Genomic DNA, 71,898 nt, shown 5'->3' on the forward strand with positions numbered 1-71,898 from the left:
GTATGCCGTAGATTAATGCTTTGAATGCCGTTCATCAATGTGGTTTGCTGCAGAACTAGAACAGAACTCAAAACACAACGCCACTGCTGAGTTTAAGAAAACGATACGTCTCTAATCCCCAAATACAACTTTTCATCTTAATAAACAGTTTACTGTTGTAGGCTTAGACCTATTAGCCTATACATATTTACATGTAATAATTGGATCACCCCATTTGCAGCACGTACACTCAACTTCATCCTATTCTCCTGGCTTTTTTTTTTAAATGTTGAATACTTCCTTTTGTGTTCTGAAACAGATTTTAGTTTTCTTCCCATTTTAGTGCATCAAATCTTTAAACTGTTGTCTGCTAACAGCTTGAAACCTGTACGTGGTGAGCGTGAGATTCATCAGCACGTTCAGATGCGCGCACACGTCAGAGCTTGTGGGCCTGTTTGTTTATTGGGTTTATCTTCTAGACTAACACATAGCCTTACTTCAACAGGCAGCTTTGCATATCCACACAGACTAATGTATTATCGTAAAACATATATCTCATGCCAAGCGTTGTATTTTCCTAATAAAACAAGTTATTCTTGTATAGTTGAACGATACAAAAGTAGAGGGAAAATCAGAAAAAACAGAATAATACTTTTTGTAAAACCTGGGGAATTTTTCGGTAAAAGTCGGTTTAAACTGAAAACGAAGGGGCTTGGTTATAAGAGGAGCTCTGCAGTAGAGAGACTCCTCGGGAAAGCTGCTGGAATCCCCGGGGAAGGGAGGTGGTAGGAGAATCCTGCTGAAGAATACACAAGCTGGGAGAAGCTCTGCAGGGGCCAGGAAAAGGGGCCAAGAAACAGGGGACTTTAGGGAAGACTATGAGGGTCAGAAGGATTATTAGTATGGATATTTTATTTGGACTTTGAGTTGGACCTTTGGTATCCTCGGAAAGGGACCAAACCACTGTGTGAGGGGGCCAGAGGGCTGAACCACAGAACACCTAGTGAGTGAGTCTGGGGAAGAGACCAACTGGGGGTGGTCACTGTGGCTGAGAAAGTGGCCACCACAGGGGGTGTGAGAAGGGAAGCCCCCTGCAATATGTCCAGGCCTGATAGGGCACGGTAGGTGAGGATGTGCAGTTACAGGGCTCTTCAGTTTAGCAGAGAAAGGTGTAATGTGATCCAATGGCTAGAAGGTGAAGCTAGACAAATTGATGCCAGAAATGAGATGTAAATCTTTAATGATGAGAGTAATAAACCACTAGAACAACTTGCCCAGGGTCATGGTGGATTCTCCATCACTGACAATTTTTTAATCAAGATTGGATGGCTTTCTAAATGATACACTGTAGAAATTTTTGGGGGTAGTCCCATAGGATCCGTTATACAGGAGGTCAGACTAGATGATCACAATGGTCCGTGAGCCGTTCTGTTTATGTGACAAATCGGAGGAACTGTCCCAGATTGAGGTGTCAATAGAGGAGGTTTTGGAACAAATAGATAAATTAAACAGTAATAAGTCACCAGGATCAGATAGTATTCACCCAAGAGTTCTGAAGGAACTCAAATGTGAAATTGCAGAACTACTAACTGTGGTAGGTAACCTATCATTTAAATCAGCCTCTGTACCAGATGACTGGAGGATAGCTAATGTGATGAATTTTTTTTTAAAAGACTCCAGAGGAGATCGTGGCAATTACAGGCCAGTAAGCCTGACTTCAGTACTGGGCAAACTGGTGGAAACGATAGTAAAGAACAGAATTATCAGATACATAGATGAAAACAATTTGTTAGGGAACAGTCAACACAGCTTTTGTAAATAGATCAGTGAGGCATGATTTCCATTAGAATTCTCTCAAGGGGTCAACAAATGTGGACAAGGGTGATACAGTATACTTAGACTTTCAGAAAGTCCTTCAAAGGCTCTTAAGCAAAGTAAGCAGTCATAGGATAAGAGATAAGGGATATGATAGAGGTCTATAAAATCAAGAATGGTATGGAATAGGGCTGTCAATTAATTGCAGCTAACGCCTGTGATTAAGAGAAAAAAATGAACACGTTAATTTTTGTAATGCGTTAATCGCATACTTCTGGGTGGAAAGGGAGGCATTGGCGGTGGGGGGCTAAAGTCCCAGCCCGCAGCTCCGTGGGCACCCCCAAGCAGGGCTGGAGCCCAGAGCCCATGCAGAAACCCCAGAGCCCCCAGAGCACCTGCAGAAACCCATAGACACTGAAATCAGCTCTGCATAGGAAGGCTCAGCTAAGGAATTGCCCAGGACTCATGTGCACACCCCCCTCTAAAGGATAAACCCCAAAATTTTACCATCTTGCACTGCACAGAGATCTGTACAGTGTAAGCCCATAAAATTTGCCTCCTCCCTCAATGTGGAGAGGAATACGCACAGCTTTCTGTCCCAAGTTATGATTTCCACACACACTGGATTTAGACAAAACACAAACAAGTTTATTAACTACAAAAATTAGATTTTAAGTGATTATGAAGGATAGCACACAGATCAAAGCAGATTACCCAGCAAATAAAACAAACACGCAATCTAAGCATAATATTCTAAAGAAACTGGTATAAATAGCAGATTCTCACCCTACATGTCGATTTAGGCACATTGCAGAGATTTTTGAAGGCAAGCTGCACTTGCTTGCAGCTTAAAACTCCAGTTATTCCTTTCACAGGCCAGACACCCTCCAGCCTGGGCTCAGTCCTTCTTCCCTAGTGCTGTCTCTTTGTTCCCAGGTGTTAAAGCAGTCTCTTTCTTGGGCGGGGAGTGAAGAATGAACCACAATGATGTCACTCTCCTGCCTTAAATAGTTTTTGCATATAGCGGGAATCCTTTGTTTCCCAGTTTGATCCCCACCCCCGGTCAGTGGAAAAAATACTAGCATTGTCATGGAGTCCAGAACCAGGTGACCTGGTCACATGTCCCTGCAGCCACAACTCAGAGGCTGTTTGCAGCGTCTCCAGGAAGGCTTCTCAGGACGGTGAAAAATTAGCATCTTCAAAGACCTATTGTTTTTCCCTAATGGCCCTTTCCAAACGGCGGTCCAGACTGATTGCATTCTGTCTAGTGGGTGTTCCCCAGGTGTAAACACATTTATAAGGGATGCATAGACAATATTCCTAACTTCAGATACAAAAATTATACATGCATATGTAAGCAGTGTCAGGATGAGCTCCACCCTGACATCTGGTGGTGAGGTGTGGCAAGTTGTGGAAAAGAACTTCAGGGGCCGATCTCATTTGCATAGGCACACCCACCACGCCTAGAATGAGACCATAGCTGCCCAAATGGTCACTTTGGCTGCTGTGGGATCCCCAGTGTCTCTGTTATTGGGGCAGGAAGAATAAATTGTTATTACCCTGATTATGGGAACTGTGCTTGGAACTGTACGTGGCCTTTTGTTATGATGGAGGGATTCACCATCAACTAAGTAGCACTCGCTAGGCAAGGGTCATGGGTTCCAAAACTGTGTGAATGGAGAGAGGCTGGGGACAAGTAGTAGTACTTGGTGGCATGGGCCCCTTGGTGAGGGCCTTACATGCTGATTGCACTTCCTCCTCTCTCCACTGTGGAATATCAGAGCTAATTTTGATTTCATTAGAAGTCTAGTTATAGGCTGCTGAGCTCACTTTGGGCTGACAGTGCACCAGCACTGGGGCTCCCTTACTATAAGCTGAATTCACCTAAGAGCTGAAATCACTGAGTGTTGAGTAGTGGGGGAGCCTGAAGATATATTGTGGAGCAGTTTGCGGGACGGCTGGTGAAGCAGTTCGACGCGGAGCAGTGTGTGGATGGCAGGAGCTGCTTGTGGGCCGTGGAGCTGAGTTCGTGGGGCAGCTGAGCGAAGGAGTTCGTGGGGCGGCTGGCGGAGCGGAGCGCAGCTGAGTGAAGGAGTTTGTGGGGCGGCTGGCGGAGCGGAGCGCAGCTGAGCGAAGGAGTTCGTGGGGCGGCTGGCGGAGCGGAGCGCAGCTGAGCGAAGGAGTTCGTGGGGCGGCTGGCGGAGCGCCGCTATGGAGCTATGGGGCGGTCAGCTTCAGATCACGTAAGGTGCCTCTTACCCCCGTCCCATTTCCACCCAGGTTGGGAGGTAAAGCTCCGCCGATAAACTTTCGAACTCTGGGGCTGCCCTGACCAGGGACAGAGACTTTTGGGGCATTGGACTTTTGGGACTTTGGGTGATTTGGGGTTGCTGGACTCAAGAACCAAAGGGAAAAGGGCATGCCCCAATTTGCCTGGGGTGGGGTTGTTTTTGCTCATGGGTTGTGTTATGAATCCTGTTGGTGGTGTTTCCCCAACATAATGCCACATTGTTTCTCTCTGTTATTAAAAGACTTTTGCTACACTCAGACTATGTGCTTGCGAGAGGGGAAGTATTGCCTCTTGGAGGCGCCCAGCGGGGGTGGTATATATTTTTCCCAGGTCACTGGGTGGGGGCTCGAGCCGGTTTGCATTGTGTTATTGGAATGGAACCCCTAGATATTGAACCCGGCCCTTGTTGCTGCCAACTCTGACGGGCAGAAGGGTTACATTTTTGGGGGCTCGTCCGGGATCGCCTGGGTCAGTACCCCTCGCAAGCACCTGTTGAGTGATCCACTACATTGGGAAACAATTTATATTTTTTTTGTTTGTGCTTATATTTTGAGGAAATTACTGTTTGTATAATGGCTAATATGTCAGGTTTGTTGGGCCCTGGCTCAGCAGCTTCTAGCTCGGAGGCTGCAGCCTCGGCTGATGATTGGACAAAAGCTCTGGGGCAAATATTGGAAAAGGTTGTGCTGCCCCATGCTGAGTCAGACTCTTGTTGTAAGTTAAGATTATTTGCTGGGGAGGAGGAGTTTGAACCCTGGTTAGAGCATACCACTGAAATGCTGCAAGAGTGGGCCGTACCAGATGCAGAAAAGCGAAGATGCCTTATAGAGAGCCTTGGCGGCCCAGCATTAGATGTGATTCGCACCCTGAAGCTCATTGACCCTGGGGTCGGTGTGAAGGACTGCCTAGAGGCCCTTGAACACAACTTTGGGAGCGTAGAGGGCCCTGAAGACAGCTACTGTAAGTTCCTTAATTCCCGACAACAAAAGGGCGAGAAGGCTTCAGCCTACATACAGAGACTGGAGAGACTGCTTCAGAGAGCTGTCATGAGGGGAGCAGTGACTGCTGAGCAGATGGATCAGACCAGACTGGCTCAAATTGTAAGAGGAACTCAGTATCAGAACCCGATTCTACTTCATCTCCGGCTAAGAGAACGACGGGAACATCCCCCAAGTTACTCCCAGCTGATAAAAGAGGTCAGAGAGGAGGAAGAAAGGCAGGCTGCCAGTGAGTTTTGGGAAGCCCAAACATCGGAGCCAGCCAGCACAACACCACTGCAAATGGCCAGTGTACTGATGGTGAGCACCAGAGAGGAACTTGCCCAACAAATGCAGGTCCTGACGGAACGGATAGCTGAGCTGCAAAGTACCGTTGACCGAGTTAAGACTTCTAGGAATAAGAAGCCTCAAACTGTGGCGATTGAGAAGCCCGCACTTAGAGCCACCATCCCCCCCAGGCGAAGGGGGAAAGGTCAATTCTTCTGCTACCGATGTGGTCAGGATGGACACAGTGCTGCCAAGTGCCGTAATGAAGAAAACCCCTCCTTAGTGTATGGAAAGCTGAGGATCAGTTGGGAGAGATCCGGTAGCTGCCAGAGGGTCTGGGGACGGGGACCCCCCAGGTCTGCAGGATTTGAAGATTCCCCCAGAAAAGACTTTCCAGCTGGGATCCCTGCAGGACTGATAGGGCCTCGAGCAGAGGTCATGGTGAGGATCGAAGGGGTGGAGTGTAAAGCAGTGCTTGACACTGGATCTCAAGTGACTATTATATTTCAGTCATTCTACCAACAGATGCTTAGGCACCTGCCTATACAGCCACTGACTGGCCTTGGCCTATGTGGCCTCAGCATGGATGAATACCCCTATCAAGGGTATGTCATAGTGCACCTGGAATTCCCAGAGGAGGTTGCTGGGGTAAGAGAAGAGGTAGACACAGCTGCCTTAATATGCCCTGACCCTAAAGGGACTTCTGATGTGTCTGTGCTGATAGGGACCAACTCCAGTCTCTTCAAGGTACTCGCGGATTACTGCAGAAGGCGGGCTGGAGACCAGTACCTGAATACCCTGATGATCCATACGCTTTGTGCTGAAGCCTATAGGAAAATTGAGAGCGCTAAAAGGGACACATCTGAGCTACCGCTTGGGGCACTGAAGTACGCGGGCACAACCCCCTTAGTAGTGCCTGCAAGGACGGAGCAAGAAGTGCTTGTCATGAGTACCTGTCTGAAAGGCAGTAAAGGGACGTTAGCAATGATAGAGCAGCCGATGGGAGGAGAGCTCCCTGAAGGAGTGCTGGTCCCCAGTGGAGTCATAACCCTACCTGCTGAAGCCCAGGAAAGGGTGACTATACTGATTGCTAATGAAACGAGTCGTGATATTTTTGTGAAGCAAGGACAAAAGATAGCAGACCTCTTTGAGCCTGAGTCGATTGTAAAACCCCAGTATGAAACTCCAGTTCCGGCAATAGACCCAGCAAAGTTTGACTTTGGAGATTCACCAGTGTCCGAGGACTGGAAAGATCGCCTGAGGAAGAAACTTTGTGAAAGATCCAAGGTGTTCTCACTGCATGAGTGGGATGTGGGATGTGCAAAAGGAGTAGAGCACAATATCAGACTACATGACTCTCGACCTTTCAGGGAGAGATCTAGGAAGATTGCTCTCTCTGAGATGGAAGATGTGCGACATCATCTTCAGGAGCTGGCTGCGAATGGCATCATTACAGAGTCCCGCAGCCCATACGCCTCACCCATTGTGGTAGTCCGCAAAAAGAATGGGAAAATCCGGATGTGTATTGACTACCGCACCCTAAACAGCCGTACTGTGGTCGACCAGTACACTATGCCTCGAGTGCAAGACGCCTTAGACTGTTTGCTGGGAAGCCAGTGGTTCTCTGTGTTGGATCTTCGAAGTGGATACTACCAGATCCCTCTGGGAGAAGAAGATAAGGAGAAGACAGCCTTCATCTGCCCATTAGGGTTTTATCAGTTCGAACGCATGCCCCAAGGGATTTCTGGAGCACCTGCCACCTTTCAACGTCTCATGGAGAAAGTTGTGGGAGACATGAATTTACTGCAAGTGTTAGTTTATTTGGATGACCTGATTGTGTTTGGAAGAACCTTAGAGGAGCATGAAGAAAGACTTCTTAAAGTGCTTGATAGGTTGGAGGATTATGGTCTGAAGCTTTCAATTGACAAATGCCAGTTCTGCAGAACCTCAGTGAAGTATGTGGGTCACATTGTGTCCCAAGAAGGTGTGAGTACCGATCCTGATAAAATAGAAGCACTCACTACATGGCCACGTCCAAGTAACTACAGAGAACTCAAGACCTTCCTTGGATTTAGTGGCTACTACCGCAGATTTGTGAAAAACTATGCTACGATTGTAAAGCCTCTGAATGATCTTACCAGGGGACATCAGTCCAGCAAGAACAAATCTAAGTCCAAGAATAAGGGGAGGTCCCCAAAGCCTCCTGTGCAGAGACACAATGGCCCCTTTGCACCATTTGGGCCACGGTGGGATGAGAGATGTGAAAGGGCTTTTCGAGAAATCATTACTTGCCTAACTCATGCTCCAGTCCTAGTTTTTGCTGACCCAAGCAAACCATTTATCCTGCATACTGATGCCAGTTTGGAGGGTCTGGGAGCAGTCCTGTACCAGGAAGTGGAAGGCAAATGTAAACCGGTAGCCTTTGCCAGCCGAGGATTGTCTGATAGTGAAACTCGCTATCCCACCCACAAGCTGGAGTTTTTGGCCTTGAAATGGGCCATCACTGAGAAATTTCGAGACTACTTGTATGGTGCTCAGTTCCAGGTGTGGACAGACAACAATCCACTGACTTATGTGTTAACAAGTGCTAAGCTGGATGCTACAGGGCAGAGATGGGTGGCCGCCTTGGCTAGCTATGAGTTCAGCATTCAGTACCGATCAGGGAGAAGCAATGTAGATGCAGATGCATTGTCCAGGCGTCCGCAGGCTCCAGAAGTTGCTGTGATACCCACAGATGGAGTGAGAGCTATTTGCAGTGTGAGTCGCCGAGAGCCAGAGGCCCGTGAAGACTTTCAGGGATGTGTTGCAGAAGCTTTGGGCCTGCCCCCTGAATGCATGCCTTCTGCTTCGGTGAACTATATTGCATTAGACCAATCTCCTTTGCCCATGCTCAATGCGGCTGACTGGCAAGAAGCCCAGCGGCAAGATATTGACATTCGTGATACACTACTTGCCAAAAGGGAGGGGCGAAGCCCAGCTGCGGTTGTCCCACCTAACCCGGAGGGTAAACTACTATTGAGAGAATGGACCAAACTAAAACTGATTCAGGGAGTGCTACACCGAATGACCACTGACCCTTTACAAAAACAACGAGCACAACTAGTACTGCCAAAAAAGTACAGAGCCCTGGCCATGAGGGCCCTGCATGATGACTTTGGGCATTTAGGGATGGAGAGGACCCTGGAACTTATTCGTAGTAGGTTCTATTGGCCCCGAATGGCTGAAGATGTTCGCAGGAAATGTGAGACTTGCGCTCGATGTGTTCAAAGGAAAACTCTGCCCACGAGGGCTGCATATCTCAAGAACATCACCAGCAACAAACCTTTGGAGTTGGTATGCATTGATTTCTTGTCTGTGGAGGTAGACAAGAGGAATGTTGGAAACATTCTAGTAGTGACTGACCATTTTACACGGTATGCACAAGCATATCCCACACGTGATCAGAGGGCCACCACCATTGCTCGAGTATTGTGGGACAAATATTTCTCAGTCTATGGATTCCCGGCTCGGATACACTCTGATCAGGGGCGGGATTTTGAGAGTCACCTTCTGAAGGAGGTGCTGAAGATAGCAGGAATTAAAAAGTCTAGGACAACGCCTTATCACCCCCAAGGTGATCCTCAGCCCGAGAGGTTCAATCGAACCCTATTAGATATGTTGGGAACTTTGCGACCAGAGCAGAAGGCAACCTGGAGCCAGCATGTCGCATTTCTGGTGCATGCTTACAATGCCACAAAGAACGATGCTACGGGAGTCACCCCATATCTCTTGATGTTTGGGCGAGAACCAAGATTACCCATAGACTTGTGCTTTGGTGTATCAGAGGATGGAGATAGCTATGAAACTCATCAGCAGTATGTATCCCGACTAAGAGAAAAGCTGCGGGATGCTTATCGCTTAGCTACCGCTGCGGCTCGGAAGAACGCAGACCGCAACAAACATCGATATGATGCTAGAGTGCGTTCGCAGGAGCTCCAGCCGGGGGACAGAGTCCTGCTGCGAAATTTGGGTATTGCTGGCAAACACAAGATAGCTGACAGATGGAAGGCAATACCTTACCTGGTGATGGAAAAGCTGGGAGATCTGCCAGTCTACAAGATCAAACCTGAAGACGGTCCAGGGCAAATAAAGACGGTGCATAGAAACCTTTTGCTCCCTGTGGGGGAATTGGTAAGCACCCCTTGTGAGATGGGCCACGGCAGGGCCGCCGGGCAGAACAGAGGTGCTAGACCAAAGCCGCCATCCAACACAGACAGTGGGCCCCCTGCAGCTAACTTACCCCTATTCTGCACATCTGAGAGTGAGTCTGAGGAGGAAGACACAACCCTGGTGTATCCTGGGATGGAGACAAGATTTCAGTCTCGATCAGCTGAACCAAACGAGAGTTTTCCCTCTTCCGCCCTAAACCCAATGGCGGAACTATTTAGGCCCATTTCTGATACCCCGGTGCTGCTGATGAGACCCCCCTGTGATGACACACACAGGTTATTGGACAATGGGGACAGACAGGTAGAGGATGTCCTGGGCACCTTGGACCCTCCAGCGTTAGAACTAGGAGTGCAGGGGCCTACGCCAGTAGCCGAGGGACCCTCCAGGGAAGCCTCTCCATCCGTCACTCAAGAGGATGTTCCCCCTACCTCGGCAACAGAGATTCTCAATAGACGAGACAGGGTGATAAGACCAGTGAAACGGTTAACTTATGATGCACCTGGGGTGACTAGTGAGGAGCCAATACATTTAGCACACAGGCTTGTGGAAGCTAAAGTGGGCTTCCTGAGGCCCTTTGGAGGAAACCAATGAGTTGGTATAAAGGGAGTGTGATTTGTCGGGACGACAAAGTCTCGGCTGGGGGGAGGATGTAAGCAGTGTCAGGATGAGCTCCACCCTGACATCTGGTGGTGAGGTGTGGCAAGTTGTGGAAAAGAACTTCAGGGGCCGATCTCATTTGCATAGGCACACCCACCACGCCTAGAATGAGACCATAGCTGCCCAAATGGTCACTTTGGCTGCTGTGGGATCCCCAGTGTCTCTGTTATTGGGGCAGGAAGAATAAATTGTTATTACCCTGATTATGGGAACTGTGCTTGGAACTGTACGTGGCCTTTTGTTATGATGGAGGGATTCACCATCAACTAAGTAGCACTCGCTAGGCAAGGGTCATGGGTTCCAAAACTGTGTGAATGGAGAGAGGCTGGGGACAAGTAGTAGTACTTGGTGGCATGGGCCCCTTGGTGAGGGCCTTACATGCTGATTGCACTTCCTCCTCTCTCCACTGTGGAATATCAGAGCTAATTTTGATTTCATTAGAAGTCTAGTTATAGGCTGCTGAGCTCACTTTGGGCTGACAGTGCACCAGCACTGGGGCTCCCCTACTATAAGCTGAATTCACCTAAGAGCTGAAATCACTGAGTGTTGAGTAGTGGGGGAGCCTGAAGATATATTGTGGAGCAGTTTGCGGGACGGCTGGTGAAGCAGTTCGACGCGGAGCAGTGTGTGGATGGCAGGAGCTGCTTGTGGGCCGTGGAGCTGAGTTCGTGGGGCAGCTGAGCGAAGGAGTTCGTGGGGCGGCTGGCGGAGCGGAGCGCAGCTGAGCGAAGGAGTTTGTGGGGCGGCTGGCGGAGCGGAGCGCAGCTGAGCGAAGGAGTTCGTGGGGCGGCTGGCGGAGCGGAGCGCAGCTGAGCGAAGGAGTTCGTGGGGCGGCTGGCGGAGCGCCGCTATGGAGCTATGGGGCGGTCAGCTTCAGATCACGTAAGGTGCCTCTTACCCCCGTCCCATTTCCACCCAGGTTGGGAGGTAAAGCTCCGCCGATAAACTTTCGAACTCTGGGGCTGCCCTGACCAGGGACAGAGACTTTTGGGGCATTGGACTTTTGGGACTTTGGGTGATTTGGGGTTGCTGGACTCAAGAACCAAAGGGAAAAGGGCATGCCCCAATTTGCCTGGGGTGGGGTTGTTTTTGCTCATGGGTTGTGTTATGAATCCTGTTGGTGGTGTTTCCCCAACATAATGCCACATTGTTTCTCTCTGTTATTAAAAGACTTTTGCTACACTCAGACTATGTGCTTGCGAGAGGGGAAGTATTGCCTCTTGGAGGCGCCCAGCGGGGGTGGTATATATTTTTCCCAGGTCACTGGGTGGGGGCTCGAGCCGGTTTGCATTGTGTTATTGGAATGGAACCCCTAGATATTGAACCCGGCCCTTGTTGCTGCCAACTCTGACGGGCAGAAGGGTTACACATACAAATCAGATAATCATATTCAGTAAATCAAGACCTTTCCAGTGACATCTCATATGACCCATCTTGCATAAAACACATTTTAGTTATGCCATAATTATATCATAACCGTATCTCTCTGAAGAACATGGGGCGTGGTGTTACTTGGGGTATTTGTCTTATAACACAGTCTTTTTTCTGCAAGTATAGCTGGCAACACCAGACTGTTTTCCTGGCTCAGCTGAAGTATCAGTTCAAATAGTAGCAGTGGATGTGTTCAGTCCAAGGCTGCCAGACCGGGCTGTGCAGAAATGCAGGGTGGTGGTAAAGAATGTGTCTCCATCCTGCATTTGCATCTTATTGACTTTTGTCTCGAATTTCTGGATGGTGATGCACGTGAACTTCTCCTAGGATAGGAACTCTAGAGGGTCAGTTAAATTCCAGGGCAGGGCATACTGGTTATGTCTGCCTCTCTAGCACATGACCCCCTGCATACAGAGATGTGCTGGTCAGTCACCAGACACCGAAAAATCTCCTGAGCACAGGTGGATGGCTCGCCTCCGCTAGCCTGGAACAGAAGTTCCCATTCCCACTCAGGTGCCCCGCGGATAACAATGCTTCCAGAGCTTGTCCTGCCTGAAAGACACTAACCTGGGAGGAGACGTAGATATGCTGGAGGGTAGGGATAGGATACCGAGGGACCTAGACAAATTGGAGGATTGGGCCAAAAGAAATCTGATGAGGTTCAACAAGGACAAGTGCAGAGTCCTGCACTTAGGACGGAAGAACCCCATGCACCGCTACAGACTAGGGACCAAATGGCTCGGCAGCAGTTCTGCAGAAAAGGACCTAGGGGTTACAGTGGACGAGAAGCTGGATATGAGTCAACAGTGTGCCCTTGTAGCCAAGAAGGCCAATGGCATTTTGGGATGTATAAGTAGGGGCATTGCCAGCAGATCGAGGGACGTGATCATTCCCCTCTATTCGACATTGGTGAGGCCTCATCTGGAGTACTGTGTCCAGTTTTGGGCCCCACACTACAAGAAGGATGTGGAAAAATTGGATAATGTCCAGCGGAGGGCAACAAAAATGATTAGGGGACTGGAACACATGATTTGTGAGGAGAGGCTGAGGGAACTGGGATTGTTTAGTCTGCGGAAGAGAAGAATGAGGGGGAGCTGATAGCTGCTTTCAACTACCTGAAAGGGGGTTCCAAAGAGGATGGATCCAGACTGTTCTCAGTGGTAGCAGATGACAGAACAAGGAGTAATGGTCTCAAGTTGCAGTGGGGGAGGTTTAGGTTGGATATTAGGAAAACCTTTTTTACTAGGAGAGTGATGAAACACTGGAATGGGTTACCTAGGGAGGTGGTGGAATCTCCTTCCTTTGAGGTTTCTAAGGTCAGGCTTGACAAAGCCCTGGCTGGGATGATTTAGTTGGGGATTGGTCCTGCTTTGAGCAGGGGGTTGGACTAGATGACCTCCTGAGGTCCCTTCCAACACTGATATTCTAGGATTCTATAAAAGGACTGTAAAGCCAAAGTTAGTAACAGGGCCCCTCACAGGAACAGCCCCTGGGGGGGAAATGCAGGACCGGCTCTAGACACCAGCAAATCAAGCACGTGCTTGGGGCGGCACAATCCCAGGGGTGGCATTCCGGCCACCCCTTTTCTTTTTTTCTTTTTTTTTTTGGCTTGGGCAGTTGCGCTTTCGGACCTTGGGGCGGCAAAAAGCCTAGAGCCAGCCCTGGGGAAATGAGATTGAGGAAGTATGATAAAACTGACATACCCAAATTAAAATAATGCATCTTGGCTTGCCGGGGCTTCTGAAGAGGCCAGTGAATAAAGTCGGAATAAAATAAAACCAAATCATAACAAGTATCATCCTGTGACCTTGAAGAGAGACAGTCCCTGGAAAAGGGGAGGAATCCTTCTTCCTCCTGGTCCGACAAGGACCACGGCAGGCCCATCCCCCTCTGCTGGGCTGAGACAGGAGCCGGCGGGGGAGTGGACCATCACCCAGCATGGCGGAAGGGAGAGAATCAGCACTGAAATGATGCAGAACGTTTTGGCTAAGGCGGAGGAGGAGGTGTCAGAGAGCCAAGGAGCCCCCCCAGCATGAGGCGCCGTTCTTGGGGCAGACGGCAGGTTGAGGGAGGAGTGAGCATAGCAGAAGCAGCCAGTTTGTCATGAACACCAGGCTCCAGCTTCACATGCTGCCATGTCCTGCAGCAGGGGCTCCCCCAGAAGGCATTCTCACGGTACACCCCAGGGCTCCCTGCCGCCTTTCTCCCGGTCAGCTTGCTGCAGCTCCCTGTACTTCTAGCTGTTGCTGAGCGAGTCCCAGGGTGGCATAGCAGAGGGGAGACAGGCTGCTGGAAGTGGGTGAGGCCAGGCAGGCCTGCTGGGCGGGGGGAGCCCTGGTGCAGGAGCCAGCCCCACGGCAGCAGCCTGATTGCCCGTCCCCTTGCCCGGTCAGGTTGGATCCTGCGGCTACCCCACCAGGACAGCAGGGCTGCTGGGCCAAAGCTGAGAAGGACTGACCCCTCCTGCTGTGCACCAGGCCACAATGCCACTCACTGCATGTAGGCCCTGTGCTGCCTGCCCCCATCCTGGCAGAGGGGGGCTGCCAGGCTGAAGCTGCGTAGGCAGTGGGGCAGCCAGCACTGCTGTGAGCAGGGCCCAGTGCTGATGACTTGGCGCCCGCCCTGCCTATCGCTCACATCGTGTGTAACGTGCCTGTAACTGCAGGTGCCACTGTGCTGCGGCCCGTGGACTGCGTATGGACTCCGTGGCCCAAGCCGCGAACGGTACGTGGCACAAGCAAACTCATGTTCTTCACCTCTGAGGACAGGACAAGAAGCAAGGGGCTTAAATTGCAGCAAGGGCGGTTTAGGTTGGACATTAGGAAAAACTTCCTGTCAGGGTGGTGAAGCACTGGAATAAATTGCTGAGGGAGGTGGTGGAATCTCCATCACTGGGGATTTTTAAGAGCAGGTTGGACAAACACCTGTCAGGGGGGTCCTAGATAATACTTAGTCCTGCCTTGAGTGCCGGGGACTGGACAAGGTGACCTCTTGAGGTCCCTTCCAGTCCTGTGATTCTACGTACCCAGTACGTCGGTCCCCAGCTGTTTAACCACAGCCAGGCCTGTAAAGTGCTCCAGAAGGGCCAACGAGAACAGGAAGACAGGGAACGCACAGAAACACAGGGGGCAGGCTGTCCCTGCCGGGATCGGGGGGGGGGCAGGGGCTGGGCTGAGGAAGGGGGTCAGGAGACCAGGATGTGTTTGTGGGGAGGGGGGGCTGGGCTGTCCCAGCCCAGGGTTGGAAGAGTGGGCTCGGGGGCGGGGAGGGGGGGGCTGTCTCTACCCAGGTGGGGGGGGCTGAGGAACAAGGGGCTAGGCTGTCCCTGCCTGGGTTGGGGGAAGCGGGGAGCTTGGGGGGGCTGGGCTGTAGCAGAGGGGGGCAGGGGGCAGTCTTGGGGGGCTGGGATGTCACAACCGAGGTGGGGAGAACAGGGGGCTGTGCTGTATGGTGGGCAGGGATGTCCCAGCCGGGGAGGGGGAAGCGGGAGGCTGAGCTGAGCTGTCCCAGATGAGGGGCGGGAGCTGTTCCAGCCCGGGTGGGCAAAGCAGGGGGCTGGATTGTAGGGGGGGCGGGGGCTGTCTCAGCAGGGTGGGGGGAGCAAGGGGCTGGGCTGTAGGGGTGGCAGGGGCTGTCCCAGCCAGGGCAGGGGGAGCCGGGGGCTGGGCTGTGGGGGAGCCGGGGGCTGGGCTGGGGGGTGGCAGGGGGCGGGGGCTGTCCCAGACGGGGTAGGGGAGCAGGGGGCTGGGCTGTAGGATGGCAGGGGGTGGGGGCTGTTCCAGACGGGGTGGGGGGAGCAGGGGGCTGGGTTGTGGGCTGGCAGGGGCTGTCCCAGTCAGGGCAGGGGGAGCCGGGGGCTGGGCTGTGGGGGGAGCAGGGGGGTGGGTTGGGGGGTGACAGGGGGTGGGGGGAGCAGGGGGCTGGGTTGGGGGGTGGCAGGGGGCGGGGGCTATCCCAGCCCGGGCGGGGGGAGCACAGGGCTGGGCTGGGCAGGGAGCAGGGGGCGAGGGCTGTCCCAACCCGGGCGGGGGGAGCAGGGGGCTGGGTTGGGGGGTGGCAAGGGGCGGGGGCTGTCCCAGCCGGGGCGAGGGGAGCAGGGGGCTGGGCTGTAGGATGGCAGGGGGTGGGGGCAGCAGGGGGCTGGGCTGGGGGGGGAGCTGGGGGCGGGGGCTGTCCCACCCCGGGCAGGGGGAGCAGGGGGCTGGGTTGGGGGGTGGCAGGGGGCGGGGGCTGTCCCAGCCCGGGCGGGGGGAGCAGGGGGCTGGGCAGTAGGATGGCAGGGGGTGGGGGGAGTAGGGGGGTGGGTTGGGGGGTGGCAAGGGGCAGGGGCTGTCCCAGCCGGGGCGGGGGGAGCAGGAGGCTGGGCTGCGGGGGGGGAGCTGGGGGCGGGGGCTGTCCCAGCCCGGGCAGGGGGAGCAGGGGGCGAGGGCTGTCCCAGCCCTGGGTTGGGGGGTGGCAAGGGGCGGGGACTGTCCCAGCCCGGGCGGGGGGAGCAGGGGGCTGGGCTGTAGGATGACAGGGGGTGGGGGGAGCAGGGGGCTGGGCTGGGGGGTGGCAGGGGGCGGGGGCTGTCCCAGCCCGGGCGGGGGGAGCAGGGGGCTGGGTTGGGGGGTGGCAGGGGGCGGGGGCTGTCCCACCCCGGGCGGGGGGAGCAGGGGGCTGGGCTGGGGGGGTGGCAGGGGGCGGGGGCTGTCCCACCCCGGGCGGGGGGAGCAGGGGGCTGGTCTGGGGCGGGGGCTGTCCCAGCCCGGGCGGGGGGAGCAGGGGGCTGGGTTGGGGGGTGGCAGGGGCTGTCCCAGCCGGGGCGAGGGGAGCAGGGGGCTGGGCTGTAGGATGACAGGGGGTGGGGGGAGCAGGGGGCTGGGCTGGGGGGGTGGCAGGGGCTGTCCCAGCCCGGGCGGGGGGGAAAGGGGGCTGGGTTGGGAGGTGGCAGGGGGTGGGGGGAGCAGGGGGCTGGGGGGGGAGCAGGGGGCTGGGCTGGGCTGGGGGGGTGGCAGGGGGCGGGGGCTGTCCCAGCCCGGGCGGGGGGGGGAAGGGGGCTGGGTTGGGGGGTGGCAGGGGGCGGGGGGGAAGGGGGCTGGGCGGGGGGAGCAGGGGGGGGAAGGGGGCTGTCCCAGCCCGGGCGGGGGGAGCAGGGGGCTGGGCTTGGGGGGGGTGGCAGGAGGCGGGGGGAGCAGGGGGCTGGGTTGGGGGGTGGCAGGGGGCGGGGGCTGTCCCAGCCCGGGCGGGGGAGGGGGAAGGGGGCTGGGTTGGGGGGTGGCAGGGGGCGGGGGGAGCAGGGGGCTGGGTTGGGGGGTGGCAGGGGGCGGGGGGGAGCAGGGGGCTGGGCTGGGCTAGGGGGTGGCAGGGGGCGGGGGCTGTCCCAGCCCGGGCGGGGGGAGCAGGGGCTCTGAGCCGGGAAGGGGCCGCGCCCGGCACTGCCTGGCTGCGCTGTCCAGCGGCTGCCGAGCGCTCCCTGCCCCGCACCATGGCCCGGCCCGGCTGGCTGCGGCTGCGGCTGCTGCTGCTGCTGGCGCTGGCGGCGCGGCGGGGCGCGGGCGGCGGGTGCGGGCCCTGCCGGCCCGAGCGCTGCCCCCCGGCGCGCTGCCCGGCGCCCGAGCTGGCGGCGCGGGACGAGTGCGGCTGCTGCCCGCGCTGCCTGGGCGCCGAGGGCGAGCGCTGCGGCGGGCGGGGCGCCGGGGGCCCGCGGGGGCCCCGCTGCGGCCCGGGGCTGGTGTGCGTGAGCCAGGCGCGGGGCGCGGGGGCGCCCGAGGGCACCGGCCGCTGCGTGTGCAAGGAGGACGGGGCGGTGTGCGGCTCGGACGGGCGCTCCTACCCCAGCGCCTGCGCCCTGCCCCGGCGCCTCCGCAAGGCGCACGACGGCGAGTGCCGGCTGGGTGAGACGAGACGAGACGGGGCCGGGCGCGGGCGCGGGCGGGCGGCCGGGGCTGGGTCCAGCGGGGGCGCCCGCTCTCCCCAGCCCGGGGATCCCCGCGGGGGGGGCTGGATCCGCTGGGCGGGGCGGACGGACGGACCCGCGGGGCTCCAGCGCTCGGGTGCAGCGGGCGGCCTCAGCCCTTGCCCCGGGGTTGGGATCAAATGCGCCGGCTGTCCGGGCGGTTGCGCCCTGCTCCCCTCCCGGACGCTGCCTGGAAACCCTCGGGCTCGGGGGTGTCTTTCCGTCCTTGTGCAGGACCCGGCTCCCTTTGTGTTTGTAATGAGAGCAGTAACCCTTTCAGCACCGATCTCAGGGCACTTGGCAAAGGAAGGCTCGCTTCCCGGGGCGGTTGGGTTAATGTTTGAATTGTTTCCGTGTTACTTAGTGTAGGTTTAAACCGGGCTGGCCTTTGAGGTGCCATTTCCGTCCCCAGCCGCCACTCGTGTGTGCGCGCACTGGAGGTACAAACAACGGCGCACGTGCATTTGAACAAGGCTAAGATGCGTGTGCAAATTTGCACCCGCAAAAACCCGTTCGGACAAGTGAGTTTTGCAGATGCACTTTTCAGCCCCTGTGCGAGGAGGGGTCGAAGTGTTGTCGTGAGCGCAGGCGCGGGTGCGAGCCCAGCCTTGCACAGGAGGCCAGGTGGGGTCTGGGGGGAGAACTTGGCCATGTTTGTGCAGTCTCTTGGCAAGGTGAGCTGGGCAGGATGCCTCACATGTACTAATGTGTTCTTAAGAATTGACTGTCACCATTGTGATGCCCTACAGCAACACCGCAAGGTGCGAGCATTACAGTAGCTGGCCTGCTCACTCCTTGTCCCCCTTACATGCACTTCTGGCCCCCAGCGTGAGCTGTGTGTGAGGGCCAGACTGCTGTGGATTTGTTTGAGGCTGTGGGGGAGCAGGACAAGAGCTGCAGGCTGTGGATGGGTTTGGTGGGTCATCAGGGGGGCTACACTCCTCTCCTCAAGATACCCATGGGGGAGCAGAAGAAGCCTTCCTCCCCAGGCAGTAATAGCTAGAGGAGGTCTGAGGGGAGTGGGTTGAGGTGGGTGGGCCAGGGAGTGCTGTGACAATACTCCAGGGGGCTAATGGTGGGAGAAGTGGTTATGGATACAGCCTTATGAACTGATGCGGGGCGGGGGGCTTGATTCACCCTGTGGCTGCAGGGGGTGCATTGTGTTTTCCCCTGCGTCCGAGGGCCTCTGAGGTCCTGCCAGAGGGGGGCAGCTTTAAATCCCAGCATAAAGCTCCGACTGCTGGCTCTGTGAAGCATTGGGATCCTGCTGCCCCTCCCAGGCCAGAGCCCCTGCTAGTCAGCCCGCTCTGGGTCCCCCGCAGTGGAGTGAGAGTTAGAGATGGCATACCCTAGGGCAGCCTCTGCTCTGGAAGGCGTTTCCAACACGGGGAACCTAGAGCAGGAATTCTGCAGTGGTGAACAGAGCCCATTCACTCTGTGTTTTCAACCCCCCTGCCCTCCCACAGCCATTAACGGAGAGAAAGGCAGCACTGCACTTCTGAACTGGCCAGAGACATTTACCAAAAAGTAATAATGCTACTTGTCAATTCAGTGTTCTGGGTTAGATCCTGCAAGGTGCTGAGCACTCATGGCCTGGTCCAGCAAAGCACTTCACCACGGGCTTAACTTTAAGCACATAAAATGGGACTCATGTACTCAAAGCTAAGCACGTGCTTAAGTGCTTTTCTGAATCGGGGCCAGAATGAGAAAATAATACTGAAAAGGCCAGCTGAGAGTATATAATCTTGAAATATCAGTTATATGGTCTGGCAATGAATGAGTTAAGGTTAGGTGCTGGTTCATTCTGTGTCAATGTCATAATCCAGAATTTTGAAGTTCTGTACCTCAAGCGCTAATTCTCTGGTCTGTCTTGCAAGCAGCATTCCTAAAAAGTAATTTTCTGGGTTTCTTTTTGAAATGGTTCACTGGAGGGGTATAATAAGCACATCTCTCAAAATCCTTTTCTCCAAATGCACATGCAGGATTATTCTGTTCCTTGACTGTAACTTATTCTTCAAATAAACTCATAATACAGCTAATGCCTCTGAAAGGCAAAGGTTGGGTTTTGAGCCTTTAAGTGATGAGAACTGGAGAGACTTTACCTAGCGTATTAGAGAATGGAATTCCAGATTAGACATGCTCGCTTTTAATATTTTTTTTAAATGGCTCTCTGCCTTCATATAATCAGCTTGTTTGGACAGTTAACTCTGTTAATGTTTCAGTAATTAACCTACATTTTCAGAGTTGAAAACTTGATAATAAAAGTTGACTTGGAACTGGAATTTGGCATGCTAAGAACAAAATAATTGCCATGGATTTAAAAGAAAATAGAACCATTTTGGCCACTTCAAAGTTCCTTTAGTGTTTTAAGAAAAAACAATAGAAGTTTACCAGGTTTAGAGACTTTTTTTTTTGCACTTGAGCAACTGGAAATTTTGATGTAAATGAACTGAGGTGAGTTACTAATCTTATGACGCTTTAATCCCATTCAGTATTTCGAAAAGGAGTTTAAATTGGCCAGGAGATTTCAGTCCTTAAAACTTGACACAGCGGAATCTTTTCTTAGGAGATTCTTAATGTACAGTTAAATCCGTATATACTCAAAATGTAAAACTTTCCATGAAAATAATGCCTAGGATAATTCTCCCTTCCTCTCCCAGAAAACTAAATACACCCCAGTGAGGTCAAATCCTAAACCCTGCACAAAGCCAAAAGCACAGGGGACCTCTGCCAGAAATGCACTCTGCTGTCCCCCTCACAACCCCAACAAAAAAAGTGCTCCCCACCTGCTCCTGCAGTCTCAGTGGTGCACTAACCTCAGAGACAAGTGCAATTCCCCTATATTGTATAGTTGCAGATTCACTGGGCGTGCCCCATTCTGCCTCCCAAAACACCCCTGCCCATTGCTGGGGATGGAGCCCTTTGGATTCTGCACACAGGCGCTGCAGAACTCCCTTTGCAGGCTCCCTACATGTCATCCTCCTGCATATTGAGCCTTCTGCCCTGCAGATGGACAGAGGATAGCTCAGTGGGGGGAGGGATAGCTCAGTGGTTTGAGCATTGGCCTGCTAAACCCAGGGTTGTGAGTTCAATCCTTGAGGGGGCCATTTAGGGATCTGGGGCAAAAATTGGGGGATTGGTCCTGCTATGAGCAGGGGGTTGGACTAGATGACCTCCTGAGGTCCCTTCCAACCCTGATAATCTATGATTCTATAATCTGTGATTCTAGGATGGGGCGAGATGTGGGATTTGCTCCTATCCATATAATAACATTAAGGCCCTGTAAGGTGGTGTGTGGCCCTTGTGGAGTTGAAGGGGCCGGCCTGCCTGCAAGGAGCCAACTGCAGGATCGGGGCCTTAATGTTCTTGTAGTCTTAAGCAAGGTCACTGCATGGGCGCCAGAGTCTGTCTGCGGATCTGATTGCAGAAACGACTGGTGTAGTACGGCTGCTGAGAGCCATTGCACCGAACTGTAAAATCTACATGTGATGGAAACCACAGCAGCACCCTTAGTTTCAGCCCCTATGTGCAGGACAAAAGCCAAGCAATTCTGAGCATCCCTTATGCTATGCCAGTCTCCCTGTCCACAAGAGTGTGACCGAAGGACTGTCAGCCTTTGCACTTCCTTCCACTGGCAGATTTGTGTCACAACCACCTCATTACTGAACGGTGGCTGTCAGCGTCGAGCAACATTTTCTTGCATCTTCCTCCTTTTGTTTCCATAATGACGAAAATGCAACAAGGAGGGGGTATTTCTCTATAAATGAGTACCTCGTTATAGTATGACCATAGGGCACTAATTTATTCAGTTGTAATCAGAGGGATATTTTTTAACAGTTCCCCCTGGGGGATGGGTTGTATGCAGACTGGGTAGGCCTGGGTACCAGCTGCTTCCTTTCCTATTTGTAATCAAACCATCCCTTTGAGTTTGTTTATTTTTAATGAGCATCCCTGAAGCCCATAGAAGGAAAGGGCTCCTAAATTAAATGTGGTTTTGATTCTCATTGTGTAGCTGGAACATTTCTGAGACAGAATGGTGCCCATGGAGATCTGTTTAAAATACACTTCCCGCTCTGGCTTTTAAACATCCTGAATTGTAGCGGGGAACACTGGGTTATTGAAGGTTTGGACCCCTGGGCGTACACAAACGGTGCTTCCTTAGCTCCGCTCCCTGCCTTCTCATCAGCACTTTAGTTGGGAACAATCACATTGATTCAAAGGCTTTAGACCCTTTTCCAGAGACAAGCCCAGGTTCTTGTACAATCCTTCGGAGGAAGCTGCACTCTTACAGTGAGGAATCGCCTGTCAGATGGAACAGTCCTAAAAGAAACCTTTGAGCCACTGTCACCCAGAGTGTTCTTTACAGTGCTCTGAATATTACAAGAATAAATGCCTGATCTCCTTTCATCTCTTGCAGCGCTTTTGATACTCCCTTTAATCCTCTCGCTGACTCAGCCAGTGAGAGATTAGGCAAAAGCTCTGCTAAATCCAGTGCCAATGTGAGCACAATTTGATATTCATAAATTAGTCTTGTACCAGTAGATCCCAGTGAGCTTGGCTTTGTCTCTACAATATTCTTTCCTCGTGATCTGTTTTAGTACTGTAATATGCAATAACAAGTACAGGTCACACTTGCCGTAGCTAAGGTTGCAAATCAGATTCCATTAAAACTTTGTTACTTAAACTTTTACAAAATAGTCAACTTTGGGGCAGATGGTTTTCATGGTAGGTCTGTGCCCGAAAGTGAATATTTTACTTGTGCCTTTTAGAAGTATTTGAGAAAAATCCCTCTGGCTATTTTTGACTAATATAAAGTGGGGAGAGGATTGCACGTTTGTTCAGTGGAAAGACAGAAATGGACCCTGCCCGTGTTTTCCCCACGAAAGCTGAAATGCTTTGAGCAGGCTGTATTCCTCCACCAGGGTTTGCGGGTCAGGGTCAGTTCAGCTTGTGCTTCTAACCTTATGGAGCACTAGAACTTGATCAGAGCATTTCAGCTTTCTTGACTTGTGGAAGTTTGTTATATGGGAAGGTGCTGTCAGTTGCGACTACAGCATGAGTTATTTGCATGTCAATTTTGTGTGAGAATTTGAGCTGGCCTTACATTAAGCGTGTTAATGAGGCCCCGGGCTTGTGCTTGTCAGCACAGATGAGCATTTTAAGGATGACACGTATTAGAAGAAAATCTGTAAAATCTGAAATGCCACTAAATACGGAGGAATCTAAAGAAACAAGTACGAGCATCCACTTCAGCCATTTAAGACTACAAAAGGGAAGAAAGCAAAGAACTAGCAAGCTGTAAACAAAACCAATCATTAGGTCCTGAGTTCTAGTCTTACCTCAACTACTGACTGACTTTCATCCCTTGGACTTCAACAGCATTGTACAGTCCTTATTTCGGCCTCCTTCCCTCAGATACAGTAACTCCTTTCTTCACGTTTTAGTTATGTTCCTGAAAAATGTGACTTTAAGCAAAACCATGTTAAGCAAATCCAATTTCCCCATAAGAATTAATGTAAATGGGGGGGTTAGGTTCCAGGGAAAAATTTTTCACCAGACAAAAAACTATATTTTATATATATGTATATACACACACACAATATAAGTTTTAAACAAACAATTTAATACTGTACACAGCAATGATGATTGTGAAGCTTTGTTGAGGTGGTGGAGTCAGAGGGTGGGATATTTCCCAGGGAATGCCTTACGGCTAAATGATGACCTAGCACTCGGCTGAGCCCTCAAGGGTTAACTCGTTGTTAATGGAGCCTCACGTTCTACAAGGCAGCACGAATGGAGGGAGGGGAGACAGCATGGCAGACAGAGACACATACCCTGTGTGAGAGAGAGAGAGATGCGCATTGCCCCCCCCTTTAGTGCGCTGACCCCACTCTGAGTACACTGCCTTGTTAAATATATCAGGAAGTTGAGAGAGCAGCTGCGGCCAGCAAGTTCCCTCCGTCCTGAGCCCTGTCCTGTCATTCCCCCCCCCCCCGCCCTGCTCTATGGAGATGGGGTAAGCAGGGGACAGGAGCGGGGGGAGGGGGATACCCTGACATTAGCCCCCCACTTCGCCCCCTGCACAGCAAGCAGGAGGCTCTGGAGAGCAGCTCCAAGGCAGAGGGCAGGAGCAGCACATGGCCGTGCCAGGAGGGACAGCTGAACTGCCGGCAATTGGTAGCCTGCTGGGCAGCTGCCGCACAGGGAACTTAGGGGAGCGGGGAGCTGATGGGGGGCTGCCGGCCCACCCTGGTTCCAAGCGCCCACCAGCTTGCTGCAACGGACTGCTCTTCCTGCAAGCAGTGAACAAAGCAGGCGGCTGCCGAACAACGTTATAAGGGAGCATTGCGCAATTTTAAACGAGTACGTTCCCTACTTGATCAGCAACGAAACAACGTTAACCGGGACGACTTTAAGTGCGGAGTTACTGTACAGTTATTTGCTCCCAGTTACAAGATGGGTAACAGAGGCAGAGAGTTGAAAGTTGGTGTCTCGGTTTTTGTGACATGGCAATTCAGCTGGATACAGCGGTGAAAGTAAGCCAGTACGGGCCGGGACAGCATACCGGTAAAAACCGGCGCAGCAGCGTACCGGCAAGAAAGTGGAGCATTCAGTGCCGGCTTACTTTCACCTCTTTTGGCTGCACAACAAACAGCTTAAACTCAGAGCTAATAAAAGCTTGGAAAGGGAAAACTCACTGTCACATTTGTTTGTTGTTTCTCTCCCTCGCCTCCTCCTGCTGCAAGCTAGTGGGGAGTCACTGCAGCCCCTGCTGAGTGCGGGGTGGGGCGGGGTGGAGGGAGCGCGGAGCCTAGCCGCATCCGCAGCCGGATTGGAGGAGGAGGGAGAACACGGAGAAAAATGTGAACCCTGAACTTTCACTTTTCCAGGCTTATTCCAATATTAAAGTGTTATTACAGACAGTACTGGTAGGAGTACTAGTAGTAACTTTACTTTTTCTATCTAAAGTCATGCAATGGGAGGGCTCCGTGAAGTGAGTAGGAGAGGCTTGGACCGAGCGAGCACGTGGAAAGGAAGCAGCCACAGGCAGTGCTATCCAAAGATAGTTTTTGTTGCTTGGCTGCTATTCCTGATCCCTCTGCCACCACTGATGTGTGTCACCTAGATGTGGAGAGGCTGATCTGGTGCAGCGGAGGTTAAACCAGGGCCCTGGGCTCTGAAATGCTCTAAGAATTTGCTGGTGGTTCGTGGCATGGCCCTTCCCCCTCACCTGGGAGATTTCCATTAGGAAATTCATGCTGGACTTAATACTCTTAAAGGCAGTGTCAGTACCCCTCCATGCCCTGTACCCCACTGGGCAATGGGAGGGGAAGGGCAGGGCCCAAGCAGGAATGGGGAGCCAATGACAGCTCGAGGGAAAAAAGCCCTGTTAGCACATACTGCTCCCCACACCACGGTTCCAGGGTACATGGCAGCACAGAATGGTTTCCCACGGAGCCTCGCCCTGGTGAGGACTCCAAGCCCCAGCCCACGTGCTCCTCCCCACGGGCGAGGTCTGAAACTCCTCCGTCAGGGTGGAGAATGGGGGTAACCCCTGGAGTGAACCTCAGTGTTTCCATCAGGAATTTCCCTTTGGGAGGGGGTGATTGGATCCTTTTGGCATCATTGGGAGCTGTGGGGGCTCATTGCCTCTGACAATAAATCGAGTGTGGGAGACTTTCTAAAAGAGACTCTGGCTCTGGCACCAGCTATGGCCTTGAACCAGGAATCACTAGGTGAGGTTCTCTGGCCTGGGCTAAGCAGGAGGTCAGGCTAGATGGTCATAATGGTCCCCTCTGGCTTTGAACTATGAAATCAGGCCATGTATTCAGGATCTTAAATATGGAAACGTATGTCCAGATCTTCCAAGGTATTGAGATGCCCATTGATTTCAATGGGAATTAGGTGACCGAATACTGTTGAGGGTTTGGCCCTTAGAGCCTAACTTCGAGGTGTGGAATATTGGTCTTTGGGTTAGTAAACCTGGCCCTAAATGAAGAGTGAACAGGCCAGCCCCAGGGAAGTCAGTAGGAGCCACAGGTGCCCTGTGCTTTTGCAGATCAGGACTTCCTGACTGTCTCATGTTTTTTTAAAGGTTGGAAGTGGATTAGATGCTAGTGTTTGAAACGTTACGGCTGTCACACCACATTACTCTGCTGCCGCATTAAGGTCGTTCAGGATTTATCATTTCTCAGCTATTTGTGCGTGTTTCTTTAAACTCTTATTCTAAAGTCTTTATTAGATCAGTGTGTTGGCTGCTGGGTTTACTAGACAAGAGCGCTTTGTTATGCTAAGCGCTCCGTGGCAATTCAGCCTATGAAAATCTTCAGAAATTCTTTCATACCTCGGCATCTGCATGTAAAGCTTCTTGAATGTGTCACATAAAGCGGAGAGAACAGTGCGCCCGGGGAGCTTGAGAAATGCCCTCCCCCACACCACCCCTCCAAATCTCAGCATTCATAACATGGAAATTAAGCAAGGGATTGTTGTGGATGTGAGCGTGGGCTCACGTTCACCCAGGAGCAGTTAGAATAATCCCTGCTTAGTACGGGGAGCTCAACAATGCTTTAATAACATTATTCATAGCCACTTTTGGCATTGCTTGTATATCCTTAAAGAGACACTGCTACCCAAAATAGTCAGCATTTTCCGCCTGCCCTGGGACACACTGCTAGCTGGAACCAATGCCATTGTCACAATTGGGAGTAAACTTTTGTCAGTAGCTAGATGTAAAAATAGCCTTTGGGGCAGATTTGTTCCTGACACAGGTTTGATCTGCTGGGAGATGGCAGAAATCAAGAGGGCCTTTGCCACTCAGTAATGTAGTGCATTGTTATAGGACTTACATTTCTTTGGGTATAATTCTTTATAACCTAGCCCTTTTATTAAGGGGACTCAAAGGAACGGGCGAAAAGTGTACTGTGGAATCCAGTACTGATATTCACAGCTCACTTATGACTATACATCACATAGAACATCTTCAGCTGAGGTTGTGCAGTGTTTCCATTATAACATCCTAGTTTTAGAGTGTGTCAGTTCCCGTGAAATGACACCAGGCTAAGCTCTGGCATGCTAGCTCATGTTTGGGAACGACATCCACTCTACAAAGCTCAAAAGAATTGATTTAACTCACTGGCCCGCAATCCTTCGTTTCTCCATTGCGCATAGATATGGCTGTGGTCTGAGATGAGGGGTGACCTTAATTTCCACCTGTCCTGCGAGGCACACAGGGTGAGTTAAGGATGGAGTTTTAACCTGATTTTGAGTTGGTTGGTATGAATTTTGATTGGTTTGGGCTTTTCACGGCTAACAGGTCCCACAGAAGATGTGTATAACAGAGCTTCTTTTCGCTCTGGCGTTAAAGCAGAGCACTGTTCATAAATACCCCAGGAACAGCTCATGGTTCTATTTTTATGCAGAGTAGTTGTAGCTAACTGTGTGTAAAATCTGATATTTCCGTTTGCATTAAATTGGGAATGTGACATTGAACTGCTGTGTCCCCTTAGCTCTCCAGCCTGAGATGCCTTTTACTCTGCTTTACTGGTGAACAGCAACCCCTCCAGGCTCTTCTCACTCACAGTCACTAGCATGTAAAGTCACTCCCAGCTCAGTACATGAATGCTATGCCCAGCCATCTATGAATAGATACAGGGTGACACCCGCATATCCCTCAGTCCCAGCCTTGCCTCCCCCCAGAAATGCGTGTCTTGTACTGCTCAGTAGCCCACTGGACAGTACAAGCTCATAGATGGTTCATCATTCCAACACTGGGTAATGATTGTGCATCAGCCCTGTTGCCCTAAGCAGAGATTCCCAAACACTTCAACCAAAACACCCTGGTTTACATAAAACAATAAAACAAGTGTATTAACTAGAGAAAGATAGGTTTTAAGTGATTACAAGTATATGTGCATATAAATCAGGATTGGTTACAAAAGAAATAAAAAGATAAACACACAAGCTAATTCCTAAACTTTACCAAGGCTAATAGGTTTAAAAGCAAAAAAGGAGTTTTTCTCACTACAAGCTTACAGGAGTCTGTACTGTCTGGAAAACCTGCAAGATAGGACCAGTCCCCCAGTTCAGTGATGCTTCTTTTGTCTTTCAAGGGATCTCGCTGCTGTGAGTAGAGATGGAGGGGGAAAGGTGAGGAGGAAGTCACTGTCTCCCATTCTATATCCCACTCCCCTCTTTGAGGATTACCCTACACTGGAGTGCAGACAAACAGTCTCCTTCCCATATGTGTGAGGTTTGAAGCATTTCTGGGATGAAATGTAAATTCTTTGTTTATACCATCCCCCCTCCTGGTGGTTGGCCAATTCAGTAGGTAATGGCTCTTTAGCACTTTGCTGGCGTGCTAGTGTGCCTTTGTCTCTGAGAAAATGGTTTGTGGGTGTTACCTAGAACAACAACATCTTTCAGTAATAATCATATAGCAAAATCACATAATTTCACATGCAATGATGTTACACACATTTCAACTGGACAATAACGTTCAGTCGATTATTAGTTTTCAAATGATATCTCACAAGGCATACTTTATACAAAATATATCATAACCATATAGAAGTGGTGAACATGGCATACAGGGTGTCACAGGGAAGCAGTGTCAGGTAAACTTAAATTGAAAACAGTGAAATGTCAATATTTTTGCAAAGGTAGCTTCCTATAAGTGGACATTTGAAAAGACAACCTAAACCCAAACCTTGCTGGCCATTATAGTAACTGACAATCTTGATGGACAGCTACCTGTTTTCATTCTGTTGAGTAGTTAAGTAAGATTAGTTGCAACTACACTCTGTGACCTAATGCAAAAGACTGCATTAAAGACAGAACTCTAGTGGTGTAATAGAAGGAATGTTATTGAAAGATACAGGCAAACTGGCATTGGTGTTGAAATGTTTTTAGAAATACGGGATTTTGTTTCTTTCTGTATCCCTCTTTATTCTGATAGTGAGCATCGGGGTTCACATTCTGCCTGTTTAACTTGCTTAAACAAAGTCAAGGTATTCCCACCTGTCTGTGAAGACTTCACAAATGTTTCATGATTGCAATACCTCAAAAATCTGAAGACTTGTCATTTTAAAGAGTCTAGGGGCTTGTCTACACTACTGGATGGATCGATGGGCAGCGATCGATCCAGTGGGGGTCAATTTATCGTGTCTAGTGTAGATGCGATAAATTGACTGTCGATCCCTCTAGCATCGACTCCAGTACCCCACCTCAATGAAAAGCATAAGCAGTCAACAGGAGAGCGTCTCCTGTCAACACACCGCAGTGAGTAGATCTAAGTACGTCAACTTCAGCTACGTTATTCATGTAGCTGAAGTTGCGTAACTTAGATCGACCCCCTCCCCCCCATAGTGTAGACCAGCCCTGAGTCACAGTGATGGGGTGGAAAGCAGCCCGATTCACCATAACCTCCTGGCAGTTTTGCACCACTCTAGCAATGCAAAGCAGCCATAAATCTGGTTTTGGGGTGGTTGAAATTCCAATCCAGCTTCAATCCTGAAGGGCCAGTTTATCAGATGCAGTCACAGAAAGCCACAGAATAATTGAGCTTATGCTCAAATAAATTGGTTCGTCTCTAAGGTGCCACAAGTCCTCCTTCTCTTTTTGCAGAATAATCACAGAGTAAGGTCCTGAGGTGTGATTGTGTCAGTGTATTACATTGCCCCAGTAGCGATGTGAGTCCTGGGACTACACCTTCACGCTGCAAAGGTGACAACGCACCCTGAAGTTGTTGGCTCTCGGTTATTTGGTGTCTGTCTAGTTAGACCTGTAATGGACTAAACAACGATGGTGCACCTCGGAAATACGTGAGACGTGCAGGGTGCGTCGGAGTGTCTGAGGAAAGCACATGTGCTTTTTAATGCAAAGGCCCTGACAGCCAAACGGGAAATGAATGAATATTATGCACACCCTCCAGCAAAAAATTACACAGAGGGTGAAAGGATCATTGCATGCATAAATAAAGAGGAATCTGGGTTAGAAAGAAAACACAAGCGAGGACTAAAACCACGTGCAGAATGAAGAGTATAAATGCTTTATTGGAAGAACACAAGTGTGGAATGGAAGGACTTGACCTCAGAGGTTAAATACATATATTTTTAAAGTAAGGGTAATAAGTAAAAGAACTAGTGGAAAACATTAAACACATTCCGTGATTTGGGGCTCTGTGGTCCAGGGAGGTTGCTATCATTCTAATGTCATGACCTAGTTAAGTTAACAGAACTATGCCTGTTTACACCGTCTGAGAATCTGGGCTGATGGATGCGAAGGATACAACCAAACCTAAATTCCCCTGTGCTAGACAGGAGAAATATTAGAGGGAATCTGAATAATGCTAGAGCAAATTATCAAGAAACTGGAACCATGGGCAGGGGGCAGTAAAGGCCAGGGGAGGCTAAGTCTCCCCTAATCCAGGCCATGGCCCAGCCCTTGCTCCCCCTCTCCCCTGAAGCCAGCAGGGACTCAGCTCCAGCTGGCAGCCTGGAGCTCGGGGCTCAGGCTGGTGGGCAGGGCCTGGGTTGGGGCAGTGGCATCCCGGGGCGGATGCCTGGGACGGACCAGCCAGGGGAGCAGTTTCGGGGCTCCAGCAGGGCCTCAGGTGGAAGGGACAGGGACAAGGACAAGGGGCTAGCCTCCCTGAAGGGGCTAGTCATCTGCCGCCCGTGACTGGAACATGTGGAGACTGACGACTGGCATTGAGGAAGTGAAAAGGAACCAGGAGCCTTTAGCAAGTTTAATTAAAGCCTCTCTGGAAATGGAAAAGGAGAGAACTCTCAACTGGAGAGAAAATCATGGAACTCTTCCGTATCGGAACAGAGAGGAAATCTAGGTCACTGGAGACTGGCAGCTGCACAATGGAAGAGATAGCTGAAGTCGCTGGGTCTTCACTAGAGCCGAGCAAATAACTTGATAGTTTGGTTCAGTAGCCAGACTGAAAAATGTCCCCCACGCCCGGCCCCCAGTGTGGTTTGTTTCAAAGCAAAACTGAATTTTTCTTGCAGAAACAAAAAACCCAAACCAAAAAAGTTATTCAAGTCAAATGAAATGTTTTGAACGTCATTTTGAAATGAAATGTTGATTCAAAAATGCAATGTCAGAATGGACTGATATTTCAAAAGATAGGGGTTCTCCAAGTTATTCTGGCTGAAAATATTCCTGAATTCACAAATAGTTCTGATGCCCTGAAAAATGCATTATTTAGCAAATGTACTATTTACTGAAATTTTTTTGCCCAGTTCTGTTCATCTCTCGTGTGCGATGGGACCCAGGTGGGTTAGTAGCTCGTGGCGCAGTCCTGTAAAATACTAGTGGCGTGCCACAAGAAGTGGCACCGAGACACAGCTGTGCGGGTTTCAAATCTCCGTGCTGGTAACAAGGGTCGTGCAACAAGGTGACAGAATTAGCAGCTCGCACTCTGCCTGGAAACTGCATGGAGTCTCAAGCAGAGACCCTGGTGTTTAGGAGCACGGAAAGATAGGGACACCTCAGACCCTGCCTCTCCTCTTTCCACACTTGCCTGATTTGGCTGACCTTGATTAACCCCTGCTGTGCCGCACAGATGCACCCAGTTTTGTACTGCTTGTGTACATCAGAGTCTCCCGTTAATCTCCTTTGCGAAGATCTTAAAGTGCCAATCTTTAAAAAAGGGAAGAAGGAGGATCCTGGGAACTACAGGCCAGTCAGCCTCACTTCAGTCCCTGGAAAAATCATGGAGCAGGTCCTCAAAGAATCAATCCTGAAGCACTTGCATGAGAGGAAAGTGATCAGGAACAGCCAGCATGGATTCACCAAGGGAAGGTCATGCCTGACTAATCTAATCGCCTTTTATGATGAGATTACTGGTTCTGTGGATGAAGGGAAAGCAGTGGATGTATTGTTTCTTGACTTTAGCAAAGCTTTTGACACGGTCTCCCACAGTATTCTTGTCAGCAAGTTAAGGAAGTATGGGCTGGATGAATGCACTACAAGGTGGGTAGAAAGCTGGCTAGATTGTCGGGCTCAACGGGTAGTGATCAATGGCTCCATATCTAGTTGGCAGCCGGTATCAAGTGGAGTACCCCAAGGGTCGGTCCTGGGGCCGGTTTTGTTCAATATCTTCATAAATTATCTGGAGGATGGTGTGGATTGCACTCTCAGCAAATTTGCGGATGATACTAAACTGGGAGGAGTGGTAGATATGCTGGAGGGGAGGGATAGGATACAGAAAGACCTAGACAAATTGGAGGATTGGGCTAAAAGAAATCTGATGAGGTTCAATAAGGATAAGTGCAGGGTCCTGCACTTAGGACGGAAGAACCCAATGCACAGCTACAGACTAGGGACCGAATGGCTAGGCAGCAGTTCTGCGGAAAAGGACCTAGGGGTGACAGTGGATGAGAAGCTGGATATGAGTCAGCAGTGTGCCCTTGTTGCCATGAAGGCCAATGGCATTTTGGGATGTATAAGTAGGGGCATAGCGAGCAGATCGAGGGACGTGATCGTTCCCCTCTATTCGACATTGGTGAGGCCTCATCTGGAGTACTGTGTCCAGTTTTGGGCCCCACACTTCAAGAAGGATGTGGATAAATTGGAGAGAGTCCAGCGAAGGGCAACAAAAATGATTAGGGGACTGGAACACATGAGTTATGAGGAGAGGCTGAGGGAGCTGGGATTGTTTAGCCTGCAGAAGAGAAGAATGAGGGGGGATTTGATAGCTGCTTTCAACTACCTGAAAGGGGGTTCCAAAGAGGATGGCTCTAGACTGTTCTCAATGGTAGCAGATGACAGAACGAGAAGTAATGGTCTCAAGTTGCAGTGGGGGAGGTTTAGATTGGATATTAGGAAAAACTTTTTCACTAAGAGGGTGGTGAAACACTGGAATGCGTTACCTAGGGAGGTGGTAGAATCTCCTTCCTTAGAGGTTTTTAAGGTCAGGCTTGACAAAGCCCTGGCTGGGATGATTTAACTGGGAATTGGTCCTGCTTTGAGCAGGGGATTGGACTAGATGACCTTCTGGGGTCCCTTCCAACCCTGATATTCTATGATTCTATGATCTAACAGATCGAGACTGGCTATGCTGAGAAATCAGGGTGCTGCACAAATTGATGGCCTAGGGCCACCTCCCATCCTCCCATATGCCAAGGAAAGTGTCCTGCTGGCCACTGGTGACTCTGAAGGTCAGGGCCTGTGGCAGGAGACAGTCACCACTGCAGTCTGAAATACAAAACGTGTGTTACGTCAACCTCTTTTGCTTGGAGGGCTTTTGCGTAGGTGCTGCCCAGTCCCCATAGTTTGAGAAGTGAGAGGATCACAGTCCATGGCAAGATTTATTTATTTAATTATAACCAGTGTACCTAACCAAGACACCAACCATATCTAAAGAACACAATAAATATCACACAGAGAGCTCAAACTGACAACACATTACTTTTCTCAAGCCCTCAAAATAAGTGTCACCGTCAGCTAAATGTCAGTAGACGAAAAGACAGGTTTTTTGCATCAGACACCTGGAGAAATGGATGGTTTTTGCATTGTGTCATGAAGGCCACAGAGCAGGTCAGAAAACCGGGCATATTCATTACCCAGGGTTGGAATGACTGACTAACTATGAGTTTGTATGGTCCAGTGGGCTGCTGAACAGTACAAGATGCACATTTCTGGGGAGCCAGGCTGGGACTGAGGGATATGCGGGTGTCGCCCTGTATATAGTTCATGGGCGGCTGGGAATAGCACTCATGTATTCAGCTAGGGGCTGCATGTGAGCAGAATCTGGAGGGGTTTGCCGTTCACCAGCAAAGCTTTATAAAAGACATCCTAGGCTGGTGGCTTAAGGGGACACTGCTGTTCAACAGTCCAGATTGTACCCTGAAGAATGTCGCAGTAGGGCAATACCATCACCTAGAATTGTTTGCAGCACTGCATTCAGGGCTGGCTGTAACACACCATTAAATATGCTTCTTGAGAGAGGCACTGCTCAATAAGCTGCCGAAAGACTCCATTCTGTACTCACTGAAGTTTCTGAGTGGTTCAGGTGTAGCTCCAGATATACTGCATTGAAGTCATTCAGCCTGGACATGAGAAAGGTTTAGATAAGCATAGCAAGGTTCACATCCACCAGGAATGGCCCCAGCCTGCTAGCCAAGCACAGAAGGATAAAAGCACTGTAGCTATCAGGACGTCTGGTAGCAGCTGAGGAAGCAACAAGAGCTCTCAAGGTGTGTAAGACAAGTTGAGCAGCCTCCTTTGGGGAAAGGAAGCCTGTCTTGCAAATTTCATCTCCATTGTCTGCTCGAAACAATAGCTCCTTCTGGGACGAAAACAGGGGTTAGAAATGGAAGTGCCAGCTCATCCGTAATTAAGTCGTTGCTACGAAGATGGGATAGTAGTGATGGTGCTAAGCAGTTTCCAGATGTTCATTTATCAGATGTGCAGAGGTGTCGGGGAGAGTCAGAATTATTTGAAACAATCTGTTTCAGGCAAGGATCTGATAGGAAATATTGTTATCCAAGAATTTTAATGTTGCCTTTAAAGAAGCTGTTTGAATGTGAACGGGAAATATCTTTTGGGTTTGTGTGTCTTTTTCTCCTTTTCTGTTCTGAACTGCTGAGATTCTGTGTTGCAAGGGATCATGGTCGTGCCACATTGCTTTATTTTGATTGAAAATATTTAGAGGTTCATCCTCAAGGCCCAAATAACCTTTGGGTTTTTGTGTAGCTTGTGGTACGGGAGTATTTCTGCATTAAGCTGCTCATTCCAGAACAGATCTCAGTCTGTCTCTTTCTTAGACCGTTTGCATTAGCACCTGTCAGCACAGTATCTGCATCCCTCACTCTTTAATTCCTGGAGTTTTCTGCCCATCTGTCTTTGTTTATGTGGGCGTTGTTTGAGGTTGTGTTGAGTTGTGAATCATTCTGGTTATGGTGTGAAGGCTTTATCAAAGGGGAAGGCCTGGCAGCTTTTCCTGAAGATGGCCAGACTCTGCATTGAGCGAATCTCTTTTGAAGCTGCTGTCACAGCTAGATCCTCTCAGCTGTGAAACCCTTATCTCTGTTTCTCACGTGCTTCATCCTGGGTTCTCTGATCCACATTTTCACAGAGGAGCGACGCTGTCTTGACATTACATAGATAGAAATGCAGCCTCTATAATGAAACTGGGACCTGGTCCACTAATGACTCCGATGTTCAGGACATGCTGGCAGTGGAAACAACGTGGGGCCACGGAGGTACTTTAGGGCTCATAATGGCCTAGCCCATGCAGGAGGTGGACAGCTGCATTGTTTTAATCTGCTGGAGCCTTCGCATTGCTTTCATCTTCAGTGTCAGGTACAGCAAATTACAGGCATCCAGCTGGCCAGCGATGGATCACTGTGGGCGGGTCCTTGTCTGGCAGGAAGAGGTGACATTTCCTAGCGAGCTGGAGATGGAAGAAGGCATTTTTAGTCACAGATGTTCTCTGATCACATGGGCTCCGTGACGAGTTAGATAGGACCCCAAGCCCTCACGCTACGTTGGTGACTGTGGTCTGTCCGCGTTCAGTGGAAGAGGAGAACAGCATCCTGGCTACTTCTTGAAAGTATTTCCGTCTTTCTGACCAGCACGTCTGCAGTTGTGCGCAGGCTGAGTTAGGCCAGATGCTCGTCTTCTGGGACCTGCTTCTTGGGGGCATTGTGACAATAAGGTGTGCGCTCCTGACCGGTTAATGTCCTGTCTGGTTACATTCTTCCAGCCGGCTTGTCTCCGCAGCGACTCTCTGAAGTAATCCGAAGGGTAGGACAAGTGAGATTAAAATAGAATCATAGAATATCAGGGTTGGAAGGGACCTCCAATAGACTGTAGTAAATGTCTAAGAGAGTCATGTTGGGCAAACTCAGTGACGGTACTGGGCCAAACAAAATTACCAAGTGTTTGGGATTCCAAACTGACTGAACCTGAAGGCTGTCCCAAGACACCTGGTCAGCCACGAAGTCTTTCAGCTCAGGTTTTGTTACTGCAGAAGTTTAAGTAACAAGGGGATAAAAGAGGCAAAGAGAAACCCTTCATGCATGAGAGCAATCCAAATGCTATTCAATTTCCAATGCAGCTCTGCAGTTAGCTGAATTAAGTTGCTTCTTGTTTGGCATTAGAACTGTAATTTCAGTACTGATTAGCATAGATCATTAGCATTTGCCTTTTTATTCATGTGTCTGATTATCTACAAATCAGTTTATTTTTCCAGATTGTATATATTACAGCTTAACCATATCTTGAACTGGACAAAACACTTAGGTTTTGCATGATTTTTTTTTTATGTTTCATGATAAAACCGTCATCACCATATCAGGAGATTATAGCAGCTGCTGCTATTAACATAAAAATCCCCTCATAGACTTAAAGGCCAGAAGGGACCATCGTGATTATCTAGTCTGACCTGCATATCGCAGGCCACGGAACCTCACCCACTCACGCCTGTAACAGACCTCTGGCTGAGTTACTGAAGTCCTCAGATCTTGATTTAAAGACCTCAAGTGACAGAAAATCCACCATTTACTCCAGTTCAAACCAGCAAGTGACCCCTGCCCCATACTGCAGAGGAAGGTGAACCGCCCCCCCCCAAGGGTCTCTGCCAATCTGACCTAGGGAGAAATTTCTTCCCGACCCCCAATATGGCGATCAGTTGGACCCTGAGCATGTGGGCAAGACATACCATCCAGACACTTGGCAAAGAATTGTCTGTAGTAACTCGGAGTCCTCCCAGTTTAGTGCCCCATCTCCAGCCTTTGGAGATATTTGCTAAAAGCATTCATGGATGGGCCATATGCCATTGTAGGCAACCTCATCATACCATCCCATCCATACACTTATCAAGTTCAGTCTTGTAACTTTTTTGTCCCCACAGCTCCCTTGGGAAGGTTGTTCCAAAATTTCACTCCTCTGCCGGTTAGAAATTTTCATCTAATTTCAAGCCTGAACTTATTAATAGCCAGTTTACATCCATTTGATTTAGTGTCAACATTGGCCTTTAACTTAAATAACTCCTCTACCTGGCTGATATTTATTCCTCCCCCCCTCCCTCCCCGCTCTCCTGCTGGTAATAGCTCACCTTAAGTATGTATGTATATAAATCTCCCCACTGTATTTTCCACTGAATGCATCCGATGAAATGAGCTGTAGCTCACGAAAGCTTATGCTCAAATAAATTGGTTAGTCTCTAAGGTGCCACAAGTACTCCTTTTCTTTTTGAGAATACAGACTAACACGGCTGCTACTCTGAAACCTACTTTTAAGGCAGGTTCTCCGTTCCCCTGATCATCCTTGTAGCCTTCTCAGCAACCTGTTTCAGTTCAGTTTGAAATCATCTTTCTTAAAAACATGGGAGACCACACAGTTTGCCAGATGAGGTCTCACCAGTGCTGTGTATAATGGTACTAACACTTCCCCCTCTCTACTGGAAATACCTCGCCTGATGCATCCTAGGACTGCATTAGCCTTTTTTCACGGCCACATCTCATTGGCAGCTCATAGTCATCCTGTGATCGACTAATACACCCAGATCTTTCTCCTCTTCTGTCACTTCCAACTGATATGTCCCCCGCTTATAGCAAAAATTCTTCTTAGTCCTTGAGTGCATGACCTTGCACTTTGCTCTGTTAAATTTCATCCCATTTCTATCACTTCATTTTTCAAGATTTTCCAAATCTTCTTGTATAATATTCCAGTCCGCCTCCATATTGACAATACCTCCCAGCAGTGGGTCATTCACAGATTTTATTAGCACATTCCCACTTTTTGTGTCAAGGTCGTGAATGAAAACATTAAATAACACTGGTCCCAAGACTGATCCCAGAGGAACTCTACTGGCAACCTCCCCCTCCAGCCGGACAGTCACCTTTCAGCATGACCCACTGTAGTCTTCCCTTTGACCAGTTCCTTATTCACCTTTTTGATTCTCATATTAATCCCCATCTTCTCCAATTTAACTAATAATTTCCATGTGGAACTGTATCAAATGCCTTCCTGAAATCCAGGGAGATTAGATCATCTGCTTTTTCTGTGTCTAGAAAACTAGTTATCTTCTCTCAAGTTAGTCTGCAATGATCTTACCTTTTGTACAACCATGTTGTATTGTATCCCAATTACTGTTTACCTCTATGTCTTTAATTAGTCTCTCTTTCAAAATTTGTTCTGACCTTGCATACAACTGAGGTCAAATTAATGGGCCTGTATTTTCCCAGATCACTTTTTCCTCCTTTCTTAAGTATAGGTACTGTACTATATTTGCAATTCTCCAGGCATAGGATACGACCCCTGAGTTTCTAGATTCATTAAAAACCCTTGCTATTGGGCTTGCCATTTCCCTATTAAAACATCCGTCAAAAGCTTTGCCCAACAAACAGCTCTTGGATATGCTCAAAGACAGCACAATTTTTAATATTTTTCATTCCATCTTTCAAAGAATTGAGTGTCTGAGCGAACAAGCTGTATTCGGTATTCTCCTCCCACTCCCATGAAAAGCTTGATTCTATCATCTGGTGGCCTTATTCTGCCCTCGGGTGCATGTGCTGAACTGCCATTGGTTTTTAATGTTGTATAGGACTTTCCATGGTGCTCATTTCTATACCTGAGATCCTGGGGCACTTTGTGAATACCCCATAACAGAGGGGAATTCTTCCTTCCTTTTTACAGCTGGGGCTGGCGGCAGAAAGATACAGAGTATCTTTACACTACAGTCAGAAGTGTGACTGCCACCCCTATAGACATACCCCAGCTACCTTGGATCCGGCTAGCGCAAATAATAATGGCTGTGAAGTCGTAGCAGCATGGGGAGCCACTCGAGTACATATCCAGGGTCCTATGAGGAGCAGAACACATCACTGGTCTTATACCAGAGTGCATAATTAAATCCTGCCCAGCGTGGCAGTGTGCCCCAGATGACCTCTTGAAGTCCCTTCCAGCCCTATATTTCTATGATTCAGTGAGTCTGTGCCTGTCTTCTTTTGTTTAAATAAAGGCACAGGATACAACAGCATGTCTTAAATATATGGTCACTGGCATGTTTTTAGAATATTGGATCATAATTTGCACATGATTTAGTGGCTACTTTTGGGTTATTTTTTTCTTGCTGTGACTTTACACCCTGAATTCTTCATAGAAATATGCTTATGATATGAATATGGCATAACTAAGATATGTTTTATACAATATGGGCCATGCGAGATATCATTGGAAAGGTTATGATTTACTGAATGTGATTATCCAATTTCTATGCATGTATCATTTCTGTATCTAAAGTTAGGAATACTGGCTATGTAACAATTACAACTCTGTATGTACTTGGGAAACACCCACCAGACAGCAGGCCATCAGCCTGGATGGGCCATTAGGAAGAAAGAGTTGAGCCCAGGATAGAAAAGGGATCTGGTCTGTGAATATGGTGTCTGAAGATTTAAGCTGCAAGCAGGGTAGCTAACTTTCAAGAATTTCTGCATCCTGCCTAAAAGCAACATTTAGGGTGAGAAATTACTTCTTGAAACCAGTCTCTTTAAGATCTTAAGCTTAGTATGCGTTTTGTTTTATTTGCTTAGTAATCTTCTTTGTTCTGTTTGCTATCCCTTAGAATCTCTTAAAATCTGCCCTTTGTAGTTAATAAACATGTTTTTGTTTATTATAAAACCCAACTTGTGCAATTTATAACTGGTGGGGGGGAGAAGTTGTGCATATCTTCTTCCACATTGAGGAAGGGACGAATTTATGAGCTTACCTTATATAGATTTCTCTGCAGCACAGGACAATATTATTTTGGGTTTATACCCCAAAGGAGGTGTGCACGCGTGTGCAGGGTGAATCCCCGAGCTGATTCTTTCCACAAAGAGCTGATCTCCGTGTCTGTGTGTCCATTTGCAGCTGGGTGTGTCCCTACCTGTGTGTGTGCCGGAGAAGGCTTGGGGGCCTGGCACCGCTAAGACAGGGTGAGGAAACCCAGGCTGGTGGAACCAGTGAGACCCCCTAGCACATCAGGTGGCATCCTGGACGGGGGGGGTCCAACCCGTCACAGGCCTGTTTTTAGAATATTGGATCATAATTTGCACATGAGTTAGTGGCTACTTTTGGGTTATTTTTTTCTTGCCTACACGAGGCATAAATAAGAACTCATTGATGAGGAAACAACTAAAGTGTTGCACTGAGGAGGAGTTTAAAACCGTAACCTTTCCTGCCTTGAGACTTGCATATTGAAAATCTTTTATAAACGTCAGTGAACTAAAAGCAGGCATTAGGTGCAGTACATCAGCTACGCAATGGACTGCTGGCAATTAATCCTGAAAGCCACAGTGTATCAGAAATCACTTATCATAATTCTCCCGATTCAGTTCTACAATCTGTCATAATGTGCAACTTTTCTCCCCAAAAGCTGCAATTTACATCCAAGGATAAAAGTATCTTAAAGCAGATGTGTGCCATTAAGTTATTAGAGCATCAGAACGCTTGGAAGCAGAAGGGACTCAGCAGGTATTAATCTTTCAATCCAAAGGGAATTACTTTACATTCTGTATAGGATGCTTTATCTTCTTACAGACTCAATTAAGTAGCATTACTGCAAATATTCATTTGTCAGTGGTAATTTTAAAGATGGAATACCTTGGAACAGATGGTCTTTTTTCCTTTTCTTTTGTTTTCCAAAGAGTGATGTGTCCTATGCCAGCTGCCAAAGGGAAAAGATAGTCTGTGTTCAGACCAGCTGAGTTCACACAGTATTCAATATTCTGCATGCGTCCACATACTGAATAGAGATCAAAAGTAGTATCAGGTGCCAAGCATGATGGGTCCGCACAATGGGATCCCATGATGTGAACTCTGGAGATCTGAGCTTTAATTTGGCAGGCATTATTAGAAATCATAACTGGAGTGACAATGAGTTCCTGGATATTGACAGAGCTCAAGGATTTCCTCCTGGGCTAATTGTCTTCTGAGGAGGAGGAGTGTTCCTGGTGGGGAATCCAGGGTGACTGTTTCTAAATTACCTTGCTTTGTAGAGGCAGTAAATGCTCATGGAAAATTGGCTTAATTTGGCAAGGGTGCACCCTCTGAGGAAGACTGCTATTATTCATAAATGTTGCTATAGATACTGATGACAAAGCTGAAAGAAAAATGGGAAATATGGTGAAACTAAAACACCTGAACCTCTCTAAGGCCTTGTGTTGTAAGTCCCTTCCTCTCCTCTCAAAAGATGTAAATCTTTGTCCTTTGTTTCAAAAGAATTGTTAGATAGTTTTAATTAGAAATGTAGTCCTGAAATACTCTTGTTTGTATTGCACATTTGTTGGCATTGCGACATTTTGTCAATGGCTTTTGTTTAAGATGCTGCTGCCCCTGATAAGAGATTTGTCATGACTGTGTTTTAAAAAGCCAAATAAATAAGTTTGCAATGCTAATGGCTGTACAGCCCTTAGGTCATAATCCTGCAAAGATTTGCATGCATATTTAATTTTACGCATGTGTAAGCCCATTGGTTTCAAAATTAAGCTTGTGACTTTGCAGGATCAAAGCAGAGTGTTAGGTAACTGAGAGCTCTGAATGCCAATTTCACTGACAGTGACCTCTTTCAGGATACAGTCCACAACAACAAAAACTCATTAAATAGCGCTTTTTTTTTCCAACTGCCCCCTCTGGGAGCATAGTCCTGTGCGAGAGTGCTCTAGGCCTATAAACACTATCTGAAATGTGGCACGTCATGATCACTGCGGTGCTCAGAAAACATGGGCCAAATTCTCCTGCGAGATGGCCATTACTTTGAACAGGAATATTTTGAAAACCGAAGTAAATTTGGATTATGTCACATATAGAACTCTGTAATCCTAAATTTACCAAAATCTCTTATAGTCTTCTAGCCTGTTTTAAGCATTCATTCTGCAACCAAGGTGGATGAGGTAATTCTCTCGCTCACCAACAGAAATTAGTCCAGTAAAAGATATTACCTCATCTACCTTGTCTCTCTAATATCCTGGGGCTGCCATGGCTACAACTGCACTGCATGCAATCTGCAAACAAGTCGGTTGCTCCAATTAAAGGGGTAGAAAATGGACTAACAGAGATCTGGATGCAGCCTTAACTGTGCCATCTCCAGGATAACCTAACATCAGAAATGCATTCTTTCCATTTCCAAATGGTTCCCTGTTTTATTATGTGTGACTGAGATTCAGGGTTTGGTATAGTTTATCTCACAGTGTACTTCCTTCATAGGAATACAGCAGTTGTTCAGCGGTCACAACTAGGCATTTAAGGCCCTGATCCTGCAACGAGGTGTATGTCCCATTGACTGCCGCTCACATGCACCTCACTTCAGGACTGGAACATAAACAAACTAGGGAAATGCACCCTAGATGGAGCTACTATAAGGTGGATGCAAAACTGGTTGGAAAATCGTTCCCAGAGAGTAGTTGTCAATGGTTCAGTCATGCTGGAAGGGCTTAACGAGTGGGGTCCCACGGGGATCAGTTCTGGGTCTGGTTCTGTTCAATATCTTTATCAGTGATTAGATAATGGCATACAGAGTACACCTATAAAGTTTGTGGATAATACCAAGATGGCAGGGGTTGCAAGTGCTTTGGAGGATAGGATTAAAATTCAGAATGATCTGGACAAACTGGAGAAATGGTCTGAAGTAAATAGGATGAAATTCAATAAGGACAAATGCAAAGTACTCCACTTAGGAAGAAACAATCAGCTGCACACATACAAAATGGGAAATGACTGCCTAGGAAGGAGTACTGCGGAAAGGGATCTGGGGGTCATAGTGGACCATAAGCTAAATATGAGTCAACAGTGTGACACTGTTGCAAAAAAAGCAAACATCATTCTGGGATATATTAGCAGGAGCTTTGTAAGCAAGACTGATTAGGCCTCAACTGGAGTATTGTGTCCAGTTCTGGGCACCACATTTCAGGAAGGATGTGGACAAATTGGAGAGAATCCAGAGAGGAGCGACAAAAATGATTAAAAGTCTAGAAAACATGACCTATGAGGGAAGTTTGAAAAAACTGGGTTTGTTTAGTCTGGAAAAGAGAAGACTAAGAGGGGACATGATAACAGTTTTCAAGTACATAAAAAGTTGTTACAAGGAGGAGGGAGAAAAATTGTTCTTCTTAACCTCTGAAGATAGGACAAGAAGCAATGGGCTTAAATTGCAGCAAATGAGGTTTCAGTTGGACATTAGGAAAAACTTCATGTCAGGGTAGTTAAGCACTGGAACAAATTGCCCAGGGAGGTTGTGGAATCTCCATCATTGGAGATTTTTAAGAGCAGGTTGGACAAGCACCTGTCAGGGGTGGCCTAGATAATGTTTAGTCTTGCCATGAGTGCCGGGGACTGGGCTAGATGACCTCTCGAGTCCTATGATTCTATGTTCAGGTTCCATGTTTGTCATGGAGGTCACAGATTCTGTGACTTTCTGTGACCTCCTTGACTTCTGCAGCGGCTGGTGTGTCTGGCCCTGGGGCCGCCCGAGCAGCTCAGGCAGCTCCCAGACCAGTCTCCGGACTCCCCCACCCCCTAGTAGCAGAAGTTTGGGGGGCGGGGCTCAGGGCTGGGGATTTGGGTGCGTGGTGGCGCTTACCTGGAGGGGGCTCCCCTCCCTCAGCCCCTAGCTTCATGTGTCACCACTGCCGGCAGGCACCACCCCCGCAGCTCCCATTGGCCGCGGTTCCCAGCCAATGGGAGCTGCAGAACCGGGGCTTGGGGCGGAGTGGAGGCAGCACATGGCGCTGTGGAGCCGGTGAGGGGGCCTGCCCCAGCCCCACCAACCCTCCCCCCTCAGCACCTGCCGTGCCCCCCTGCGCCACCCGAGCACCCATGGTGGCCCCCCACCAGCACCCACATCACCACCCCCAGGCTGCAACCCCCCCCGGGCTGCACCTCCCTCCAGCACCTGCGTCACCGCCCTCAGGCTGCGCCCCCCCGGGCCATGCCCCCCCCGCACCTGTGTTGGCACCCCGAGGCTGCGCCCCCCACTCCTCCCCGAGCCGTGCACCCGCAGCGCCCCCTGGTCTGTCGCCTGAGCCCCACCCCCACAAGTTTTAGTCAGGGATATATAGTAAAAGTCATGAACACGTCATGGGCTGTGAATTTTTGTTGATTGCCCGTGACCTATCCATGACTTTTACGAAAAATACCCGTGACTAAAATGTAGCCTTATCTATGATTCTATGTAGCTAAAAGGAATGAGCTAAATTCCATCTCTGTTTCAGTTTATCTGGTGGCAGATGGAGAAAGACAACAGTGCATTGATTTATATAATGAAGCCAAGCTTCCCAGGGAGAAGGGCTAAAAGCTTTTTTAAATAAAAGCTCAGAACCATTTCTGTTGCCTCTGGTTTAGAGACAGATCCAAACCTTTGCGACTGAATCATCTCTGGCTGAATGGAGGAATCTGTATGTTTTTTCCATTTAAAATTGGCACACAAAATTGAGAACTATTAGTGGTCCCATGTAAAAGTACTAAAACTGAAATGTTCTTGTTATTTCCAGCTCCTGTGATTGTTGTTCCACCAAAAAAGATTCATAATATAACTGGTGCCCAAGTGTACCTGTCCTGTGAAGTGAAGGCAGTTCCCACTCCCATCATCACATGGAGAAAGGTATGCCAAAATCTGATTACATTTTAGCCAAGAGGTTACACAGAATCTGATGCGTGTAGGACAGAGAAACTGACATGGGGCTAAATCCGCTGTTAATGTAAACTGTCTCTACGCCTTTGGAACCAGTTTTCACCAGGAGACAATTTGGCCCATTTCTTTTGCTCTCTTGCCATACCTGATTTCAGATTATTATATTCACAAATAAAATGGCATTCCTTAAAAATGAGACTAGAGGGCAGTAATTCCCTCAGTGCGTTAGCATGCCCCATCCGCAGACAGGGGCTATGAACATCTGCCTGCCTGAGGGGCTTTGAGAATTGAAGTGTTGGTCTCACCAGTTTTGACCAGCTCCTCGGCTGCGGTAAGTCAGCGTAGAACCACTAGGTCAGGAGAGCATCTCTGATTTACAGCAGCCCAGGGCCTGGCCTCAGTACATCCCTGAGGGGGAGGAAGGGAATTAATAACCCAAACCCCACTCAGTGCTCAGGTTGAATATTGGACTGGCTTGGCTGGGGGTGATTCTGGGCTGAAAGCTGATCTGACAACGTGACTGATGACATCTATATAAGCAGTCCTCAGAGCAGCACCAGGGGCAGAAAGGAAGAGTCTCAGCCTAGGGACTCTGGCTGTGGAGAGGAAATCTCTCTCCAAGGAGCCAGCTCTGGGGTTAAAAGGGGGTGGTCAGAGAGCTAGGGCTTTGGGGATGGCCAGAGGAGTGGGATGCTAAGCTCCTGGGAGCTAGGGACAGACCTTGAATGAAGGCAGCTAGGCACTTATGCCAAAACCTTCAAACTAGGGTGCCTAAAGTTAGGCACCGAAACAGAAGGGTTGTGGAGCACCCAGCAATTCCTAACCCCAGGGCTACGTTGGGAGAATGGGGAAGCTACCCTGCATCCTGCACACCCACCAGTTACTTAAGGATCCAGATGGAAGGGGTAAGAGGAGCCCCATGTTGTGGCTGGCACTGGCTGGATGTGTGCAAAGAGAAAAGTCAGAATCTGCCCCCAGTAAGCTGGGGCGAGAAGGACTACAACCAGCTGCATACCACCATGTAAGAGGGAGGCATTGCCTCACGTTGGCTCCTGGTCCTTGACTAGCATCTGCCTCTCACTCCTCCCAGTAGCTGCAAGAGGTTCTGCTCCATATTCCTTCCCCTCAGTGAGAGCATCACTCTGAGATGCTCAGGGGTAAGATAATGGTATGTGTTCTTCTGTTATAGGCATCTCTCTGAGGAGCACCGGTGCACATTGCAGAAGCTAGTATAGACGGCAACATGTTGAGCTCATACCTGCCAAATGCAGAGGCAACACACTGATGAGCGTGATGCTTTTAAAGTATTCCATAGCTACATTAACAGTATGCCAATGTCATAACACCCCACAGGTCACAGAGTCACCCAAGGGAGTTAAACTCCTGGAAGAATTGCCTGGAGACAGAATAAACATGGCAGTTCAAGTTCGTGGTGGTCCTTCTAAACATGAGAGCACCGGGTGGGTTTTGGTAAGTCCAACAAAGCAAACTGTACTGAGGGCAGAGATGGGGAAAGAGAGGGGCAGGCTGATTTTGGAAGTGTTTCCATACAGAACACACAGTACATTGCAAGCACGTGATGGTACAGTTTCTAGGGGAGACATTTGAAGAGAAGAAACTCAGAAGAGTGGTTGAGCAGAGTTTAAAATAGAATGAAAGTTCCTACAATCTAGCAGACCGAATTTAAACCAGACATTTTAGTCCTTGTTTTGAAGGAGGAAATCTAAAATCCTTTAGATTTTTCATTCTTATCAAGAATTGATTTATGGCTGCCCTTTTGTGCTTAGTGTTAATTTGTTGATAGTGTGATATTCTCCCCTTTCATTTTGCCAGATTAACCCGCTGATGAAGGAAGATGAGGGTGTTTACCAATGTCATGCTACCAACATGGTTGGAGAAACACAGGCAGAAGGGAATATTAAAGTCAGTGAGCAAAGTAAGAGGACTAACTTCCTAGAATCAGATGACATGATATAGCAGGGTAAGTTTAACATTACAAATCCACTTCAATACCACAGAAGCCTGTTACCCTTTTTTGCATTCACTTGCTCTTGTTGGTCTAAAGATACAGAAGTAGAGGAAGCATGGCCTAGAAACAGTGAATCTGGAGGAGCCTGGAGTCGGTTAGAGGTTGAAGCATTGGCTCAGTATTATCTTGAATAAGTCATTTTCTTCTGTCTGCCTTACTAAACCCATGCTGAAGCTTAGGAAGATAAAGGAAGGGCATTGCAATGTGCTAAATACCTTAGATTTTTCAAAAGCAGATACTATTGCACTGAACATTTGTGGGTAGATAAGCGTATAAATATAATTGATGCTTTTAATTCAACATTTAATGACTGCAGTGTAAATACATACCATACATGATCAGAATGCTTGACATCTTCAGACCAAAAACCAGCATTTGGTACCATATTCTAAAGATGATGCTAATGTTACATGCCAAGGAGACAGAGCAGACTTCCCTCATCTATGACCGGTTCATCTCAGTTGTCATCTCTTCTCTGTAGTATCTTTTCATGTAAATGGATGCAATTCACCCCAGGGCAGAGGGACAGCACAATACCTGTGCCACACTTGCATCCAACTTAAGTCCTCTAAATGGGATTTAAGCAGTGCATATGCCTTGTGCTGACCCTCCCTTTGCACCCCCAGGGTGAATCTCACCCAGAGAAAGGAGAGCAGACACCAAGCAGATAAACAAGCGTGTGGCCAAGATTTAAATAAAACAACCAAAAACTTCCTTCCGCTGATAGCTTCATTGTTCCCAGAAGTTTTAGTATAAGGGCCTGATTCTCCACTGCATTACTCCAATTCTACACTGGTGCAACTCCATGGATTTCAGTGAACCTTTGAATAACAGGAGTAACACCGTAGTGGTGAATTGTGTCCAATACGTGACTCTAGCAAGACGAGGCTGCGAAGCAAAGAGGGTGAACAGTGATCAGAGTCTTGTGCAGAATTGGCCTGGAAATGCAGCTCTGTGCATGAAAATTAATGCTTATTTCTGGGAGAGATACCCTATGTATTAGCTGAAAGAGGGTTTTTATGAAAAAAGATACATCCAGTTTAGCAAATATATTATTCAAAGCAAGGTATATATGTTGTGCTAGTTGCAGCCATGGCCATGTCTCCATCACAGTTCAGTTTTCTGTACAAGTTATTACAAATCCCTGGATGATAAGCTCTCCAACTGTGCTTTTTTTCTCTTCTAGGGAAAAGTGATTCAGTCGTCACTCCAGGGAAACAAAGATTGTCGAGCACAGGCTAAAAATAAGTCCATTAGTGGCTTCCTTTGCTATTTCATATTATAGAATTAGGAAACTGCATTAATATTCTTGTTATGTGGTTAATGACATGTTTTTTTGTACATTTTCCTATTTAGATCAATTAGATTAATATTAAAAATCTGTAGTTTATAACGGGAATAAACGAGCAATAAAACGTTTTTTTTTTAAACCATTTAAAAGATATATACCGTCTCAGGGTTGCTTTTTGTTGGCATGCTCAACTGTAACACTGGGGGGCAGCAATTATGGAAGAGACCATTTAGTGTAATTTCTGCATCTCAGTCTTGGCCCGAAAGACAAATCACAGCAATGTAACAATTTCCTTTCTTCTTTTCGCCCACTTCTTAGGGGAAAAAAGCTGAACATTTAATGAAGCTTTGGCAATTGTTGCTTTTGGGTACATACAGTCTCTAGAACATGACTCTAACTAGAACACCGTGTTTTGAAGAGGTTTATAGTCAAAATGGAGGGCTTCCGATGTCTAAAACAGATACGGGGAGCCCTGATTTTATGAGCCCAGTACTCCGTCTACTGAGAGGGGTGCAGTGATTCATTAGATTCCAAGGCCAGAAAAGTATCAAAGTGGCAGCCGTGTTAGTCTGTATCCACAAAAACAACAAGGAGTCCGGTGGCACCTTAAAGACTAACAGATTGATTTGGGCATAAGCTTTCATGGGTAAAAAACCCACTTCTGCAGATGCATGGAGACAGAAAAGACCACTGTGATTCTCTAGTCTGCCAAGGGCAGCAGAAATAATGTGTTTTCACTGCACTTCTGACCAAAGCAGAGATTCTGAGCAAATGGACTCCACCCCAACATACTGTGGTATAAGAGAGCAGTGATAGGTTCCTTACCAACAGGCACATCCCCTGACCCTTTCCAGATAACCCTTTTGTGTTCTCTGTCTCACACAAGTCATTCAAGAATTAACACTAGGTGGCCCAGTCATGAGTGAGTGACACTGACCCTGTGCAGAGGTTCTGCGCTTGAGTAATGCACCACGTGAGACTTCTGTGATGCATGAAATCTGTGCTGCACATCAGTAAAGTCCAGTATAAGGGATGCCCAGGCTGAATGCTGAGACTCTGAGCAAGGACAGAAGTCACTCTGGTCTGCATTAGCCAGGGTTTTAAAAATCCTCTCATACAACACATACAGCAGCACTGTCAACCCCAAGTGTTCAGAAACTTGTGGTTGACTTAAAAATCGTAATTCTCTTTCTCATTTGCCCGCTGGATTCTGAGGCTGTGGGGGCACTTATGTCACATCGTAAAGCTTTTCTCTGCAACTATAAGAGTTAGAAAATTTCATTTTCAGTGGAGACTGAGGTTCCTGGAGAAAAGCCTCTCAGAAAAACACCAGGTACGACAAGTGCTAGCATCAATGCATGCAAGGGCTGTGCCCAGCCAGTGAGGGGCCCAGAAGATGCTCTGACGGCTCAGCTGTGATAGGAAGGGTCCTTTCCTCGCCTGAGCGCATCCCCCACTATGGACGTGGCAGCTGGGGAGGGGGTTACTTTGCCCAGCCTCCACCACCGGGCCACCCATGCATCCCCGCGCACCCTGCCTCAAGGCCACGCACCCCCCACCATGTCTCCGCCATAGGGCCACACTAGGGTTGCCAGGCATCCGGTTTTCAGCAGGAACACCTGGTCAAAAAGGGACCATGGCAGCTCCAGTCAGCACCACTGACTAGGCCGTTAGAAGTCCGGTCGGCAGCACAGCAGGGCGAAGGCAGGTTCCCTGCCTGCCCTGGCCCCGTGCAGCTCCCAGAAGCGACCGGCATGTCCCTGCAGCCCCTAGGTGCAGGGGTGATCAAGGAAGCGCTGCATGCTGCCCCCAGCACCAGCTCCGCAGCTCCCATTGGCTGGGAACCACGGCCAATGGGAGTTGCAGTAGTGGCACCTGCCCCCTCCTGCACACCAACCCCCTGCCCCAAGTCAGAATCCCCTCCTGCATCCTAACTCCCTCCCAGACCCCACACTCCAACCCCAGCCCTGAGCCCCCTCCCACACCCTAACTCCCTCCTGGAGCCACCACTCCAAACCCCTCATCCCTGGCACCACCCCAGAGCCCACAACCCCAGCCGGAGCCCAAACCCCAAACCTCCTCCTGCACCGCCACCCCATGCCCCAGCCCTGAGTCCCCTCCCGCACCCCAAACCCCTCATCCCCTGCCCCACTCCAGAGCCTGCACCCCCCGCCGGAGCCCTCACCCCCCTCTCATACCCCAACCCCCTGCCCTATTTCAGTGAAAGTGAGTGAGGTTGGGGGAGAGCGAGTGACTGTGAGGGAGAGGGGCTGGAGTGAGTGGGGGCGGGGCCCTGGGGAAGGGATGGGGCCAGGGTGTTCGGTTTTGTGCAACTAGAACGTTGGCAATCCTAGGCCACACACTCCCCATATCCCCCCCCCCCCAGGGCCACGCACCCCCCCATCCCGCCTCAGCCACGGGCTGATTCGCCTCCTAGAGCCAGGGGCAGGACCCGCCCTGAGATCGCTCTGCCCTCCCTGCTACCACACGTGAGCATGGCACAGGTGGGGGGAGAGGCTCCTCCCACCACGTCCGCTATGGGGAGGGGCGGAGCCAGCAGCGGAAGTGACTCAGCACCGGAAGTACCAGGATCCGTGTCACGTGACCAGCACAGGCGATAAAAGGGGCTGTGCAGCCGTGGCAATAGCCGGCACTGGCAGGGGCCAGAGGGGCCCTGGCGCTCTCGGTCCATCAGCGGCTGCCTGGAGCAGGGCACACGGGTTGGGATGTGGGGGAGGCCACGGGCACCTTGGAAACTGCGGGGGTGCTGCCCTGCCCAGGGAACGATCTCGCCTCGGGGCTGTGGGCGTTGGTAGTGCCCATGCGCAAGGGGAAGGACACGCTCTAGGCCTTGGCGTGGTGGTGGTAGGTAGGTGAGCGTACACTGTGCTGCATTCTTGGGTCCGGTGCTGTTCCCGTGTGCCGGCCGCACGCAGTGCAGGCGTGGTGGGGCGATCCTGCCGGCCCCTGGGCTGAGCCATGTGGCTCCGAAGCCGGGTGCGCAGCGTTGGGACCGGGCCGGACCCCGCCTCGCACCACCCAGATAGCTCTGGGGCCCACAGCACGGGTCCCTGCAGGGGGTGAGAGTGCATTCAGTGGCTCCCACCCAGGGATCAGCACAACCCAAAAGTGCCCGGGCCGGTGGGCTCCAGCGTGGGCCAGGGGATGAGATGTGCACCTCTAGCACATTCCCCTGGGAGTAGTGTTTTAGCAATGAGAACCCATTAGTAGGATAACTCCCTTCGTTTCTCTTCATGTGCCAGGATATTTATGCCTATATCTGTAATTTTCACTCCATGCATCTGAAGAAGTGCGGTTTTTACCTACGAAAGCTTATGCCCAAATCAATCTGTTAGTCTTTAAGGTGCCACCGGACTCCTCGTTGTTTTTGTGGATACAGACTAGCACGGCTGCCCCTCTGATACGTTAGTAGCACACTGTCATTATCCTGTTCTGAACCAGAACCACTTTTTAACATCAAAAAAACCCAGAACAGTTGGTTCCAAAGTGGCGCACACAATGAAATTTGTACACATCGCATATTGCCTTGATAATGTTTTAGCAATGAAAACTGAGCCACTAGCCTGTTCCAGCTCACCCACTTTTTGAGACCAATGAGGATCCAGAACACCAGGTTCTGAAGTGCCTCAGGATTAAATGTGTATCTATACTCCAGTACCTTGTGGATGATATTTTAATAATGAGAATTGATTAGTAGCACACTGTCATTAACCTGACCCAGATCCACATCTTAACACAAGTAAGGACCCAGAACTGTCGGTTCTGAAGTGGCTAAAGAGGACGAAAATGATTCACATAATACAAATGAGAATAATGCTATATTTTCAAGTGCCCCTTATGGGAAATAATACCTTTATGAATAGAAGTACCTGGAATACTCTGTTCCAACATAGCACAGGGGACCAGAATGCTGTAGCATGGAAAACCTCTTCTGAATGCACCTTCAAATGGCCATTTTGTGTAATTAATTCCCTTTATGACTCGAACCACCTAGAACACTCAGTTCCAAAGCAGCACAGGGAACCAAAAGGATGCACATAATACAACTAACTGAGAATGGCATAATATTGCAGAAAAAAATGACCAAATCAACCTTTCTTTACCCATTCTAGTCAATAAAGTAATGTAGTATTGATTCAAAACATCTGGAACTGTATATAGCTGAAGTGAAGGGAGACTAAAAATAATGCATAGGTCTATATAATACAGAATCAAGTTAGAAAAATGTAATCCTTGGTAAAATGCAGCTAAAACCGACTTTTAATGCTGTACCACCTTCTGTGAAATGAAATGTTACATATTATTTGCAATTCATAGATGTATTAGCTTATTGTTTTTGTTGTGATTCCTATTGTTGGTAGTAATGAGAGTAGTAGTTTATACAGTATTTCCATATAGTCTAAAAAAGTGGGCTTAAAAAGTCTTTACCCTCAGTCTTGGTGCAGATATGAAATATTTTACTGATGGAAGCATTTCGAACATATATTTTTGTTATTTTGTTTGTGTAGGGAACGGTATTATATAGGTTCTGTGCAATAATCTAATTGCTGTTTTTTAATCAAAAATTTTTTAACATTGTTTTCCCTTTTCTTAACGGTGGAATATAGTGAGGCCTAAATAGTATTTTGAACACAAGAAAGTGATAAACTAGCTTTATTTTCACAAGTAGGCCCGTATTGCAAAAGTTTTGGAATGGCTGTTTGCCTGTTAACTGCAACTGTTTGCTCTGATTTTAAACAATGTAACATTAACACACAAGTACAGAGCAAAAAAAGTTTCACGACTTTTCTATCGGCCCATATTTACTGCCTGGTTAGTTTAATAAAATATTTTTACTTTCAATTCAAACAACTTCTGTACAGAACTAGCCGTGAACCTGGTGAAAGAGTAAACAGCCGGAAAGAACTATTGAAATCTTGATGGCTTAACAAAGTACTGCAAAGAACCCCTTGCATACCATCAAAAACCAGTTTTTATTAGACATCTCAGGGTGACAGTTGTCAACAGCTGCCAGTGGAGAGCTGGGAATTGAGTTGCATAAGAAGTATATGTTTCCAGGTTGAAATGGGTCAAGTGGGTAGGCCTGCCTGTAGAACAAATACATAAGATCAATCACGATAAATTTCTTAGTGTTTACATCAACTGTTATTAAACCAAAAGTGGTCAAAAACCTGAACTAGTAACTTTGAAAATAAAAAAACATTGAATTAAATGGCAAAAAAATCTTCATTAACAGAGAGTTAAGGTTGCCCGGAACTGCAGTCCAGACCTAGCAGCTGAGGCTACCAAAGTGCCATCCAGCAACTGCTAGAGCTCAGCCCGAAACCCTGAGCTGCCAGGAACAACAGTGGTAAATGGTGCTTCCCTAGCACATGCTAGTGCCTCTCCTTGGAGGAGCACCCACCATTTGAGCCCACAGCAGCCCAAATGGTCACTTTGGCTGCTGTGGGATCCCCAGTTTCCCTATTATTGGGGCAGGAAGAATAAAGTGTTGTTACCCTGATTATGTGAATCAAGGACAGTGAAACTGTTTTATGACGGAGGGACTCACCATCAACTAAGTAGCACTCATTAGACAAGGGACATGGGTTCCAAAACCCAGTGAATAGAGAGAGGGTGGGTATTTGTACTCTGTGGTCTGGGTCCCTTCTGAGGGCCCTAAATGCCAGCTGCACCTTCTCCTCCACTGTGTAATAGAATAGCAGAGCTAATTTTGATTTCAATAGGGGTCTGGTTACAGATTGCAGAGCTGAATTCACTTTGGGCTAATGGTGCACAAGCATTAGGGCTCCCCTACGATGAGCTGCAATCACTGAGTACTGTGTCAAGTAGTAGGGGGCCTGAAGATATATTGGTGAGCAGCTTGCAGGACGGCTACCAGTGGGGAGCAGCTGTCAGAGCGGCTCCCAGGACAGCTACTGGAGAGGAGCAGCTGTCAGAGCGGCTCACTGGATGACTACTGGAGAGGAGCAGCTGGTGGAGAAGAGTGGCCGGTGGTGAAGGCTGCAGCAGAAATCCACGGAGAGGCAGGGCAGTCGGTCGTCAGAGCACGTAAGGTGCCCCTTTACTAACCCCCCCCCCCACCGCCCATTTCCGCACAGGCTGTGGGGGTTAAAACTCTGCAGATGACCTTTGGAACTCTCGACTCACCAAGGACAGAGACAGAGACTTTTGGGTTGCTGGACTTTTGGGACTTTGAGTGACTTTTGGGTTGCTGGACTCAAGAACCAAAGGGAAAGGACACAGCCCAATTTGCTTGGGGTGGGTTTTTGCTCATGGTTTGTGTTATGAATCCTGTTGGTGATATTTCCCCAACATAATGCCACATTGTTTCTCTCTGTTATTAAAAGGCTTTTGCTACACTCCAACTCTATGCTTGCGAGAGGGGAAGTATTGCCTCTTGGAGGCACCCGGGGGAGGGTATTTTTTGTCCCAGGTCACTGGGTGGGGGCTCGAGCCGGTTTTGCATTGTGTTATTGGAACGCAACCCCTAGATACTGAACCCGGCCCTTGTTGCTGCCAACTCTGACAGGCAGAAGGGTTACATATGTATGTGTGTGTATATATATATATATATATATTACTAAAGTGGTTGGAGACATTAATTTGCGTGCTTTAGGTGACTACTAACTAAAGCACCGATGAGAAAGTTTACCATTCCAATATGCAGAATCTTAATGCTCTGGATCAGGTATGCTTTCTTGGTATGAAGATAATATCAGGCAGTTCATGTCAGTAAAGTGACTCCAGCACAAAGTAGCTGCTTTTTGCAGAATTGTTCGACCTGGATTGGCAAGGGGAACTATATCGATCAGAATCCTAACTGTTCTGCCAATTTCAGTGGGCAGATTATTTAACAAGTCCCTAATAATACTGCTCTTCTGAGTGTACACACACTCTGAATTAAACACCCCTCCACCCCATCCCCAAATTTGTCTTCGAACGCAACACAGTGTCTACTTGGTTTTTTTTTTCACAATAATGTCCTTAAAACTCAGACATGCTTTGACAGGCTCCCCTGCACATAAAGCCTAGAACTCTTACTAGGCATCTCAGACAAGCTGCTCCTTCAGAGTCGTTAATGTATAGTTCAGAATATTATGCCCTGAATGAGGATTATGGGCCTGAATACTATGGGTCTAAATACTAATACTAAAATGAGCGCCTGGCATTGAATGAGGATATTGACACCATAGGCATCATGGACACTTGGTGGAATGATGATAATGGAGGATATTAGTACCAGCATCTCATGGGGTGCAATCAAGACCCGTGAGGGGTTGTGCCCTTGCCTGCCCTGTAACCCAGGGTGCCTTAAAAGGCTCTGCTGCTGTGGGGCCCTGGTCTGGATGCTCCTAGCCAGCTGACAAACCTGCACGGAGTGTCTGGGTGATAAGCAGCCTGCTTGTAACACCACACCACCGCTCTGGCCTCCACCAGCCTTGGTTACACCTGGAAGATGATCCCAGCAGCCCCAGCCCCAATTTTCCTGGTATGTTTGTCATTTTGAATTTGTCCTCCATACATACCCCACACAATCATATTAATGGTCAGGGTGTTGTTAGCTTTCTATTGTTATCTTGCATGACACCTTTTAATACAGGTTAGTACATTAGTGAGTTGGGATACACTGAATGGGTCAGGCCAGCTGACACCCATTAGCAGATACCAGTGAACTTCTTGCATTGGGATACTATTATGGTCACCCAAGGTACAAAATATATTGGAAGGACAGGGTAGGTCCCACTGGTGGGAGAGTGGCACTATATGTGAAAGAGAGCAGAGTTAAATACAGTAAAAATCTTAAATGAATTAAACTGTACCATAGAATCTCTGTGGATGGATATATCATGCTTGAACAAAAAAAAGAAGAGCAGTAGGAATCTCCTACTGATCACCTGAGCAGGATGATGATGGTGTTTGTGAATGCTCAGGGAATTAGCGAGGCTACAAAAGCAGGAAGCACAATAATAATGGTTGATTGCAACTATCCTCATATTGGCTGAGTAAATGTAACCTCGGCGCATGATGCAGAGAGAGAATTTCTACACACCAGTAATGACGGCTTTTTGGAACAGTTAGTCCTGGAATCCACAAGGGGCTTGACCCCCAACCCTGCTGTGGTCACCTAGGACAGGGGCTAGGGTGTCCCAACTCCAGGGTACTCTCTCTGCACTGGGCACTTCTCTGACCCACTGACCATTACATACGATTTAAAGCAAATACAATTTATTTAATCAACAATTAGCTTAAAAAGGAATAAGGAAAAATGGGAAAGGTTAAAGGAAAACACATCATCCCGCTCTGTGGCAGGGAACATCACAACCAGTGTCTCTGGAATGTCAGGGCTTTAAATCATATGTAATGATCAGTGCATCAGGGAAGTGCCCAGAGCAGAGAGAGTACCCTGGAGTGGGGACACCCTAGCCCCTGTCCTAGGTGACCACAGCAAGGTTGGGGGTCGAGCCCCCCAGGAATCCTGGGCCCAGCCTCGTTGGGGTTACAAGGACCTGCCAGACAGGAGAGTGGGCAGGAAGGCCTCCAGGTAAAGGAAGTGGGAGTGAGGACTCAGATCCTTCTGCTAGCCCATTCCACCGGGGTAGTGCAGAAGCCAGGAAAGTTCCCCACAATAGCGGGACCATTCCCCCGCTTACATAAAGGAAGACCAGGCCATTGCAGGGAAGCTAAATAAATTCACTGCAGAGGAAGTGGGGAAGATACCCACATCAGAGCTAGTCTTTTGGGTGACAAATCCAAAGTACTGTTACCCCTTGATGTGTCAATAGAAGAGGTATTGGAACAAATTGATAAATAAAACAATAACACATCACTAGGACCAGATGGTATTCACCCAAGAGTTCTGTAGGAGCTGTTGTGATAATTGAGCCTACAAATCTACCCAAATAGTGAGCTCAACTCTAAATAGTATGTAAAAGTTCAGAAGATGTTACAATAACCTATAATAACCAGTGCTGATGGGGGAAAGGCAAGAAATGATCTGGAGGATGGTGTGGATTGCACTCTCAGCAAATTTGCGGATGATACTAAACTGGGAGGAGTGGTAGATACGCTGGAGGGGAGGGATAGGATACAGAAGGACCTAGACAAATCGGAGGATTGGGCCAAAAGAAATCTGATGAGGTTCAATAAGGATAAGTGCAGGGTCCTGCACTTAGAATGGAAGAATCCAATGCACCGCTACAGACTAGGGACCGAATGGCTAGGCAGCAGTTCTGCGGAAAAGGACCTAGGGGTGACAGTGGACGAGAAGCTGGATATGAGTCAGCAGTGTGCCCTTGTTGTCAAGAAGGCCAATGGCATTTTGGGATGTATAAGTAGGGGCATAGCGAGCAGATCGAGGGACGTGATTGTTCCCCTCTATTCGACATTGGTGAGGCCTCATCTGGAGTACTGTGTCCAGTTTTGGGCCCCACACTACAAGAAGGATGTGGATAAATTGGAGAGAGTCCAGCGAAGGGCAACAAAAATGATTAGGGGTCTAGAACACACGACTTATGAGGAGAGGCTGAGGGAGCTGGGATTGTTTAGCCTGCAGAAGAGAAGAATGAGGGGGGATTTGATAGCTGCTTTCAAGTACCTGAAAGGGGGTTCCAAAGAGGATGGCTCTAGACTGTTCTCAATGGTAGCAGATGACAGAACGAGGAGTAATGGTCTCAAGTTGCAGTGGGGGAGGTTTAGATTGGATATTAGGAAAAACTTTTTCACTAAGAGGGTGGTGAAACACTGGAATGTGTTACCTAGGGAGGTGGTAGAATCTCCTTCCTTAGAGGTTTTTAAGGTCAGGCTTGACAAAGCCCTGGCTGGGATGATTTAACTGGGAATTGGTCCTGCTTCAAGCAGGGGGTTGGACTAGATGACCTTCAGGGGTCCCTTCCAACCCTGATATTCTATGATTCTATGATTCTATGAAAGGGAGCCAGAATTACTAAATGCGTCTGAACAAAAAGGCCAAGTTGATATGCTTCAAGAACCGTGTTGAAACAATGCTTATTAAAAACAGGAGATGTGGAGTCAGAAGTTAATGAGCCAAAATTGGTAGGTTGGCTATTAGGCCTAATAGCTGGACAATATAATGAGGTGATGGGCTCTTTTGTGGGGAAAGTATGAAAGAACAGAAAATGAAGAAAGAACATTCAAAAGAATGGAGGGAGGCACCTGAGGTGGGCGTCACCATCATGGCTGCCACCCCAACCTGGGACCTTGGGCCTTCATCATCCCCATCTTGAGAAATATCCTGACCACACCAGACAGAGGGGCCCAGGCGACATCATCACCTTTCCTGGCTCCAGCTGAGTCCCAAGGCCCCCCCACTCCCGAGTTGAAAGGACTTCGACAACAGCTGCAATAACAACCGCTCATCTCAACTCACTTCTCTTTTTCTAAAAACGACCATTTTTACCATCTCAGAGACTGTCAGACAAGGGTGTTTGTCTTTCTAAAACTCTCTCCAGCTAACAGGAAAGGGAACAGGGGATGCTGTTAAAATGAAAGCCTTATTTAATACTTCAGCTTTCAAATGTTTTAACTTTTCAAAAATGTTTTTTTCTTTTTCTGTATCTTTAATAAAAAAGTTAAAAAGATTGTTAATGGTGTGTTTGCCATAGTAAGCAGGCTGAGGTCTCTGTACACCAAGCCCTGAGCCTTGTTTAACACTGTTCAGTGTTAGACAGTGACTGCGTTATGTTAACACTGCTGGCCCTGTGTTGGGCTGTTCTCCCCATACCACCATTAAAAGGGTTCATGAGGTTGAGAAGGGAGCCAATTAACCTGAAAGGCTGCACCGGAGGGAGAGCCAGGCTGGAAAGGCTGAGTGAAGATGGAGCCCAGCTGAGATGGAATGGGTGAGGCTGCTATAAAGACTGGAAGTTGACAACAGAAAGGGGCTTCAGAGAGAGAAACCGCCATCACTCACAAGGTGAGAGAAGGCAAGATAAAAAGTAGCCCAGGGATACAGACAGCATTAAGGATTGGGACTGTGCAGACCTTGACTGCTTGTGGTAGGGTCCCTGGGCTGCAACCCAGTGTAGAGGGCAGGCCCGGGTTCCCCTACCAGCCACTGGGCAGCGTGGCTGTTAAAGGGCAGCAAGAGGAAGGACTGCCTAGGTCAGTGGGTCCCTAGAGAGTTTGATACCCCGGAAGGGGAGAACTACAGTGACCTGGCTGGAGGGCCAAGCCACGAAGCGGGAGCAGTCAAATCTCAAGTGAGCAAACAGGGAGAGTGCTGCAGTGAGCAACTGTAAGAGCTAATCCCCAGACACGGACAGAAGGAGGTGCCCCAGCGGAGAGGAGAGCACCCGGTGACAGGCCCATTTATTCCATCTAAATTCATAAAACAGGACTCAAATATGAAATTACAGACCTATGTATATGACTTATTGCTGAAATTAGCCTCTGTACCAGATGACTGGAAGGTAGCTAATGTAATGCTGATTTTTAAAAAGACCCCTAGAGATGATCCTGGCAATTACAGGCTAGTAAGCCTAATTTACCCACAGCAAATTGGTAGAAACTGTAGTAAAGAACAGAATTATCAGACACAGAGATGAACATGATTTATTGGGGAAGAGTCAACATGGCTTTTATAAAGGGAAATCATGCCTCACCAATCTACTAGAATTCTTTGAGGGGGTCAACAAGCATGTGGATAAGGGGGATCCAGTGGATATAGTGTGCTTGGACTTTCAGAAAGCTCTTGACAAGGTCCCTCACCAAAGGCTCTTAAGGAAACTAAGTAGCCACGGGACAAGAGGAAAGGTCCTCTCATGGATCAGTAGTAACTGGATAAAAAATAGTAAACAAACGATAGGAATAAACAGTCAGTTTTCACAATGGAGAGAGGTAAATAGCAAGGTCACCCAAAGGATCTGTACTGAGACCAGGGCTATTCAATATATTAAGCAGTGATCTGGAAAAGGGAGTGAACAGTGAAGGGGCAAAGTTTGCAGATGATACAAAATTATCCAAGATAGTTAAGTCCAAAGCTGATTATGAAGAGTTGCAAAGGGATCTCACAAAACTGGGTGACCGGGCAACAAAATGGCAGATGAAATTCAATGTTGATAAGTGCAAATTAATGCACATTGGAAAAAATAATCCCAACTATACATATATAACGATGAGTTCTAAATAAGATGCCACCACTCAAGCAAGAAATCTTGGAAACACCGTGGATAGTTCTCTGAAAACTTCAGCTCAGTACACAGCAGCAGTCAAAAGGTCTAACAGAATGTTAGGAACTATTAGGAAAAAGATAGAAAATATGACAGAAAATATCATAATGCCACTACATAAGTCCAGGGTGCACCCAGACCTTGAATAATGTGTCCAGTTCTGGTCGCCTCATCTCAGTATCTAGGGGACCTGGAAAAGGGTCAGAGAAGGGTGACAAAGATGATCAAGGGTATGGAACAGCTTCCATACAAAGACAGACTAAAAAGATTAGGGCTGTTCATTTTAGAAAAGAGACAATATATGGGGGACGTGATAGAGATCTATAAAATCATGAATGGTGTGGAAAAAGTGAATAGAAAAGTGTTATTTCCCCTTTCCCACAATATAAAAGCCAGAGGTCACCCACTGAAACTAATAAACCAGCAGGTTAAATACAAACAAAAGGAAGTACTTTTTCACACAACACATAATTAACCTGTGGAACTCATTACCATATGTCATTGTGATGGCAAAAAGGATAATTGGGTTAAAAAAGGAACTAGATACATTCATAGAGGATAAGTCTATCAATGGCTATTAGCCAAGATGGTCAGGGACACAGCCCCATGTTCAGGACAACCCTAAGCCTCTGAGTGTCAGAAGCTGGGAATGGAAAATGGGCGGGTCACTCCAGAATTGCCCTGTTCTGTACTCACGCTCTCTGAAGTTCTGGTATTTGGCCACTGTTGGAGACAGGATCCTGGGATAGATGGATCATTGCTCTGACCCACGATGGCCATTCTTATGTTCTGATGAACCAGCAGTCTTTTCTCAGCCAAAATTCCTGATGGTTTCAATCACGGGGTCAGATTCCGCTGTCAGGTGCAGCAGCAGTGTAAATGCTTGGATGGAGTTACTCCAGATTTGCATCAATGTAACTGGCAGCGCAAAGATTTAAATCAGTATTTGTTTAGCCTGAATAAGAAGAGCCTGGGGCAGGGCAGGAGGGGGAGGGGGTTAGCTCTAGCCTGCAGAGCCACTGGGCAGAAAAGGCCAGGTTCTGCTTTCCGACACACTGGTGTAAACCTACAGTAGTTGAATTGACATCAGTGGCATTACACGGGTTTAAAGCGGTAGTGAATGAGATCAGAATCAGGCTGAAAAATATTCGGGTGCCATCTTTGACATATCAGGTCTGTAGGGGAGTTCGATTTGAGATGACATGAATGGTTACGCATTTTCAGTGACGGCTGTTGTAAGTGCATGGAGCTGAACGTGGCTGCGTTTGTGTGCAGAAGTGAGAATCCTTTGGTGTTCACATGTAGTTCCACCAATGTGTGTGCATGCAGGAAGCAGCATAGCTGTGTGCAGTTAAGGATATTTCAGTTTCCAGAAAGGAGGCTTGTAACGGGCTTTCAGTCATTACGACTTAAAATCAGATCACGTCGCGAGGTGATATGTTTTGTCAGATATTTAAATCAGTTTGGTTTGTTGCAAAACTTCCCGTGCCCCATGCTAGCACACGTATATTTGACATGTTAACTACTTTTTTAGAGGATAAAACATTAAGTTTGAAAAATAATCTTTTGCAAACAATCTGCCCAGTGGATTTGCTTTGGGTGTTATGATTGGGAAAGCTTTCTAATATCAAAAGTCATTTTTTAAATACCTACTGACTGTACAAAGTAGCCAGTTTTCATATTTTCTTTAGGTTGTAGCAGCGGCCTGAGATAAGCAGCTTACCGTTAGAAGGTGAAGTTCTGGCCCTGCTGAAACCTCCTATTGACTTCAAAAACAAAAGGAGTACTTGACTAACACGGCTGCTACTCTGAAACCTATTGACTTCAGTGGATTTCACTCTTGGTATATGTGTGAAATTCACCCAGGCATGGAGGCCCATGCAAAACCTTCAGCACCATTTACATGCAATCCATGGTGGGGGTGGGGCTGCTGGGGGACAGGAGCCAGTATAGAAGGCTGCAGACAGGTTCCTGATTTACACAGATCCCGGTGGTCCTACCACCCATCACACACGTCTTCTGTTGATTCCCAGGGTTGTCAGGGGCCAGGACACTGCACAGAAGTGCAGGTATATTTGCTAAGTCACTCTCAGGAACTAGAGACAGGTGCAAAGGGGTCCAGCAGGGAGAACCTACCCTTCGCCATCCAGTTAAACGCAGGAGGAAATTTAGGATGATGCTTATGTTTTGCTGTTCCTAAGGACTGAAGGAAAATCACCAGTAGATGGGGCAGGGAGTTAGGGGGAACCTCCACATGCATGCATTTGGGGTCTAAATAGGCCTGCCAAAACGACGGTCTTTCTGCCACAAACTACTGTTGCCCATTTCTCTTGGGAATGTTGATCCCGATTTTTTTCCTGATGTTGAGTTCAACAAGGCATGGGATGGGCAAAGCGCCCATGAAATCTGCCAGGGATGTGTGTTTCAAAACAATTGAGGCACAAAAACTTTGAGAGAGAGCTTCTTGTCCCCTTGTCTCTGAGTGCAGACAATCCACACCAGGATGCCCCCAAAACAGGTTACTGTCTGCATGCAATTAATCCAGTCTCATGACTATAGTATCGTTCTTGAGTTTGTCTAACTCTGTCTGTTGGATTTTTTAAGAGTTTTAGTGTTAAAATGCCATTCCCAAGGCCACTTCAGCTTGTTCCAGCATATTTTTGTTCTCTGTGCTGCTTTGGGAGTGTTCCATGTGGTTTTAATAACGTTGTTTAGAACCCCAAACTGGCACTTGGAGGTGGGTTTGAAACAGGTTTTTTGCCGTACAGTGTTGTGCTCAGTTAGTTGTATTATGTGTATAATTTTGGTCCCCTGTGCTGCCCTGGAACTGTGTGTTTTTTGGTGGTTCTACTCATAAAGGTATTTATTGCCTGAAACAGGCACTTGAAGGTGGGTTCGGACAAGGTTTTCTGTAGTACTGTGTTGTTCTCAGTCAAGTGTATTCTGTATATCATTTTTGTCCCCTGTGCCACCTCAGAAGTCCATGTTCCTGGTTCTTTATGGTGTCAAAAATGGTTCTGAGCTGGAACAGGATAATAACAATGTTATTAGTTCGTTCTCATTCAAAAAATATTGTTAAGTGTTTTTACCAATATCAGCTGTGTTTGACAACAACTTAATTTATTACAGTGTCTTTCTGGGATGTTCTGGAATATTTTTGTTCCTTGTGCTGCCTCAGAACTGAGTGCCCAGAAGAGGCCCTAGAAGGTGCTTTGGAAGAGGTTTTCTGTAGTATAGAGTTATTCTTAGTTCCTTGGAAGCTGTGTATCATTTTGGTCCCCTGTGCCGCCTCGTAACTATGTTCTGGGTCATTATTGCTGTTCAAAAAATGGTTCTGGGGCAGGTGGAGTAAATGACTGTGCTCCTAATCGATTTTCATTACCCTGAGGACAAAATTTTAGTAATGAAAACCAATTAGTAGCACACTTCCATTAACCAATTCTGGCCCATAACCACTTAACAATGTGGTTTTAGTCTGTTCTCATTACTAAAATGTTGCTCCAAACTGTGTAACAGTATCTGCTTTTTTTTTTTTGTTGCAAGAATTCTACTTATTAAAATGCCATTCCAGGCTTTTCCAGCTTTTACACCATACCTCAATGCAGTGCCTATGCTGATGACTGTCAGTGTGCCCTAAACTTGGTGTCCTCTGAGTTCAAGGGCAGTATTGTTTTTTTACTCTTACCTAGTCCCTCCTCTCTGTTGTCACAGTATCCCCATAAATTATTTAAACTCATTCTTGTAATAGAGAGAAATTTGCATCTCCACAAGAACAGTTCCTATGGGGCTATCTTGTTAAAAGTTTATCTCCACTCCCAATGGTATGGATACTCAATTAAATAATCTGTTGATGGGCCGTATAGAAGGTTAAAACATTCTTGGGGCTACATGTCTAAAGGCTAAGAGTTCAGGAACCTGTAGTGAGATACTGCATCATCTGAGCATGTAGTGTCCCTATGTTGACAAACGATTCATGATCTGCAAGTCAGACCTGTTAGTATTGGGTAATTTTATAAGCTATGTAACTGTGGTGGAGATGACACTATTCTCGTTTGATTTGCCTCTATCTGCTCCATTAATACCTTGTGTCTCTGACCCACTTTGTGTCTCTGAAGAACACAGAGGCAGATGAAGTTGTGTTGACAAGTGCAAAGTAGTGCATGTTGCAAGGAATAATTTGAACTACTGACGCACATTTCTAGGTCGTATAAACTAACTGCACAATAATCTGGTCACCAAAAATGTACACCACGATGCTGCCATAGTAAGAGCTTTAGCCACATGACCTCCAGCTAGATCAGGGGTAGTCGATAGGTGGACCACGAGCCAAATCCAGACCTCCAGATGCTTTTGAACAGACCCCGAAATCTTTTTATTGACTTATCATTATTTTTTATTATTTTCTCAGGAGTCTGGACCTTGACCAGGACATTTGGACCTTGACAAAAAATAATTGACTAACCCTGAGTTAGATGCTGCAGAACTCTCGAAATGCCAGTGTCTACACTGCAGTTTAGTACCAGACTTCGAAAGAGCCACCAGATGTCAGCAAATACACAGTTACAGCACTCCCACAGGAACATCATGAAATTAAAAGGCATGCGGAAGTTCCCTCCACCTTGAGTAACTATGGGAAAATACAGCTGTTTATTTTTAATTCAATCCTATGCCAACACCACTTCCCAGGCACACCAGAGCTATAAAACATAATCAATTTCAAAGCATGAGGTATCATATAAAACAGCTAGCTAGCTACCTCTCACTCCCCTGCAGCCACCCTAGGACAATGAAAATGGCTGCCAAACACACTGCATCCTATGCTCAAATTTAAACTGGCACAGGTTATGATGAGCATCTCTGTGAAAAGGTGCAGAACTCAAAGCATTTTATAGACAAAAATACCAACATTAATTCACTTTTTTAAAAAAAAAAAACTTTCTATAGTCTGCAGGGGTAATTGCAAACTGTTCTCCTGCACACTTGCTTTTCAATTTGCTGGAATGCTACATTTGCATGGAGGGGTGTTATATGGAAGCAAAGATGGATTAATCAAAGCAGGAGAAGTGATGTTTGTGTAGTATTCTGGCCACATTCTGCTGATGCAGAAAATAAAATCTCTGATATGGTACCCAATTAACAGGGAAGAGTAATGTCCTCCAAAACTGGGAAACTATGGGGCACAGTCTTGTCTATGGAAAGATGTAAATAGAAATGATTCCCTGTGGTCTCAGACCTTTCATGGGAATACAACACCTCTAAATGTCAAGGGAGAAGGGAATAAAAGGTGGCATTGCAGATGAGACTCAAGTCTCTCTAAAGCATTAAACTAATTTTCAGCCCTTTGCATATAAGATACCGAGCTCCCTGTGTTTACAGTTATATCTGCAACTCAAGAGCATTGGGCAGTCTATAAGAAAGCTGAAAGACACTAATCCAGGCTGACCTCTTTAAACAGTTATCAGAGTATAAGGACTTTGCGCCACCTTCCAAGCCTCCCCAATGACCTGGATACCCCCACTGGTTTCTGACACTAGCCTTGTTCAGGTAAGTCTTCATATGCAACCAGTTGTAGAACATCATTAGTTTCTAAAAATTACAGACCATTTTCTAACACAGAAGGTTTTCCAACGGACACAAGAATTCTATTCTGGACATCACTGTGATGGATAAAGACGAATAAGCCATTGCCTAGGTACTGGTGATCAAATCTGATTACATTCAATATTGGCAAACAGAGGACAGCCCCAGCCAGTAATAAGTATACTTGGAGCTTCAACCAGACAAATTTCCCAGATCTGAGGAAAATTTGAGTGAAATTGATCAAGAGGGAAAACTTAGAGATATGAGTGAAAATTGTGAGTTCTTTAAGATGGCATTATTAAATGGCCAAAAGCCACGATTCCACAATCAAGAAGCCAACTTTGGCTAAAACCCCAAACTGGTTCAGTAGCAGAGTGAAGGCAGCAATTAGAAACAAAAAAGCAACCTATAACTTAGAAAAAAGGGAAAGCAGACACAAATTAATTTAAACTAGATGTTATAAAATGAAGAAAATTGATAAGAGGAGATAGACATCAGAAAGAAAAATCTATGGCTGGCAGGTCTAAGAACAGTGAGAATTTCTTAAAGTACGTTGGGTACAGGCCCATTACCAGCTAGAGATGGTAGAATTGTTGATGTTGTCAACAGAACAGAAATATTTATTGAACACTTCTGCCTATTTCTGGAAAGCAGCAGAGTAATGTACTAGCATCATGTGAGGATGATGAAGTATTTTCTAGTCCAGTAGTAAGTGAGGATATTAAACAGCATCTGCTAGGGATAAACATTTTTAAATCGGCAGATTCTGATAACTTGCACCTAACAGAGTTGAGTGAGGAGATTTCTGGCCTGCTAATGTAAATTTTTAATAAACCTTAGAATATTGGGGAAATTCCAGAAGACTGGAAGATTGCTAATGTGCCAGTATTTTAAAATGCAAGTAAATTGACGCAGGTCAGGATGTCTGGCTGATTGTTACATCAATCCCAGTCAAAACAACAGAAAAGCTGATGTGGAACTCAACTGCTAAAGAACTGAAAGAAAGGAACATAATGACTGCCAGTCAATATGGTTTTATGGAAAATTGCTCATGTCAAACAAATCTGATTTCATTCTTTGTGATCACAAGTTTGGTTGATGAAAGTAACTATATAGATGTAAAAAGAAAAGGAGTACTTGTGGCACCTTAGAGACTAACCAATTTATTAGAGCATAAGCTTTCGTGAGCTACAGCTCACTTCCTCAGATGCATATCGTGGAAACTGCAGCAGGCTTATGCTCTAATAAATTGGTTAGTCTCTAAGGTGCCACAAGTACTCCTTTTCTTTTTGCGAATACAGACTAACACGGCTGTTACTCTGAAACCTGTCCTTATATAGATGTAATAAGTCTAGACTTTTGTAAGGCATTTGACTTTGCTGCACAACATTCTGATTGAAAAATTAGCACTAGACAATATCAATAAAGCACACATTACATGGATTAAGAGCTGACTAACTGACAAATCTCAAAGTAGCTGTCAATGGGGAATCATCAGATGGAGGTGTTTCAAATGGAGTTCTGCAGAAATCAGTACTAGACCTGATGCGATTAAATATTTTCATCAGTGATCTGGAAGTAACTTTCAAATCACTGCTGATAAAATTTAGGGTGTGACGTTTCACTCCATATTCTGCCAGAAACAGAACAAGCAGATTTCTGTGTCTCCAAGATATACCAAACTATTGTAAATGGGTAGTGCAAATATTCTGTACAAGGCTTTGTTCTCTGTGTAGCGTAAAAACTAGAACCTGGTGCAGAGATAACATTGTAATCCTATTGCCCACGCCTTTCTTCTACAGACCTGCCACACTTTCTTTTGCAGAACACAGACAATTAGTTTGCTTTACTGGGAGCCTCCTTGTCTACAGTTGCCATTTGGGGAGGTGTAATATAAAACTGCCTTGTGCTGGCCCAGGATCAAACAACAGGCTTTGCTAGAAGTTGCCTAGCATGCATTTTGGAGCTATCAACATCTCACTGTAAATGTAGAGGATTGTGAACAGAGAAAAACATCACCCAAGATTTTGCGAATTCTTGTAAGAGAAGTCTGATTAATTCAGTAACAGTTACCTTTTCCCACACCTTTCACAAGGAGGGGGAAACTGAAAGTCACTTTTTGAGGTGTTAGTCTCTAAGGTGCCACAAGTCCTCCTTTTCTTTTTGCGGATACAGACTAACACGGCTGCTACTCTGAAAACTGCTTGATTTGATGCTCTCAACTGATTAAAAAAACATCAGATGTTGTGGCTCTGCTACTGACTTTCTTAGGGTTAAAAATTGCTCTCAAGTGTTTAATTTCAGAGTCCAAACTAGGCCTGATGAAATTTGTAAAGAACGTAGCACTGCATATATCACTTTTTAAAAGGACCACTGTGTACACTGGCATTTCTTTCCAAGCCATCTAACCGTCTGTGACCTTGTTCATGCTTCCTAGCGTATTGTCAGTTGCTGTTTCATCCTTTTTAAAGTTAAATTCGGCTGCGTGGTTTGGGACTCTGTCCTTAGAATAATCTTCACAGATGTGTCTGAAGGGTTTGACTTCACAATACACAGAATTCTTCATATTTGCTCTGAAATTCTTCCACTGATTCTGAACTGATTAGCTGTGACACAAAGGTCTTTCAAAACCATTAGGTCAACATTCCCCTAACCCCCCATGCCTCTAACCTAAGTGGCCCCAGCAGTCATAAGATGACTTGTGCAGTACTCCCGAGATCCAAGAGAAACTTGCTTGTTTCCCTGCTTGAGGAAATGGGTACATTTCTCATTTTGTCTTCTGTGCCGCTTTTCTAGTGTTTCAGACACAAATTCCTGCTGGTGCATCCGATGAAGTGAGCTGTAGCTCACGAAAGCTTATGCTCAAATAAATTTGTTAGTCTCTAAGGTGCCACAAGTCCTCCTGTTCTTTTGTGAAGATAAACAGCCATTGGAAATATTGGGTCACCTTTCAAAGTGGCATTTCTCATCACGAAGGGAGGCAAATCCAAGTAGTACCATGTGACATGAGCTGTAAAGAAGGACAACAATATTTTGTCATGGCCAAACAAAACGGAGATTGAGCAGCATGTGAGCTTAGTTATGTACGAGTCAGGATGCACAGACTGTTCCAAGAGGCTAAAGATTTCGTTATTCCAAGGGTGCCCTCCTTCTTGGGACATATCTTGCCCCCGTTTGAGGATCCATGGAGTGTGCCTAGAGGAACCAGCCAGAGCCTGTGCACTTTGCTAATGTTCATAAGCTTTCGTTGGATCTTTAAGTGATAGCAGAGCAGCTTCCATTTCCATGGTAGCAACAAAAACCTGCTTTGAACATTCAGGTTACCATATCTTGAAGAGTGGCACAAACTTCCATCACCTAAATAATGCTGTACATGAAGCTTGCTGAATCAGGAGATTCCCTTAGGCAATACACGTTTCCTGTAACTGGACAGCGAGATGTCTTTCACCTCTCCCCTCCCATTTACCTTTTTCAGACAATTGTACCTGTCCCACAGCACCTGAGGTGGATGAACTATGGGTTTTAGACTCAAATACCATGAGGGGAAAGAGCAGAAAAAACTCAAGAGTATAAAAAAGATATTTTTTTAATGTAAGGTCCCATAAGAACTGAAATCTCTTTGATTACAGAGATTCCCATAACAACTTCGTAATATAGCTCCAGGCTAAAGTAAGACCCTCTTGAGTACAGCAAGATTCACCTGGGCTGAGCCTCCAGGCTAACAAGAATCTTTCAAGGCTGCTGTTGTCTGCAAAAGTCAAGTTTCCCTATTGGATTAAGCCCTTGTCAACAGAGGACAATGTTTTTTTATGTTTATAACTTTACTGAAGAAAAAGTATGTCCACCACACTTTGTTTATGCCATTTTATGCTGCTTTCTTGTGACTCATTGCACCCGCAACGAGTCAGCAATGTGATGCTGTTCATAGGCGTGCACACATTTCATTAGGGTGTGCGCCCAGGGAATATTATTTATTTTTTTTAAGGCGAACATTTATTGAATACTCAATCATAGAGGACGTTATTTTTATTCATCAAAGAAACTAAAGAAACTAAAGCTTAACTAAACGTAATTTTTTTTAAATTAACAACTAAACTTTACTTAAAAAATGAGACACAAAACACTACACTATAACCAGGCGTATACAAAGATACAGTCAATTTTCATGATCTTTATCTTTAACCAGATAATGAACTAACCCACATTGACCAAAACATATTAAGATTTCCTCATCTACCTGTCCTAGAGAATGAGACGTCACTCACCAGGTGTTATGGACTTAAATTCCTCAATCACATCATTGTAATTAACTGACGAAGCCAATCCTTGTTCAACGTACAAAGTCACGAGTGAGTCGAGGTGCTGTTGGGACATTGTATTTCTTAGGTTGTTTTTTACGTGTGCTAGTTTCGAAAAGGCTCTTTCACATGAACAGCTTGTCTGCTTCTTTTCTTACCTTAACAACGAACCGATCCATATTTTAAAATTAAAAGGCGGTATCATAGGATTGAATTCAAACGTAAAGCCATGGGCTTGTTATGCTATTTCAGTAGAGTACACGTGACAAAGATTACAAACACTGTAGACATTGCGCTGGGCATGCCTCATGCGGCTGCTTATATAGGTCAAAGAACTTTCTAGAATAGTAGTCAGAGGAGGAGGGGAGGACCAATGGTAATGTGGCGCCGCAGTAGTGGGGATGCATGCGGCGAGCGAACGCGGGCTTTCTGGATAGAGCATATCATGCAATTAAATTAAAACTCAAAGCCACTTTTTTTTGAGACATTAGGGCAGGCGTGGGCAAACTTTTTGGCCCAAGGGCAACACCGGGGTTCCAAAATTGTATGAAGGGTCAGGTAGGGAAGGCTGTGCCTCCCCAAAGAAGCCTGTCCCCGCCCCCCACCCACTTCCTGCCCCCCTCAGAATCTCCAACCTATCCTGCTCCTTGTCCCCTGACCACCACCCCCCGAGATTCCACCCCCTACCCAACCCTCCCTGCTCCATGCAAGACACACATTTCTGGGGTGCAAGGCTAGGGCTAAGAATTTGTGGGTGTCACCCTATATATAGTTCATACATGGCTGGGAGAACATTCATGTAACTTTGCTGGGTGTGCCTTTACATACTAATGGCTGCGAGTGAGCAAGTCCTGGAGAGGCTGCTTTTTACTAACAGAGCCGTGTAAAAGGCATGCTGGACTGGAGAGTGAAGGGGACACAGCAGTTCAACAGTCCAGCATGTACCCTGGGGAATCTCTCTCTCACTCACACACACACAGACACACACACACACACGCATTTTTGTTATTTTATCATTTTTCTTACTTTATCCTAAGATAGATGTTTTCACACTTAGTACCACATACCATCTCTTATGTCCACTTTTTGAATTTGTATTTGCTGTTTAATTTTGCTGAAGCCAGCAAGTTGTTGTTTTGAATGCAGATGTCATGGAATTCCATACATGAAACCCACGGTCGCATCTAATGCAAAGTTCACTTTTGACTAAGTCTACGCTTAGGTGATTGCTCTCATCAGTCTACAGGTCTCCAATCACATTGAAAACTAATCACACCCCCCTAATGAAATGCTGCATGGCACAGAAAAAATACTGAATTATTTTTTAAGAAATCTGGGGCTTGAACCACCCTGAAAAATGTAAACTGTGTCTGAGCTGGTCCACTGAGACTTTTATCTTCCATTCTAGCAGGTGCAGCAATGTGTAATAGACAGACCTCCTTATACAAAGCATCTCCATCCACACTCAGTTTCATCCTCTCATCAAATGAAGGCGTCTTGTTAAGACTCCGGCCAGAAAAACGAATAAGAGGAAGAATTCTCAAAAGAAAACCATTTCTCCAGATAGGCCACCCTTCTAAACTGCCTTGGCTTCAATTCTGAACTTTTGTTGAGCTTCCCTGGGCAGGTGCGGTAAAGCTCTGTTCACATGCTAACCAAAGAACTCAACATTTTTCCTGTCAATCAGCTGACTTCTGACGTAACACCATAAAGTTCTGCAGCATTCCTAGCATCCATTTCAAGAATACAGCCGGGCTTCTGAGAGCTGGCCGTGACCAAAGGTACAAAATACATGTAGCTCTTAGGGGAGTGTCAACATGTCACTTAACTCGCGCTTCTGAACTCAGATGAATCTCCAGACTGGATTGTAGCAGTCTGATTCTCAAGGCTGCAACAAATACAATGTAATGGCCTCCCAGTTCAGCAGAAGCCTTTCAACTGTATGAAAGAGGCTTAACCAGCAGGTGGGGGACATGCAGAAGCACTCTGAAATATTTTGCTGTGGAAAATCCAAACAGGACTTGAGGCATCCAACCTTTTTTGCACTGCGTGAAAACCCATTAAGAACTTTTAAAACCAAACCTCCCACTTCAAAGCGGAGTGCCTTCCTGAAAATGTGTGCTGGGTTGTGCAGGTCATTGCAGTTACAATTAGTCTGTATTATCTTTGTTTGTATTGCTTTCACTTTAACAAAAACAGAGCAGTTCTTACCATAATTCACTGATGCATTCTCTGGTCCATGTGCAATTACTTCTTTCAGGGCCAAACCAAAGTTCTT

General features: G+C 47.5%; 1 protein-coding gene across 1 annotated transcript; it reads left to right on the forward strand.

Annotated features, from left to right (window-relative positions):
- Window positions 1-17,057: 17,057 nt before the first annotated feature.
- Window positions 17,058-47,683, forward strand: IGFBPL1 (insulin like growth factor binding protein like 1). Its single transcript, XM_084628553.1, has 5 exons — window positions 17,058-17,522; window positions 44,071-44,180; window positions 45,564-45,680; window positions 46,044-46,191; window positions 47,426-47,683. The coding sequence occupies exons 1-4, from the start codon at window positions 17,114-17,116 to the stop codon at window positions 46,185-46,187; spliced, it is 780 nt and encodes a 259-aa protein (XP_084484679.1). The 5' UTR covers window positions 17,058-17,113; the 3' UTR covers window positions 46,188-46,191; window positions 47,426-47,683.
- The last annotated feature ends 24,215 nt before the right edge of the window (window positions 47,684-71,898 follow it).

The sequence above is a fragment of the Lepidochelys olivacea genome (genome assembly GCF_965140295.1).
Source record: "Lepidochelys olivacea isolate rLepOli2 genome assembly, chromosome: 5".
Lineage (NCBI taxonomy): Eukaryota > Metazoa > Chordata > Testudines > Cheloniidae > Lepidochelys > Lepidochelys olivacea.

What these genes read in the sequence shown, in the direction of transcription:
- IGFBPL1 (XM_084628553.1), top strand. Translation starts at nt 17,114, where the DNA reads ATGGCCCGGCCCGGCTGGCTGCGGCTGCGGCTGCTGCTGCTGCTGGCG. An exon ending in CCATCATCACATGGAGAAAG is followed by an intron (nt 44,181 to 45,563) that starts GTATGCCAAAAT and finishes AACACCCCACAG; the next exon opens with GTCACAGAGTCACCCAAGGG. An exon ending in AGAGCACCGGGTGGGTTTTG is followed by an intron (nt 45,681 to 46,043) that starts GTAAGTCCAACA and finishes TCATTTTGCCAG; the next exon opens with ATTAACCCGCTGATGAAGGA.